The sequence below is a fragment of the Malania oleifera genome, chromosome 12, assembly GCF_029873635.1.
Source record: "Malania oleifera isolate guangnan ecotype guangnan chromosome 12, ASM2987363v1, whole genome shotgun sequence".
Classification (NCBI taxonomy): Eukaryota; Viridiplantae; Streptophyta; class Magnoliopsida; order Santalales; family Ximeniaceae; genus Malania; species Malania oleifera.
Window position 1 is genome coordinate 82,087,779 of NC_080428.1, and position 72,089 is coordinate 82,159,867.

At 37.2% G+C, this 72,089-nt stretch overlaps 4 protein-coding genes across 9 annotated transcripts; 3 read left to right on the top strand and 1 right to left on the bottom strand.

Moving 5' to 3' along the window:
• Positions 1-4,615: 4,615 nt before the first annotated feature.
• Positions 4,616-16,491, top strand: LOC131144707 (ATP-dependent DNA helicase Q-like 5). 5 transcript variants are annotated; one of them, XM_058093530.1, is made up of 21 exons: positions 4,616-5,849; positions 5,941-5,994; positions 6,716-6,828; positions 6,976-7,188; positions 7,297-7,375; positions 7,653-7,706; positions 7,800-7,874; positions 8,001-8,054; positions 8,601-8,645; positions 8,774-8,868; positions 8,951-9,080; positions 9,880-9,978; positions 10,359-10,414; positions 10,507-10,609; positions 13,515-13,643; positions 14,124-14,293; positions 14,553-14,577; positions 14,677-14,792; positions 15,501-15,616; positions 15,741-15,841; positions 16,135-16,491. In XM_058093530.1, exons 1-19 carry the CDS (start codon positions 4,701-4,703, stop codon positions 15,586-15,588), a joined length of 2,847 nt encoding a protein of 948 aa, XP_057949513.1. In that variant the 5' UTR covers positions 4,616-4,700; the 3' UTR covers positions 15,589-15,616; positions 15,741-15,841; positions 16,135-16,491. The 5 variants fall into 5 exon arrangements, with proteins under 5 accessions (XP_057949513.1, XP_057949515.1, XP_057949516.1 ...); XM_058093532.1 differs by lacking the exons at positions 14,553-14,577; positions 14,677-14,792; positions 15,501-15,616; positions 15,741-15,841; positions 16,135-16,491 and adding an exon at positions 13,906-14,035 and having other exon boundaries at positions 14,124-14,250; XM_058093533.1 differs by lacking the exons at positions 14,553-14,577; positions 14,677-14,792; positions 15,501-15,616; positions 15,741-15,841; positions 16,135-16,491 and having other exon boundaries at positions 13,855-14,247.
• Positions 16,492-17,510: 1,019 nt separating this feature from the next.
• Positions 17,511-20,370, top strand: LOC131144709 (uncharacterized). Of its 2 annotated transcripts, none has more exons than XM_058093538.1 (5): positions 17,511-18,013; positions 18,568-18,724; positions 19,619-19,669; positions 19,801-19,893; positions 20,013-20,370. In XM_058093538.1, exons 1-5 carry the CDS (start codon positions 17,847-17,849, stop codon positions 20,088-20,090), a joined length of 546 nt encoding a protein of 181 aa, XP_057949521.1. In that variant the 5' UTR covers positions 17,511-17,846; the 3' UTR covers positions 20,091-20,370. The 2 variants fall into 2 exon arrangements, with proteins under 2 accessions (XP_057949521.1, XP_057949520.1); XM_058093537.1 differs by having other exon boundaries at positions 19,801-19,888.
• Positions 20,371-21,689: 1,319 nt separating this feature from the next.
• LOC131144708 (uncharacterized) lies at positions 21,690-35,674 on the bottom strand. Its single transcript, XM_058093536.1, has 11 exons — positions 35,314-35,674; positions 32,075-32,157; positions 31,848-31,983; positions 31,057-31,550; positions 30,907-30,954; positions 30,481-30,655; positions 23,729-23,841; positions 23,543-23,639; positions 23,192-23,411; positions 22,824-22,977; positions 21,690-22,440 (listed from the first exon to the last, which is right to left on the bottom strand). The coding sequence occupies exons 1-11, from the start codon at positions 35,618-35,620 to the stop codon at positions 22,030-22,032; spliced, it is 2,238 nt and encodes a 745-aa protein (XP_057949519.1). The 5' UTR covers positions 35,621-35,674; the 3' UTR covers positions 21,690-22,029.
• Positions 35,675-36,938: 1,264 nt separating this feature from the next.
• On the top strand, positions 36,939-39,583 carry LOC131144710 (uncharacterized protein At3g61260). The gene is made up of 4 exons (XM_058093539.1): positions 36,939-37,343; positions 37,512-38,663; positions 38,763-38,844; positions 39,199-39,583. The coding sequence occupies exons 2-4, from the start codon at positions 37,849-37,851 to the stop codon at positions 39,406-39,408; spliced, it is 1,107 nt and encodes a 368-aa protein (XP_057949522.1). The 5' UTR covers positions 36,939-37,343; positions 37,512-37,848; the 3' UTR covers positions 39,409-39,583.
• Positions 39,584-72,089: the final 32,506 nt, after the last annotated feature.

The window sequence follows — 72,089 nt, forward strand, 5'->3', positions numbered from 1 at the left end:
CTAATTTAATAATTCATATTCCAATTCTATCACAAAACCATTTGGGTAAAAATCTCCATCCTAACATTAACTCCACACACATACCCACTCATCCTAACATTCCAACCTAAATTTTCGGAGTTCTAGTCCCCCAACCTAGAAACGAAACCATCGATGGATTTACCATGGTTTTCTGAAACTTGCGACTGATTCAGAAAATCACAGAAGTCCGTCAATAAATTTCTGCCTCCAAGATTCCAAACCAAAACCCATCTTAACCTATCCACTCCTATCCTTATCTTATCTTAACCTATACTCTGATAATTATCAATCCTCAAAGTCTGCAGAACCTAGCAAACCTAGGCTCTAATACCACTTGTAATGACCTTGATCCACCACGTGGGCCCGGAGTGCTACTTTAGTGACGTCAGTGTACTTGATACCTTATTCATCAAATATAAAACACACGTACGCAGCGGAAATAAAATATAAAATCCTCAAATTACATTACTAGAGTTCTAATTATCTTTATACATGAATATATCCAATTCCACATAACTACATCCCATAAAACTAAACAAAAATAAAATCTCTATCTACACACTACCTACATAAAATTTATATCACTGGCCCGACTCCTCTAGCCTACTATACCTAATCTCTAGGATTCTTTGAAAAGACAGTTTGTAAAGTAGGGGTGAGGCACAGCTCAGTAAGGGAAAGACTAAGTTAATGTCAATGTGTGACCAACATGCATTTGGTGTACAAAAAATAACCAGCTCACTAAGCAGATAAACTCATTTATGAAAACATTCTTATTTTACACTCACACACACAATTAGCCGAGGATAGGGAAGATTACCCGCCCATTAAAGCAGTTTCCCTCTGCTCTAGTACCATTACTGCTATCAGGGTACTCACCTTTCTCAGTAAGCCCTCAAAATTATCTTATTAATTAACGGTATTCATATAAATTAACAGATATGCATACAAGACACTCATTGTAACAAACATGCCATTTACATCCCCATGGCACGGGTTGTGCGGCCCGAAGGTTGGACTAAGCCTGGGTGATCAGCCCAAACAAAGTAAAAAACAACATCATCTGCAAACACATCTGCAGGCATCCACAACAAAGCTGCAGTTCTGATGCCCTTACTTCAACCTTATACAGGCAGTCAGCTAGACCCCTTACATTTCTATCCAGACAATGTGGGTGCACATGGTCTAACTAGCAACGGTACCGTGCTCACAATACACTGGTCCCCAAGGTTCGTAAAGCATATCATGCAATTTAGATAATAGAAATCATCATTTAAAACATTAATTCACATATATTCCTTGTTATTCCAAAACCTGGCCCCCCGCCACAAAATATAATCTGGTATATAGCCATTAATTCAAACTCGGCCCTTGACCGTCAAATAATAATCCTGACCCTTGGCCAATCAAACAATACCTGACCACTAGCCGTTAATTCAAACACTTGCATTTCATAAACAATTCTAGTATTTTCACAAGCATTTACAGTATTTCTCAACAATTTCAGTATTTCTCAAACAATTCAATATTTTAAAATCTCAAATCCAGATATACAATAATCCATACAAATTAAGTCATCTGCCACACAATTTTCTACATTTTAACATATCCATTTAATAAACAAACATTTCACTTTTCATTTTATTCAAAAATACCATATCACATATCTTATGTTTGTAAAATCCATTTCGAACGGTTGGTTTTCAAAGTTGCCTTTAAATTCCCAAATGAATAAATAAATAAATATATTTGTATAAACATAACAATTAAATTGATTCAAATTTGATAAAATTATTGACTTAACTTAATCCCCTTACCTGCTTCCTGAAAAAGCCCGCTAACACCCCGGCCTATGCCCCAAGTGTTCAAAAATCCCTGAACCCTGAAATTCAAATTTCATCATATTATTCATCATAATTCCTAGAGTAACTTTCCCTAAAATTTTCCTAAGTTTTGAATACCCTAAATAGCATAATAAAAGTCTCAGTTATCAAACTTACCCCTGATTTAGGATTGGTACCCCGGAGCTCCAATTCGAAAACCCACTCCGGCTAGATTGTAGAGAATCTCCCCACGAGTCTCCTGACAATTTTCATTCGTGAATGGGCTTATAGTTTAAGAGAAATTGAGGTAAGTTTGAGATTTTGTCTTACCCCAGGAGATATGCCTACGCCGCTCCCACGACAGATCCGCTCCAGTAGAAATGTCGGTGGTACTTTGACCTCTAGTGTGCTTGCATAGCTGCAATGGAAGCATCAGCGTCACTTTTGATAATTTCTACGATTTCATTTGCTACTAAGCTGGACTTTAGTTGTGGGTGGTCTTGCGAGAAAGTCTCATTTATGCATATATGTCGCCCTCTATATTATGTAATTTCAAACATCCTATGCTTTCGGCGTTAAGTTGCACGCAACCGCCAAACACTGCTCTCGTTTGCACTGCACCTAACCATCCACATTGTTGGGGTGGATTGCACCACCTTAAAATTGTGGTGTGTTTGCGCATGGTGGACGCGCACAGAGTGCATGAGGTCATCTTTCGTGTCGAAAATCATACCTTTCCCAAATTCCGAGACACCATCCCATCATTTGTCCTCAAGTGAACTTTCAACTTCAGTTATGATATGACCGGCTTCGACATTGACCATGTATGCTAACGGCGACACATCGCATACACTCCTATGATCGACAGGTGTGCTCCGAGGATGCATGACAACTTCTTCACGGTGAACCTCATATGCAGTTTGTGCACCGACTTCATCTACCCCTCGATCTGTCTCTTCAAAATCTTCTTCTTCCTCTAATTCACAGTCACAGTCCATATCTGGTTGCATTGGCTGGACCGTATATGTCCCCCTCTCATTCATGACAATAGATGGAACTGTTTGGAAGTTTGGCATGGGGATAACTCTAGTCGAACTTCGTCCATGCCTGTACTCTGTTGATGCTTGTTGTTTGTGATGATAATTGCTTCCCACATTGAATCCTTGCAAAGTAGATTGCTCACCTCAGATCTCGGTTGACAAGAATTTTGGTTGAAATGATGTATCGGGGACGTCATTCAAATCTAATACCGTAGTCACCTGTGAAATATTATCAACTAGTTTGCTCGTCTCACCGGTATAATATTCAGTATATGGTTGAGAATGGATGAATGCTTCACTCTGCAAACTTGGGGCTCCACCCATACTGCTACTACGAGGAATGCGTTTATCAGAAATTTCAACTACATATACGTCCGGACAAGAACTCTACGGGTCCAACGCAATTAGGATGTCTGCATCAATTTTTATTGGGACGTCAATGTATACAAAATTTCCACCACCCCCTCGTTGCGGATATCTCGATGTCAGTTCTAACATGTACTCATTTGGATCAACATCTAAGCCTTCATATATTTTGCGTTTCAAACTTTCTAACTTCATCCTCCTTCGAATTCGAATGACTTTCGTTGGCCCAGTGTTATACTCAATACCGGTTGATCCATGAATAATCTCACTGTCAATGTATAATAAGACTGTTACTTTGTTAGCCAACGAATTGGACGTCATTATGACTTCTAAAATAAAAATTTATCTGCAAGAGGTGGTGAAGAAGGTTGGACGATCAAGGAATAAATGAAAGAAGAGAAAACTTGAGCGATGGTTGGGAGCTGGTGAATGGATATATAGGGGTAACCAAACTGACTTGTGGAAAGTTAATTTTGATTTTTTGTTATTTTAATATCAAACCGACTTTCCAAAAGTCAGTTTGGATGTTTAAATTAATTTTTTTTAATACCAAACTGACTTTCCAATAGTCAGTTATTTAAAAAAAAATTTAAAATTTTTTCCAAATCGACTTTTGATAAGTCGGTTTACTTAGTTTTTTTTTTTTTAAAATTTATTTTACATGCAACGTGGTCATGTCGCATGCATGCAAACCGCCCCCTCCCCTGTCTTTTCTCTCTTTTTCTCTCTCTCTCTCTCTCTCTCTCTCTCCCGTCCCATCCGTGTGTCAGACCCCTCTCCCTTCTTTGTTTTCCCCGCCTGTTAGTCCCCCTACAAATCCCCTCCCCTCCCTCTCTTCTCTCTCCCCTCTTAAATAAGCTGACAACTTTATTTATTTTTTTTTTATTTTTGACAATGACGATACCCGATAGCTCTTTTTTTTTTTTTTTAGCCCAAATCGACTTTTGAAAAGTCGGTTTGGTACATTTACGTAATTTCTTCCCATTTCCTTTATATATGTGTTTTTTTTATTTTTTTATATAATATTTACATAAAAAACTCCTAATTTGTACATATCAAAAAAAAAAAACAAAAAGGCAGCCTAGTACTTCAACGTATGCGAAGTCCAAAAAAGGGACGGATTACAATGGATCTATAGTACGCAATCATAAGTTATATTTTTACAAGAGGCTGTTTCTACGCCTTTAATATTATTTTCATCCAACCTTATACCTTTCACCCATTAGAATATTAATTATTTTGTCTTAGTTTAGTTTTTAAGACTTTAAAATTATTCACTTAAAATAACATATTTGAATATGCGAAAATTCCCAAAAAAAAAAAGTAAAAATAAATAGTACTTTCACAAAAAGATTTGGCGGGGGAAGGCACAATAGGTGTTTTCGCCCAAAAAGATCAGAGCATCTGCAAGTGTGCCTCATCGCTGCTCAAGCTCAAGCAAGCATCATCCATGGACTCCGATTCAGATTCCGATGCTTCTCACATCTCCGCCACCCCTCCCAGAGATCCTCCTCCTCCGCCGCCGCCTACTCTTCTCTCCTCCGCCAAATTCAGAATCAAGACCACCGCCATCTCCGCCTCCTCCCGCTCAACCTCCATTTCAAAACCCGAACCCCCTTCCAAGCCGAAACCCTCAAAACCTACCTCCAGATCCTCTCATCAAAACAATCCTCCTCCTAATCCATCTCCTTTACCCGCTTTACCCTTTCAAATTCGCCGTTCCTCCGACCAGTATCGCGCCGGTTCCGTCGACCACTCGACGATCGAAACCCTGCCCGCCGGTTACTTCTCCAAGTTCGCATCTTTCTCAAAGCTCCGAAGACCGTGCCCTCTTCCGGATTCTATCGAAAGTGATACCACTGTTCCTGCTGTACCCATCCCTGACTGCGAGATCAAGGCTAGAGAGAACAGTAATATTGTCTCTGCCGATCTGGATCCGGAAGGACTCAGGGGCGAATCTGTTTGTACTGGAAATTCGGGGAAAGTTGCAAGGAAGCATCCTAATTTGATTGGAGGCAATGTTCCATTGATGCCCGCTAAACGGCCAAAGTGTGTTAGAGAAGGGAACTTTGTAAAGCTAAACATGAACGGTTCTAAACGCAAGTTTGCGAACAAGGGCAGAAGAAAGAATTCTAGTTTTTCGGGAGGCCGGAGAATTTACAGAAGAAATAAGAGGAAAACGAATGCTGAAGTTGATGACCAGACTCAAAATGGTATCTGTGAAGAAGATGGTCTGGTTTTGCAGACGCCTGAGTGGGATGCGCGCAGAAAATTAGCATTTGATGTTGAATTGATTGAAGATTCTGTTTTGGCTGTTCGAAACGAAGCGTCGGAAGAGAACTTGGTGAAGTTGCTGAAGCTCACGCACGGGTACAATACGTTCCGGGAAGGGCAATTGGAGGCGATCAAGATGGTGATTTCTGGGAATTCGACCATGCTGGTTTTGCCGACGGGTGCGGGTAAATCGTTGTGCTATCAGTTGCCTGCGATGGTTTTGGAAGGAATAACGCTTGTTGTGAGTCCGCTGGTGGCATTGATGATTGATCAGCTGAAACACCTCCCGTCGATGATTCCTGGGGGTCTTCTGTCTAGCAGTCAGGTGGCGCTCTCTCTCTCTCTCTCTCACACACACACACATACACACACACATATTGTGGATGTGGCCTAATTGTTCGTTCTTATTGTTGTAGACTGCTGAAGAAGTTGCAGAAACACTGAGGCTGCTTCGAGAAGGAACCATAAAGGTGATGGTGTAATGTTATCCGTGGTTGTGCTGTAATTTAGCTCTGTCAACGTTTCTTTCTCTAATATGGTATTCCTTGGTGGATTCAAGTTGAGTTGAATTGACACCTTGAGATACTCAAACTCCAACTATATTTAAAGATTTTGATCTCAATACTCAACTCAAGCTTGGTTGATCTTATGATTATCAAACTTGAACTCCAACTGACTCTGAGTTTTTAAAAAATTGTGCTTGACTTGATTGGGGTCAATTGATCATAAAATACATATTGTTAAATATATGTATAAGAAATATAAAATTTATAATGTTCAATGTATTTATGAAAATGTAATATACCACTCGTACAAAATAAAAATAAAATAACAAAAGTTTGAGCAAGCTCAATTATATTCATGTGTAATATTGCAAAAATCTAACTTCACTCAAAAATCTGATTGAGTAGCTCAAGCTCAATTTGAGCTAAGATAGAGTTGAGCCAAGTGGAGGCACAAAGCAAATTGAGATTGAGTATATTATAGAAAAACAGATTTTTTATTTTTATTCAGCTCTTCAAAATTTAGGTGACATTTCATTGTTTGGTGCTTTTGTTTTATTTTTATCTGTTGCATTTTATGGATTTTGTGTGCATAACTTTTTGATACATATAAGGGGCACAACCTAGTTCCAAAGACCTGTCATTTGGATTAATTCCAGAAGCTGAGGTTCGGTGGTCTATATTTCAGGTGCTCTTTGTATCGCCAGAGAGATTTTTAAATGCTGAGTTTTTGTTGTTATTTTCAAGTTCTATACATGTATCACTTGTAGTGGTTGATGAAGCTCACTGCCTTTCAGAATGGTAAGTTGTTGCAGTCCTTTTAAAATTTTCCCTCCCCTGCATTGTGGTAATTCCCCCATTATTCACTGCCCTCAAGGAAATCTCATTCTTGATGGCATTGAAATTTCATGCAGTAATCTTAATTTATATTTTTGAACAATTTAATAGGTCACATAATTTCCGGCCTTCGTATATGAGGCTCAGGGCATCTATGCTCCGGGCTAGGCTTAATGCTGAATGTGTTCTTGCTATGACTGCAACTGCAACAAGCAGAACTTTGCAGGCTGTCATGTCTGCTCTTGAGATCCCCCCAACCAATCTTATCCTGAGAACTCAACCAAGGGACAATCAGCAGTTGTCAGTATCGATGAGTGCAAACAGGCAGGAATAACTGTTCCATTTTATCTCCTGTTCATCCTCTTTCTTACCTCATTATTTAGCGCCTATTTGAATCTTCTTAATTGTTTATTAATATTTTGAATTTTGCAGAATGAAGGATCTGCTAATGTTGATCAAGTCTTCTCCCTTCACTGACCTTAGGAGCATTATCATTTACTGCAAATTCCAGGTATTCATGCATGATTATTTACTTAAGGCTTTAAATGATTCTTTGACATATATCATGCATCTATTATGCCTTTCAGCAAGCTCACATCTTAGTTCTGTGATGTGTCTGTTACTTTCAATCTCCCAGTATAATTTGCAATGAAATATATTGGTGGTGAAGCAGATAATTTTTCTCCTTTTTAACACTGGATATTTAATTTTGGGTATCAGTGAATCATTGGGCACTTATTCACATTGTTTATTTGTATGGATATTAACTTTTACATATTAATTTGCAGTCTGAAACTGAAGTAATAAGCAAGTACTTGTGCGATAATAACATATCTGCAAAGGTTAGTATGCCAATTTTTTCTGCTGCGTATGAAGGGTAATTTTTTGCTATCAAATATTAACATGGAACACGGTAACTGTGATTTTCCTTTTAGTGTTATCACAGTGGTATCCCTGCAAAGGATCGGAGTCGTAGACAGGAATTGTTTTGCTCCAACAAGATAAGAGTGGTAAAGAAATAATTGTTGTTTAGTATGGTCCATATATGCATGTTTTATAATTCATTATGAATGTTGTAGCTGACGCAACTTTTAATTCCCCGAATTATTTACTTGATTTGTTTCCTTTCATGGAAGGTTGTTGCAACTGTGGCATTTGGCATGGGGCTCGATAAGAGGGATGTCGAAGCTGTAAGGAGAAAGTTCATTGTCATGATTGTAGCATGATTTCTTTTCAGTATCCTTTTTGTTTTATGCATGTTGCTGATGTCCGAAATTCTTGTTCAAAAGATTAACCATTAGAATGGTGTACCATCAGTATATCAAAACGTATGGTGCAACAACGTGGCAGTCCAAAGTTCAATGGGTTCTAGGCTTCAAGTCAGCACATAAATTTAGTACCAGAATAAGAAACAAGTTTTCCGGGGGAAAAAAAAAAGACGAAAAATTATTCAATTGTTAGAACCTGGAAGAGAAAAGTTAAGCAAGCTAATGTTTTGTGCTAGAAATCTTCATAATGCTGCCATGTACTTTGTGTATGCATATATACTAGCAACTGGTTGGTTCCTCGTGGACTAGTGTATTTTTTGGTGCCATAAATTCCTCCAGCAGCTGTCACTATGTGCATGCATTACATGCTTCCCCATATATCACTTTTCTCTTCACATGCATATGCATACATTAGTTGCACCATCTTGTGGGAACTAATACTGAACCTGCTGAGTGTTTATGTTTCAGGTTATCCATTACAGCTTGCCGGAAAGCTTGGAAGAGTATGTTCAGGTCTGTTTTTTTTTTTTCCTCTCTTTTTCTTAATCTACTTTTTCTTCTTTCCTCAAAACACTAGCTGTGTGATGGTATGGTCCGGGTGTCAAATTTAAATTAATGGGATGAGTTCTGCATTGTTTTAGGAAATTGGACGAGCTGGGCGGGATGGGAGGTTATCTTATTGTCATCTCCTTTTCGATGACATCACATATTTCAAGCTTCGTAGTCTTGTGCACAGGTGGTCAGATATCATTTTATTTCCTTACTATATTATTAAAAGATTTAAAGATCTAAATTCTTTTATAATGGTGTGTCTTCAGTAATGGTGTAGATGAATATGCTGTAAATAAATTCCTATGTCAAGTTTTTAGCAACGACACGGATTCATGTGGGAAAATTTGTTCCTTGGTTAAAGAATCAGCATCTCGCAAATTTGATATTAAAGAAGAGGTACTTTTCTTATATTATTGCCATTATTGTGGATTTGACACATATTAAAATCATTGTCTTTGCTGAACAGTTCTGAGTCAAAACAGTTTTAGACAGTCTTTTTGGTACTAATTCACAATGTTCCTCTTTAAATTGGTACCAAACATAGCAGATGTACAGAAGAAGTCTTAGCATAAACAAATTATTGATAATCGTGGCAGACATACAGAAGGTCTGGTAATGCAAAGCCTGTTTGAGTAAACCAAAATGATTTGTTCACTGTACAATCAAATCATTGCCTTAGGTTGAAGCTCATAAAAAAATGCCAACTTTGGATTAAAGAATGGCAAGACTCTACACGTCCCACAATTCTTAACCACTGTGCCCTATTATTTTGTACTAATCAGTTGGGGAGTCATGTAGTCTTATTAGTGTAGGCTTCATGAAGGGGTGGACATGCTTATTCTAAAGGACCAATGCCCCATAATATGCCTAGTTTGGATTTTGTTGGGAGCTTGTCCCTTTTCATTATAGTAGTCTTCTTCTTCTGTGTCCAAAGCGAGCCTTCTGTTGAGCACTTTACCACCAAGAATAATATCAACATTGGGTGTCATTACTTGCCTTGACTTAGCAATATCAATAACAGATCTGATGCACAGTTCCAATGCTGTTGCTGCAGCGGCAGCAATATCAATAGCAATTCATCTATTTATCTCCATTGTCCTTTTATCCATACTGAGATTACAGCTTAGAAAGCTTGATTTTGTTTTCTCAAACATATTCAAGGTCTATCTGTTAAGCATTATTGGTTTTCTTTTAGGTGATGCTTACACTTTTGACATGCTTGGAGTTGGGTGAAGTGCAATACTTGCGTCTACTTCCGCAGCTAAATGTAACTTGCACTTTGAATTTCCACAAGGTGGGTCGAAAATATATTTGTGGATTTCAATTGTTTATCAGACCAATATATAATCTCTTTGCATTTGTTGATGACTATTTGAAGTAATTCTGGGAGCTTATTTAAGATTTTTTTGGGTGCTTTGGAAGTGCTATTGAAAGGTGTGGTTATATGCTTGAGGGTGCAGATGGTATAAAGACTCATTTAATTGTTCTGATTCATATTACTATGAGGGAGTTCGCCAACAAAATGATTTAGCATAGTTACAGGATATGGCAATTCAGCTCTCTCTCTATTTTGTATTTAGAGGAAAAAACTCAATTCATTAAACATTATAGGAACTTGTTTGTATTTTTTCATGTGTATTTATGTAAATATTTTTGTGATATGCATAATTGCAGACTCCACCAACGTTGCTTGCTGGCAAGGATACTATTGTTGCGGCAATTCTGAAGGAGTGAGTAATTTACTACATGAAGAAATCCCATAATTTCACTCTCAGGTCATTAGACTCTTGTTATATGAGGCTGTACCTGATGGAATTTTCAGGTCTGAAACAAAGCAAGGGCAATATGTGTTTGACATGCCCTCTGTGGCAAATGGCATTGGGTTTACAGCTTCAGACATATTAAATCAATTGCAGAACCTAAAGGTTTGTATACTTTGAATTTAGGTCATGTTTATAAAGGAGGACTCCTCAAATCAAGCACAAGATCATACAATCTGATTATTAGGCTGAAAATCTGGTTGTACCAGCTAGGCAAATCAAGAGTTAAAGCTTTGTAACAGTTAGGCTTATTTTTAACTTTCATTCCTAGAATAGATTTTTTATACTTGCATATATTTACATACAAACATTTGTAATGTGTGTGAAATATTCTTCATGAGAGTAATAAGAAATTTGTTGTCAATATTTTCATGTAATTCCTCGAATGTGAGTGGGCGTTCTCGTGCGCGAATAGGGGCTACAATTTCACAGAAGTCAGTTCCCAATCCATTTAGGATGTAGAGCATGAGATCATCTTCAGAGATAGGATGATCAATGAGGGAAATTTCATCTGCAAGAGATTTAATGGTGTGCAAGTATTCTTGAACCGTCTGATTTCCCTTCTATATCAAGTTGAGTTCCTATTTAAGCTGCATTGCATGAGTGCGGGATTTGCTCACATACATGGTGTGTAATTTTTGCCATGCTTCTTGGGAGGTTTTGGCAATGGAAATGAATGGTGTTATGGTGGTGGTCGTTGAAGCCAAAATGACATTGAGAATAAGCTTATCTTGTCTTATCCAGTGGGTTCTTTGAAGGATTGAAGTGGAGGTATCAGTGGAGTCGGGACAGGGTTTATCACCAGTAACATACTCAAGTAGATTATACCCCATGAGGAGGGCTTCAAATTGGGCACGCCATTGAGGTAAGGTTGAAGGTGTGAGTTTTTTGTTTATTTGAGTAGTGATATTGAGAGCAATAAGAGACATCTCTATTGGAATTGTGATCGGGTTCTCGTGGGAGGAAGGCTCTCCTGATGCCATGATGAAGTTTGAAAATATTGACATTAAATTTCTTATTATTCTCATGAAGAATATTTCACACACATTACAAATGTTTGTATGAAAATATATACAAGTATACAAAATCTATTCTAGGAATGAAAGTTAAAAATAAGCCTAACTGTTACAAAGCTTTAACTTGTGATTTGCCTAACTGTTACAAAGCTTTAACTCTTGATTTGCCTAGCCGTTACAGAAAGTTTCTGGCTGTTACAACCAGATTTTCAGCCTAATAATCAGATTATATGATCTTGTTTTTTATTTGAGGAATCCTCCTTTATAATGTTCTTGATGATTATTACATTTTATTGATTTTTTTGGCAACAGCATTGAGTTTATTTATAAATCAGCATTCTTATTCTCTCTTATCTTTATTGCACAAAAAATGAATCATTATTATAGAAAGCAAGTGCAGTTTGTTCTGTTTTTGTTGGTGGTTTTTCAAGTTTATTTATGTTTTGGGAATTTTTTAAGAGTATATTAGTGCTTGCTAAAATTAATGATGATGACAAAGTGCTTAGAGGCAAGAATAGGAGTTGAGATCAGCTATGTGAAAAATAATAATAATAATGAGAATAACATTTTTCAAGCTATAGGAAGAGTTATTTTTTATAAGCATCCTCCTTTGGGTGCAGATGCTGATATTTCGAGCGTTATCTGGATTTCCATACTCATCCTTTTGTGGGACTCACAGTGAATCATCATGAATGATGATTGCAAAAAGACTCAAACTTATGTTAAGGAAGCAGAGAAAGCTTTTGCATGCAGTCACATTATATGTACTTTATGTTGGGCTTTGTGGAGCCTAATTGTGTTTGATCCGGATGATAAGCCGACCCGAAATAATGTTGCGTGGTTCTTTAATGGGAGTTTTTTTACTAGGCTTAGTCCGTGGAGTGGAGGCTTGGGCTGATGTTGTAGCGCTCATCGACATACCCCCGGGAAAAATTTTTGGGGCCTGTTTTGTAGCTCATTGTGAATTCTGTGCGCAGGATATATATAGAAATCGTTGTTTTCGGTGATTAAGGTTTTTTTGATGCAATTTTTGAGAGAGGAAAATATGTATTGCCGCACTCTGTATTTTTCCTTGATGTATACCTGCAACTTTGTGGATGTAGGCAAAATTGCCGAATCACGTAAATACTGTCTTGTGCATGTGATTATTTTTTTTTCGGAGTGTGTTTTTCTCTATTTTGTTTCTCACAAGTTTTTTGGGAATTTCGTGATAATTCCCCTTCAACAATTTACATAAGCCTGTTAGTGCAACTCAGGTGGAAAAGAGTTTAAGCTGCAGCCGCACTCAACTGGAACAGGATTTTAGTGATAGCAACATGGGTTGCTAAGGATTTTAATTTAATTCAAATTAATGTTGATTGCATATAAGCCCATTTGAATATTTCCATAGTATAATAATTGTGGGGATAAAGATATGACAAAGTTTCTGTGTGCTTCTAGAAGATCATATATCATGGCTCGAAACAACTTGCTTGGCAACTTCCAAACCCCCTCCCCTGACCCCACCCTGCTCCACCCCAGTGGCCTAACTCAACCCCAATGCCAAATCCTCCCCTTGGAGGAATGGAACCCTGGTTCCTCCTTTGGGGAGCCAGGGGATGAACCACTGTAGCCAAAGGGGGGACAATAATGTATAACAGCGGTGTTTTGTCTGTTCATTCAGCCTTTGCTATGGCACAAAAGTGTTGTTTCGGTAAGGTAATTGTGTACATTCTACAATTTTGTGCTTATACTTTGCAACACTAAAATAATGGAAAATGATCACATTATAACAATGGATAGGTTATGTCTCTTATTAGTTTTACATTTTGATATGCCCAAACATAGTGAAATAAATTTGTGTTGATGAGGAGTTCATGTCAAGTGGCATTCAGAACTCTATTATGTTTCATGATTTAATACTACCTTTTTATTGGGGAAGAATTTATACTTTTTACCTTATTTGAACTCATTGATTATTCAATTATTTATTTGTTCTGATTGGATCATTATAGTTGAAGGGAGAAATTACATATGAGTTGAAGGATCCGGCCTACTGTTATACAATTGTCAAGGTTCCAGGGGACTTCTGTTCTCTTGCTGCCCATCTCACAAAATGGTTTTCAGAGGTCGAAAGTTGTCAGGTGATCGATTATGGTATTAATTATTAGATCTTTTTTTTTTTCATCAGGTGCAAAATTTCCTTCTATAGGACTTGATGAACATTAGATTGTATATTCTAGAAGCAGGAAAAGAAAATGATAGTTGAAAGGTGTGAAATTTTTGTGGTGACCATTGGACTTGAAATCTTGTCTGTTTGATGTGTTATTCACACACTTTTTATATTTAAAGCAGCCTTGTCAGTTTGGTAGGCCATCCTGATCATCCTTAGAAATCATGGTGCAGAACAACTGTGTGATTGTGGGGCAGCCCATCCAGGAAAGTCAGACACCAAACACTGATATATAAGTAAATATAGTCATATGCATGCAAATGCAGTCAAACTTTTCTGTTCTTCATCGACACCAATGAGGTGGTCAGTTGGCCTGTATTGTGGGATTTTATAGTTCTGTTTAATGTACTGTTACCCTTGCAAATGACATGCATTTTGCCTTCAAATTTAGGTGCGTAAATTAGATGCAATGTTCAGTGCTGCATCATTTTCTGCCAAAGTATGTGAGAAGAAGCATGGTTGCCATGGTGCCCAGCATACAGCATGCTTGCAAAGAAATATTCTGGATTACTTCGGTGGTGATAATGGTTTAGATGTCGCTCACAGGATGACTCAAAGCAGGTCAATGCAGATCTTTTAATGCCTTCATATCACTCAAGCATGGTTTCTGAAAAAGAAGTTCAGGGTTCCATTACTAGTTTTTGGTTTCCAGTCAAAATTTGTCACATTCCTGTGTTGGCAATAATCCCAAGATGCATGAGGGCCTGATGACCCGTCAGGTTCATATAGATGTTTGCCTGTACAGTAGAGGATATATTTGAATCTTGTCCCTATTTGTTAGTTGTAACTGTTCAACATACTGATAGAGGTAATTTTGCAGCCCCTTTTTGCGAGCGGATATAAAGGTAAGGACTTCTGCAGGTGATACAAATTTGGTACTGAAGGCAAATCATGCTCGGCAGTGTTAACGCCTATGTTTTTTTTTTTTCTCTGTGACATAATAGGTATTTCTGCAGAGTAATTCTCAGGCTAAATTCACACCAAGAGCTGTCGCAAGGATAATGCATGGCATTGCCAGCCCAGCCTATCCTTCTGCAACATGGTCTAGAACTCATTTCTGGTATCAACAAATTTCTTTTCTTGCTCTTACTTTCTAATTGGCACAAAACAGATTGGTAAAGTCAGTTAAACACCTGATATCAATCCATGGATATTTTTGTTTACTCCACTGTGTCTCACTCATTAATTATTATGTGCAAATGATTTGGTGCAATGGTCATATGTGGGTCTCTGGGCCCATATTTTATATACTCTAGACATCAAAGGACTCTTGACCTTACTTGAATTGTTTCCCTGCATTCCAACAATGCTTTTGGAACATGGAATTAAAATTATTACTGCATGCTTTGTAGCATTTGAATGCTTTGATCATCATTTAAGCTGAACTTGTATAAAAAGATAAGAACAAATGGAAATAATATCATTGCCTGGGATTCAACTTATTACCTAACTCTTGAACTTATCACTCCAAGTGCCATGAGAAACAACAGGGATGGCGAAAATAGTGTGAAGTCTGAGAAAGAAAATGGAGTCATTTAACTTCCATGCGGTGTTCGGAAGCCCCTCTAATTGCCTCAATTTATCCTGTAGTTCTAATAATGACCAACGTGCAGTTATTAGACATCCTGGTGATTTTCCATATTTTAATGCATTAGGGCTATTTGCGTCCATGAGCCCTAGTTATTCATTCATGGTGTACTGTAATGGTTCTTAAGATTTTTCAGCAAGAGTGAGGAATTGAGCTGCCCATTCTAATTCTGGTTTGCAGGGGAAGATACACACACATAGACTTTCAAATGGTAATGGAAGCGGCAAAGGCAGAGCTCATGAATTTTGTCGGGAAGGATGTGCTGTAGCCATTAAATTTGTGGCGTAATGCCTTCTGTAAGAACTAATTTAGTTGGCCATCTAAAGATAAAAAAGAGGGTGGAAACACAGTATGTTGTTCTTCATGCTGGTTTTGTTTGATAAATGATATATTTGCTTCTTCTTCTTTTCTTCCTAGCAGGTTCTGTAGGGTATGTATGCAAAATGTAAAAGCATTACATGGAGAAGCTGCTTCAAGCGGCTGTCTCCTTTTTATTGATTTACTAAAAAGAATCATCACAGGTACTCTATTCCCTTTCCCTTTATTTTCCCCAACCTCATGTTGAATCCATCTTAGTTCACCATCAGTCAGGTTCAGCAATATTGTGGTTGGGAGCAAAATTTTGGGCTGTGAATCTAAAATTGTGTGAATTTTGGTAGTAGTCCATTGAATTTTGTAGCATACATTATCCAAATTGTCACTCTTCCAAATTCACATCCCAAAATTCGTGTTCCCAATGCCATTCAAATCTTCTGTGTGCCGAATTTTATGCGTAGTGAGAAGCATGACTTAATAAGGATATTGAATTCTGCAGCGTAACGTATCTACCATGAGGAACATTTGTCTTGATGCACAAGCGCATACCAGGTATTACAAAATTATGCCTGTCATCTCCATGAAAACTTCGTTTTAGCTGTTCTTTCGTCAGCAAAGAGCATGGTCTGTTGCCATTGGAAGTTGCTTCATCAGCTGCTTCCCTGCTTTCTTTAGTCTCTGCATCCAGTCATGCTACAGGCCTGTTCTATTTAAAGAGGATCAAGCAGAGAGAGAGAGAGAGCTTGATTGTATGATTATTCAGTTCAGTTAAAAAAAAAATAAAGGTTGTATTTGGATGAGGGATTGTGTGAAAGAAAATGGAAGTAAAAAAAAAAAAAAGAATCAATTTCTATTAGAATTTCCCTCTATTTGAAAGTTTAAATTAAAAATTAAGAAAAACAATAGATTTAATGACAGTGAGTTTTTTCATTGATCTACCATATGTTTAATTTTCTCATTTTCCTGGATAACCATCAAGAAATCTTTTCACTGAGTTAACATATGTTTTATTTTTCTCATTTTCCTTGAAAGCCATCAAGAGAAAATTAGTTCCCTTCATAATTTTTTCCTTGATATATTCAAAATTCTCCATTTATACAAATTTCTTAGAATCACTTGAAGAGATATAAAAGTGAGGCTAATGGTGAGTCATGCTTCACTAAACAAACAGGGTGGTGTATTTTGGATTTCATGTTGTAATAATAAATAAATAAATGCAGCAACATGACCAGTTGATTCATCAATGCAAAAGCCCTCAGAAGTAGAATTTCCTTTTTAACTAGAAACACTCCCAAATTTTATACGTTAATCTTACCCTTTTTTTTTCCCATTTTTTCACAATGACAAAACAATTACGATAAAATTGGTCAAAAATGACTCCCATAAGCAAAGCAATTCATCCACTTTAGTTATGACTTTTTAATGCAACACTATTATAGTAAAAGTAACTTGTCATTGCAAATTTTTTGTTTTTCTTTTTCTAAATTATAGCCATAAAACTATCTTGGTTGATACTAGTCTTGAATATGCATTATTCCTCACCCATCCAAAAAATTTTATTCTTAAAATGTTTAAAATATTTGTATTATTCATATTTTTTTGTCAAATTAAAAGGGAGATAAGCGCCTTTAGTCCTTTTATAAAATATAGAGAAGATTTATGTCTTTCCATAAATTTTAAGAATGATTTTTTCAAATCTTATATATTCATATTATTTTTTGTCAAAATTGAAGCTATTTATATGTTTTAAGTGAGTAGTGTGAATGTGCTGAGTCCAAGTAATGAAAAACATTGAATGACATTTTATTTTTTTAATATTGGTAAATTCCAAATCTTAATCATAGTTAGCATGTCCTTTAAGACGTGAATTGGAACGTGGGAGTTGGGATTCGGCATATTCACTCTTGTTTCAGAGAGCGCGCGCGCGAGGGAGGGAGAGCGAGAGAGAGAGAGAGAGAGAGAGAGAGAGAGGGAGGGGCAAAGACCGTTAGATAAGAGCATGAAGCAACTGCGCAAACGCACCAACGAAAGTACACGTTTGTGACATTTTTATTTGCCCCCTCTCTCTTTCTTCTTCGTCTTCTTCGAATTATTACTGTTTGCACCCATCGTTGATTGACCATTCTCCATCTTTGAACCTCTCTCTCGAATCGATCGACAGTTCAAGAGAAAAGGAACACACACACACACACACACACACACACAGAGGCGATGGATGATGTCGTGGCTACATCAGGATCGTTGATCGGGAACTCTGCGACTACTACTACTTCCTCCTCCTCGTCTTCTTCATCTTCCTCTGCTTTCAACAATTACCCGCTCCTCTCTGCTCTTCTCGCTTTCGCCATCGCCCAATTCATCAAGTTCTTCACCGCCTGGTATCTCTCTCTCTCTCTCGTCTTGATATTTGGATCTGGTAGGTTCATTTTCTTGTTTTAAATGTAGAAGGCCGGCTTCAATCGCCGGCCCTGATCCGTTGCTGTTCTTCGTTCTTGTGTTTCAAATTCTCACATGCGTGCTTTTTACACATCGTGAAGCCGAACACTGATGGATTACTCTATGCACCGATTAGGTTATTTTTGGTTCTACATAGATGAATTAATTTTGGAAAATTCCAGTTCTACGAAACAAAATTTCCTAAAAGAAAGACCTTTTTCTCACTCTGGAATTGTTCGCAGGCGTTTGGGCTTATTGTTTTTATATCCAATTTCTCGACCAAACAATGGAGTTGGAATTCTAAGGACTAAGGCCCCAATCCATTGTAGCTATTCGAAATCTTATGTTTTGTGTTCGAAAATGTTCAAAATTTGTCCAAATTCACAATCTCAAGATATTGATGCTGGTGTTTCTAATTGTTAATGGTGGATTCATCCTTGTAAAACTTGCAACTTGTTTACCCTAAGAGTCGTCTTTAACTGTGGTAGATTTGCAGGTATAAGGAAAGAAGATGGGATCTAAAGCAACTTATTGGATCTGGTGGGATGCCATCGTCCCATTCTGCCACAGTCACTGCTCTGGCTGTAGCAGTAGGGTTCCAAGATGGCTTTGGAGGATCTGTATTTGCGACGGCACTGGTCTTAGCATGTGTTGTATGATCTCTCCCCTGATCTTGTTATAAGTGTGATGCGCGCACACACACACACATATTAATAAACATACATGTACATAGACATATGTACACATATAAGGTTTATATAGTTCTCCTATTTAAAAACGTTAAATAAGAATTGCACAGTCGGAATCTTTAAAGTTGATCAGCTATTATCATGTTAGGTTATGTCTCACTATCCATTTCTATACTCCATCCAATCGGCCAAGCTAATGCCTACTAGCTGTTGCGTTTAGATCATGTTATTTGTTGTTGCTCCAAGATGTTCACCTAATTTGGCAACTTTATATTAATCTCACACAGGGCATTAGCAGATTGGGAACTCATTGAATTTGGTAATAGTCAAGTTTAACCCTGGATGAGACACATCATATTTTTAAGTTTTTGGAATCTGATTAATTTTATCCTATTGAATTCGTTTGGACCACCCATATCCTATCTTCATGCCTTACTAAGAGGGAGAGCGGGAGGGATAGACCCTTGGCAGTTGACATGGCTCCATAGTCCATCTGTCCATGTATGAATTTGGGGTGGGTTTATATATGTACCTGTGCATGTATATGTCTTGTGTGCTTGTAAATTTTCTAGGGATAATTGTGTCGCATCTTGTCTTGGATGACCAAGAGCATAACCATGTTTGATTCTTTTGTAATATGAATATATCGGATTCTAATCCTTGCCATTGGATTGATTTGAGGCACATCCAAATCAGTGGTTAAGCTCTGTACCTGCTTATTCTTTTCATAAGTTTCTTATTTGTGTGATGCTCATGATTAATTTTTCATTTCAAATAGAGAATAAAATGTCCAAGAGAATGACTCTTTCATAAAGCCTCGTGGCATGGTTGAGATTCACATGTAAATTTTTTTGGCAGGTGATGTATGATGCATTTGGTGTGAGACTACATGCTGGGCGCCAAGCAGAGGTTTTTTTTTCCCCTGTTGGTCTAGAAGCTATTGCTCGACTGTTTAGCACCCTGTAGAGTTATCTTAAAATATGTCGCTGTATGTACATCTCATATAGGCTTGCTTCCATATACTTGAACTGATCATTCAGGTTTTGAATCAAATTGTGTACGAGCTTCCTGCTGAACATCCCCTGGCTGACAGCAGACCACTACGCGAGCTTCTTGGCCATACCCCTCGTCAGGCTTGTTCAAATTCATGCCTCTCTTTGTTCTCACAATTTGTGATGCCTGGAAATTGGTTTAGTTTTTAAGTATACGCATAATAGTACACTGGTCACTCCCATGGCTCATTGTATTACAGGTTCTCGCTGGCGGGTTGCTGGGGCTTTCTACAGCAACTGTGGCCCACTTGATCACCGTAGCTATAAGTCAAGGCTGATACATTATGTGCTGTCAGCTGTTGCTGTTTCTGATCTCACTCGGATCCTTCTGCATGATAGAAATGTAGCTCCCATATTCTTACAGGAGTATAGTCTTTCTCATGTCTAAATACCAAACATTTGCTGCCAATGTTTCATTTCTTGCATTTAAGTAGCTAGTTGCTATCAGAAAAAGAAAAAAAGGTAGCTTCTTAGTTGTTGAACGATAGTGCATTAATTAGAGATGTAATTTTAATTGATTCTAGCTTTTTGATGAATGAAATTTTTTATTTCTTATAATTTACTGTGCAATGGTTCAAAAATTTGCTTGTGCTATTTGATCAAAATACATTTATTAATGCCCTATGTCTCATGTTAAAAATGCTGACTTAGCATTAAGATTAGGAAGTGATGATTCAAGGGATTAAGCACAATTTGGTTATGGTTTTAAGTTGCAATTCAGTTTTTGTACTTTTTTTTTTATGGGTAAAATCCATTTACACTCTTTTATCTGATAATGACATTGCACTCTGTATTCTTTAAAAATACCCAGATACCTTCCTACTTTATAAAGTTACTAGCAAAGTTCTTATGAGTTTATTCTAATTAAAGTGTGTTGTCTTTTATGTCACATTTGAGAATAAATATATACCTTTTCACTTGAGACTTTACATTTTGTTATTTATATTGTGCACAAGCATTAGGTAGGCTAGATGGGTCTTTGGGTTGAACAACATTTTGATGATGCTAAAATATACTCTACCAAGTGGCTCATATTTAAAATTATTTTTAGAATATTAAAAACATTCAATGTGCATTTTAATGCCTCTTTGCGTGAATTAGATTAATTTATGCACGCATATACATGCCTGTCTTGGTCCAAATGTCACTCTACTCGAATAATTTTATCATTAGCAGTATATTTACTTCAATAATTTTTTTTGAAACTTCTAAAATATAAATGGATAGGAATGGATAAAACATATAATGTACCGATCCAAACTCGACTTGAACTTGATCTGTAGCCTAATATATGTGTTTATGTTCATGCACGCAAACACATACATACAATCTTACATATGCATATACATGCACATGCATTTATTATTACCACTTGCATACAAATCATATGATTACAAAATATAGTATGTCAAATGTGAACAAATAAATAAAGAAAAATGGGAAGGCAAACTTTTTAATAGTCTAAACTTAGCAGCCGCTAGCTAACAATGATGAATTTGCATTTAATTTTATAAAGTGGGTATTTTTAAAAATACATTACACTAGAGATGTTAATGGATTTTACCCTGTTTAAAACAAATAAATAACAAGATGCTCCTAGATGGTTACAATTTAGAGCATCATAAAATTTACATACATGAAACATAATGGATGCTACATTTAACCAAAATAAACATCTTAAGTTGCATGAATGTCACATTGAATTGCACTCCTTCCAAAACTCTCATTACATTGGGTGAAAAATCTAATTTTTATTTCAGAACACACAAGCTACTCTGGGTAAAATCACCTGAAAAGGGCAAAATATGTGTCCACATCACTCATGATGTGTAATGTATGATTTGTGAATGCCAATGATGAGTAGTTTTAAATTGCAATTATAAAATAAATAAGGTAATCTTATTGAAAACCCCAAAATAAATAAGGTAATCTCATAGAGACCAAAAGCATATTTAACCCTAAAAAAATGCTCGACTACCAGAGACCAAGATGCTTGGAGAGAGAGGGAGAGACTTCATGAATGAATATTTATGTATATTTTCACTTATTCTTCATATGAAACTGTGGAGTGTGGACAAGCAGCTACCAAGTCTATTTTGGCACCAGCTAAAACTCGGGATGAATAAATCTCCAATGCCTCAAAAGTATAATGCCCGAACTGTCAGTTTGTACCGTGGAAGCATTACTAACACTTGTCCGGCCAAGTCCCAATACTTGCTAGGTTTCCTTCACTCCCAAAATAGCAGAGAAAACCCTTTTCAACTCAAAAATAGGATCCCCAGTAACTCCTGCCTTTGCGCACCAGGCAATGTGCTCATCGGGTCTAACTAAAATAGCTCCTTTGTCTGTCATCTGACACAAATTCCACCATGACAATGAAGATGATATGCCCCCAACTTCAACAACATCTATGAAATTCTCCCAAGGCTCCAATGCTGGCCTACTTCCTACTTCACTTGAAGTAGGAGTATCATGAGGCCACATAATGCACACCCTGGCAGAAACTTTAAATTCCTCAGCCACCTTGAATGCGGCACGAGCTATACAATAGGACTCCTTTGCTGGTGCTATGATGAGAAGGAACTCTACTCTATCAGCACACACAAGATCAAGTGTAGAAAATGTCTCCTACAAAAGACAATCAGATACAGTTATTGGGTGGAAAAAAAGTGAATTGAGTCATAACCATATAAAGTGAAGCTTTGTTCGATGAACAAATGGGAAAATGCTACACGACCATCAAAAGATCAAAGCTTCCTAGTAGACCCAAATTGACACTAAACCAGAAATCAGTAACAGGTTATTTATTGCTAATGAGCTCCAGCTTTATGAGACACAAATTAATATACACATGCAAGGCATGCATGTACAAAGATGGGAACACCTGCTGGTAAACTAGTCCTTACGAAAAAAAACCCCACAAGCATCCGCCCCCTTTCTTCCAGCACATATACCCAGAAAATGGAAGCCAAGACGAATGCAAAATAAATAAATAAAATGAGATCTGGTACCTCACTTGGCAACTTCGATAAGACCCTCAGGTTCATATGTGGTAGCCTTGACCCTGGATGTGCAGAGGGAATATAGTCCCTTCGACGGCCAGTAGGTACTTCTGGGGCATTGGGAACGCCATCACTGTCAGGAACAAGTGCTCCTTCAAGGTATCTGACATATTTTTCTTGGAATTAGATAAGCAAACAAAATTCTCAAATGACTAAGTGATTAGCTTGGAAAATTTTGTTGTCAAATGGCCCTAAATAAAACTAAAACCATCCCTAAAGCTCCAAAATTAGCTGTCATTATAAAAATCTGAAAACTTGCATTTGAATCATTTGAGAAAAATAACTGGACTGAAATCTAAATATCATAATGATGATACCTAAAGCCAAGATCCTCGGCAGGAAACTGCAGCTGAAGGCTCTGTCCTTTTTCTAAAATATGTCTTACTTTAGCAAGCCTCAAAGATCCAAGCAGGTTACTTTCATTCAGAAAAGACTCTGAAAGTTGTGCGCGACCTAAGGAGAAAATGCCCTCTAAAATTGCACTCTGTAGTCCAAGTGGTAAAATTGAACCAACCCCATTACTGACGACTCCATGCACTGCCAGAACAAACCAAAAAAAAAAAAAAATCACAACAAACAGGGAGCCTGTACCACTTCGTACCTTGAAGTTATAGAATCAAAAATTTGCCAAGAAACAAGATTCAAAGCAATGAACCTGGTTGGCCTACCTGAGTTTGCAATAGTAGGATTGAGACCGAGTGCAGTGGGAACTGCCATGGCGGCTCTAAAATTTTGAACGCTAAGTGCCGTATTGAAAAGTGCAATCTAACAATGGCCAATTGTGGATGTCAAAGGCATAAATTCTTAATAAAGGAGTAATGGTAGGATTAGGAAACGAAGGACCAAAGCAGTACCGGTCTACGTTCTGTTTCATATGTGTAAAGAATTGTTGATGGTGCAACACCCTTCACTACTGCACCTAATTTCCAGGCAAGATTATGAGCATCCTGAATGCCAGTATTCATTCCTGCATATATCATAACGAACTTATTAGACAAGTCTTTTAACTTATATCAACCAAATTAATTAAAAGCATACTTCTTTACTGATCATTTTAAATAGATCTCAAGAATAAGGTGATATATTACAACAACAACAAAACCAAACCTTAAGTCCCACTAGGTGGGGTCGGCTACATAAATCATTTTTCGCCAATTTATACGATCATGGACCATTTCTTTTGACAGATTCAGGAATATTAAATCCTTACTCACTATCTCCTCCCAAGTTATTTTAGATCTACCCCTACCCCTTCTACTGCCCCCCATAGTAACTAACTCATTCTTCCTCATTGGTGTAGTATGTGACTTACGTTACAAGTGTCCATACCATCCGAGTCGTCCCTCCCTTATCTTATCATCTATAGGAGCTACACGTAACTTACTGCAAATATATTCATTCCTTAATTTATCTTTCAATGTTATACCATTCATCAATCTAAGCATTCTCATCTCAACAACTTTTACTTTTTGAATATTATGTTTCTTCGTCGCCCAACATTCCGATCCATAAAGTATAGTCGGTCTTATAGCTATCCTATAAAACTACCCTTTAAATTTTATGGGTATTCTACGATCACAGAGCACACTTGAAGCACTTCTCCATTTTACCCAACCTGCTTTAACTCTATGCATTACATAATCTTCAATTTCTCCTTCAGCTCGCATAATAGATCCAAGGTATCGAAATCTACAAGTGTTATTTATTTCTTCATCATCAAGTTTAACTTTATCTTCAATATTACTCCTATCATTACTAAAATTACATTTCATATATTCTGTTTTATTTCTACTTATCCTAAAGCCTCTAGATTCCAAAACTTCTCTCCATAATTCTAACTCAGCCTCTATTCCATCCCTAGTTTCATCAATTAATATAATATTCATCTACAAACAACATACACCATGGAACCTCTTTTTGAATACTCTTAGTCAATTGGTCCATCACTAAAGCAAAAAGATAAGGACTCAAGCCAAGCCAAGGCACAAGCCCAAAATGCTCAAGCCAAGTTACTGTCATAAGCTGGAAAAGCTCATAAGCCACAAAAATTTTCCCGCAATCAATATGGGACACAAATATTTTCCCACAACCAATATGGGATTGAGAACCTTGGTATTTGCATGCAGAATATAACATTGCAATTTATTCGTCTGCCATTTGAGTAAATATTTGGATAGGTTTTCAGGTTTGCAAATATTTTCCCACAACCAATATGGGATTGAGAACCTTGGTATCACATGCAGAATATAACATTGCAACTCATTAGTCTGCCATTTGGGTAAATATTTGGATGGGTTTTAGGTTCCCTCCCTCCTTTAAAATATTGCAATTTATTAGTCGCCCATTTGGGTAAATATTTGTCTAGGTTTCGGGCTTGCAAATGTTTTCCCGCAAACAATATGGGATTGAGAACTTTGGTATCACATGCAGAATATAACATTGCAATTTATTAGTCTGCCATTTGGGTAAATATTTGGATGGGTTTTCAGGTTCCCTCCCTCCCTCCCTCCCTTCCTTAACATTGTAATTTATTAGTTTGCCACTTAGGTAAATATTTGGATAGGTTTTGGGTCCCACCCTCCCTGGTAGTCTGCCATTTGGGTAAATATTTGGATAGGTTTCAGGTCTGCAAATATGTTGGTCTTACAAGACTTAAAATCTTATTTTGATGATAACAAATCAAGGAAATTTAATATGCTTTTAAAGTGGTGATGTTTCAGGAATCAAGTATTAGAAAGTTCAAGATCAAGTAATCACAAGAGTACATTGTAAACCTACAAACAAGTGATTCAAACAAAGCTCAAATCAAAGTTTGACAAATACTATGAAAGCTCAAAGAGTGTTGAAGCTCAAGACAAGATGAACTCCAAGCAAGCACATACATGAAGACTTCAATAATTGAACGTTTTAGAGTCTTAAGGAAGTCTTATGTAAGTACTTCAATTTAAAGTTCAATATGAATGCATTGAACTCTTTAGGAATAATAAAAACCTAGAGACCTATTTTTAAGCTCTGGAAAAATATTTTTCAAAGTTATAAATTAAAAGGCCCAAAGAGCAAAAAGAGTTTTGAAATAAAAATCTTAAAAAACAAAATTTTCAAATGCTCAGGCGCCTGACCTAAAACAGACAGGCGACTGACCTTTTTATATTTTTTTAAGATGGCAGACAGAAGGGTGCCAAGCGCCTCAACTTACCTTGGCAGGCGCTTGACCTTGACAACTAAGGCAACTGACCTTCTTTTGCCAGGCGACTAACTGTACACTGACTTTTTAAATAAAACTGGATTTGAACTAGACATGCACCTGACCCTTTTAAAACAAGCGACTGCCATTCGAAACTTTTTAAAAGTTTAGTGCAGGAAAGTTTTAAATTTGGTTTCTTGAGCTCCAAACTTCCGCAAACTTGGGAAACACTCCAAGTAAACTTGGGGAACAAGGAATACACTTTTTAAGCTCTATATATAGCCTCTAAGGCAAAGATTTTAAATCGCCAAGAAATTATTCAACAATTAAATACTCTCAAGTGCTCTCAATTCTCAAAGGCTATCTTGCTCACATCTTGCTGATATTCTCTACTGAGTTTTTGCTGAAATTCTCACACCGAAATTGAGCATAAAATCTGAATCTTACAATCATAGAAAAATCATACCAGTGATAAGTTTACTTTGAGCTTCAATTTCAGTGCATATAGATATTTACTTTGAAGTATACTCTGTGCTTAAAATTGTACTAATCTACTCTTTTGAGAGTGTCATTGTAGACCAAATTGTTTCTTATTTCTCTTATAGTTTTTTACGGTTCAAGGTTGGTTGAATCGTTGTACCGAGCGTGGGGTATCACTTGGAAAGGGGGCTCCACCCTAAAGGATGGATTGTAACGGTATGTTCCGCCCATAAAGGAATGCTATAGTGGAATCCTTAGGCGGTCTTGTCTAAGGCGAGGACGTAGGCTGGGTATAAGCCGAACCTTATAAAAAACTCGGTCTCACTCTCTTTAATTTTCCGCACATATATAACTGCGTGGTTGTTAATTTCGAATTTATAAATTGTGTCGATTGGATATTAAATAAACCAAAAATTAATTTGATTTTGGGATTGCGGAAACCAAACGGGGGTACGTTGGTTGATCAATAATTTTTTGCGGAAACCATAAGGGAGTACATTGATTGATTAACATCCAAGACTCATTAATTGAAAATTTATTTAAAATCTGAGTTTTGGAAGAGTGTTGGAATTTTTAATTGTGCTTTATTAAAACGGGGCTTTTACCAAACTCTACTTTGAGTCACACAATCGCTGAATATTGGAAGCTTTGTTGAATTTATTCTTTAGTGTGAATCTTGTTTTGGTTATCTTGTTGAGAGGATTGAATTATTCAAATGCTGAAAGCATTACATTGTGAATCTTTGGTTTGTGTTGATTGAATCAATTTATTGGTTGGGTGTTAATTGACATAACTGCAAGATCAAGTTGATTTACTCATTCTTAAAATTTTAAAAGTGAATATTGATTTCTAGCTGATATTGTAATTCAAATCATCCTTGTTTGAAAACTTACAATAAGTTGTGAATCCATAAAACAAGTTAAAAGAAACTTTTAAAACCCAATTCACCCTCCTCTTAGGACTATACCTTAGTTTTCAATTTGTATCAGAGCGGGGTTATAGCAAATCTTAATTAGAAGCTATACAAAGATCTTTATGGCACACCTAGGCGTAGCTCCCTTTGCTGAGGGTCAATCCTCATATAGACCTCCTCTCTTTTGGGGAGTCAACTATACTTTTTGGAAACAACGAATGAGGATATACCTGCAAACCATGGATTGGAAAGCTTGGAAAGTTGTCACACATGGCGACCTTGTCCCTACCAAAAACATAGATAACAAAGAAAAACCTAAAGAGGAAAAAGAGATGACTGACAATGACCATAAGATGTTGCAAGTAAACTCAAGTACTATGAATATTTTATATTGTGCTCTTGATGTAAATGAATTCAATAGGGTCATGGCATGTAAATCAGCTAAAGAAATATGGGATAAACTAGAGGTAACCTATGAAAGAACGGTTGATGTTAAAGATAATAGAATCGACATTCTCACAAGCGAGTATGAGGCCTTTAGGATGAACCCAGATGAAACCATCACTAGTATGTACACAAGGTTCGCCCATATAATAAACTCCCTCAATGCCTTAGGAAAGAATTACTCAACTTATGAAATGATCCAAAAAATTCTTAGAGGACTTCCACCGATTTGGGAACCTAAGGCTACTGCAATAACTGAATGAAGAAATTTGAAAAACACCTCTGTAGATGAATTAATAGGTCCTCTACTCACTTATGAGATGACAATAAACAAAAGAAGTGGAAAATCTTAAAACAAGGAATCCATTGCATTTAAAGCCTCAAGTGAAAGCTCTAGCGATGAAGATGAAGAGGTAATGGATGATAACGATATAGCCCTCATAACCAAGAGACTTGCAAAAATCCTTAGAAAGAAGAATAAAAGAAAATTCTGGGACTCAAAATCAAGTGAAGAAGAAACTAATAAGAAAGAAACCAAGAAAGAACGTCCTACATGCTATAATTGCTAGAAAGTTGGACACATAAAATCGGATTGTCCACAGCTTAAGAGGAATTCTAAGAAGAAAAAGAAAAAGGCAATAAAAGCCACTACATGGGATAATATTAGTACAAGTAGTTCAGAAAGTGAATCAAGTGACCAAGAAATTGCTTATACTTGCTTTATAGCATGGGACGATAATGAAGAACAAAACTCCTCATCCAAATCATTTAATGATTATAGTGATGATTCATCTAATGAATCCAATGATGAGAGTATGTCATCTTATGAAGAACTACAAAGTGAATTATTTAAAGCTCATAAGATTTTAGTTAAAGTAACTAAACGATATACTTCATTGAAAAATAGGAATGAAATTGTGATAAAAGAATTAGAATCTAAAAATCTTACTGAAAGAGAAAATGATCTAAAAATCAAGAGATTAGAAAGTAAGAATGAAAAGATGATGAAAGAATTAGAAGATTTAAGATCTCAAGCTTCGATTGAAAAAGGAAAAGACCTAGTCATTGATGAACTTGAAAGCAAAATAAATCAGATGACAAAAGAACTAGTAAGGTTGCAAGCTAACTGCAAAGGAATTAAAAATTCAGAAATACTTTGCCTTGAAAAGAAAATTGAGGATCAAAATAAAATAATTTACAACTTCACTAGAGGAAAAAAATATCTTGATAAAATGATTGGTGCACAAAGAATATCCTTGAATAAAGAAGGCATAGGATTTAATGGAGTTGAGAATACAAGAAAAAAGAACCTCTACATGGGGAACTTTGCAAAAGCCTCCAAAGATTATGTTAGCCCCTCTTCAAATGCTTACACTCATACCACATGTTTTCTATGTAAGGAGAAATGACACATTAAGTTTGAATGTCCATTAAAAAGAAAGGGTGCAAAAATCAGACAAGTTTGGAGAATAAAAGAATCAACTCTTGGTAAACAATCCGGATCCAAGAAAGTATAGGTACCAAGATAAAAAACCTAGTTCACAAACTAAATTCTCTCCATAAGGGAGTACGTTGATTGATTAACACCCAAGACTCATTAATTGAAAGTTTATTTAAAATCTAAGTTTTGGAAGAGTGTTGGAATTTTCAATTGTGCTTCATTAAAATAGGGCTTTTATCAAACTCTACTTTGAATTACTCAATCGCTGAATATTGAAAGCTTTGCTGAATTGATTCTTTAGTGTGAATCTTGTTTTGGTTATCTTGTTGAGAGGATTGAATTATTCAAAAGCTGAAAGCATTACATTGTGAATCTTTCGTTTGTGTTGATTGAATCAATTTATTAGTTGGGTGTTAATTGACATTACTGCAAGATCAAGTTGATTTACTCATTCTTAAAGTTTTAAAAATGAATATTGATTTCTAGCTGATATTGTAATTTAAATCATCCTTATTTGAATACTTAACTTACAATAAGTTGTGAATCCATAAAAAGAGTAAAAAGAAACTTTTAAAACCCAATTCACCCCCCTCTTGGGACTACACCTTAGTTTTCAAAATATTATCCCACAACCAATATGGGATTGAAAACCTTGGTATCACATCTAGAAGATTACATTGCAATTTATTAGTCAGCCATTTGGGTAAATATTTGGATGGGTTTCAGGTTCCAATACTGATACAAGATGCCTCATCTCTTTCTCTCATCTCCACTAGTGTGTCAATAGTGAGGCCAGAAGGCCTCCTTTGCATAAAGATCATTCTGATTCATCACTCTGAATATCCAATCTACAATTCTAGATACATTTATTTGGGACATATGTCAATATTTTTGCTTCTGTTTCTAGATAGCCAAGAAACTTCTGAAATCACTTGATTTAAGAAATTATCTGTACAATTTAGTGATAACAACTCTAAATTACCCAATGTATGAGCCATGCTGATGCTGGCAGGAATGAGAGTCATTTTTCTCTCATCTCTCCATTTAATCACAGAATATTGCTTTACTAGAACATGCAGTGCATAAAACAAAGTTCAAACATGAAAACAAGAGGAACATGCAATGTCTGTAAGAAGAAAAGTACCAAAACCACCAGCTGGGGGAAAACGGTGAGCAGCATCACCAGCAAGTATTATTCGGGTGCCGTGGGATGCAAACTTATCAGCAACTTCAGCATGCATCACCCATGGCTTTATGTCAATAACCTCTACATCTGAAAGCTCTTGACCAACCAGTTTGAAGATCAATTTCTCACACATCTACAACAAGTTGAATCCTTGAAAGAAACTATTAAAAAAAAACATAATACTTCTTAGCACGCCAAAAATTTAGCCCTGTCTGCAAGAATGGACATATTTATTCTGCACAAAGGAAAAGTAATTGCTTCTTTTCATTCTTCCAGCCTCAATCTAGTACTCATCCCTTTAAGTAAAGCACAAAAAGAAATTGCGAAGGACCAGGAGCAAACTTTCTCCATGTAGAATATTCATTCCTAGGAAATAAAATTTACCTCAAAATCGAAATCTTCTAGTTTTTGCTGAGGTGGATAAAATGGCATCTGCAAGGGCACAAGTACTAATCAAATTTCAAGAACATGGCGCTTTAAGGCAGTGTCAAATCAATAAAGATAAATTCTGATGTATTCGAAAGCTTAAAATACCTGCAATACAAATTCTCCTTGCTTGAGATCGTGAGCAACAAGAACCCCTATAACTTCTGGATTGAAAATAAAGAATAGCATACCAGGTCTCTCATTAAGCAGGTACTGTCCCAGGTCCCGGCTCAAAAAATGAACACTGACAAGCTTCTGCAAGTCCTTCTGGCCTCTCATGCCTACTCCTGCAAGCTTTCTTACTGTGCTTCCGGCACCATCTGTACCAACAAGGATATGACACTGGATTTTTCTCTCTATATGTTTCCCTTCCCTAAGACAAGATGCAGTCACAGTAACATAATGGTTACTAGTATCGATGGATACACACTCATGCCCCATTAAAATATTCCCTTCCCTTAGGGAGGCATGATTAAACTCTTCTAACCCTTCACCAGTACAAATGTGGAAGTGGAGACTTTCAAGCTGCCTATGAAGTAACCCGATCAATTTGTATTGTGAAAAGTGGGCAACAGACACTGGGCTGACAATTTGCTCAAAATCTGAAGATAAGAAACATTGACAATGAAATGTTAATGCCTATTCTCAATGCAAATCATAAACAAAAAGAGAATCATGTTAATATCTTCGGAAATCCTACTCACCAGATTGTAGAGAAAAATCACTGGACACCCAAAACTTACTCATACTATTTTATAAAACTGCCCCATGAAAAATAAAAGAACACCCAACGGATTAATCTCTACAGCCTAATGAGTAAGGCAGAATATTTTACATGGAGCGGACTCCAGGATTGCTGCATTCTCAGTGGCAATATTGACCTTAGGGCTGAATCACACCTTGAGGTTGCATATGGTCTACTGACCCAAGAATAGAACCAGAAAGTGATGTGCAGTATATAAATTTCCTCCACAAATCCACAGGTGGTTGAGACCTCTGAATCTCCTCTGCCAAACCATCCAATTTGCGAAAAACCTAACAAGAACTCTATATCAAAACAGAACTACATGTTTCAAGCAAACCTTTAAAATCATCTAAAGTGCATCTTTGATTTGAGGAAACCAACCTCCATAGATCGATTGTTGACAAAGTGTGCCTGTGGGTGTCTAGAAAACTTCTTACTTTTCTCCAAAACAGCACATTTGATCCCTAAAAAAAAGGCCATGAAGCACAAGTGAATTAAAGTGCTGATTCCAACTTCATTGGAGCAACAGAAATTATATACATGCTGATATATATATATACACACGTAAACAGAAATTATAGACATATATAAAATTTGGTCTATCTAGAGAGCGCAAAGTTTACATACATATATATAGATGTGAATAAAATTTTATCTATCTAGAGAAAACGTAGTTGCAACTAGGGGTGCAATCAATTCTTATCAGCTCGGTTTCGAACAAAATGATAACCGAACTGAAAAAATCGGTTTTCAAAATCTAAAACCAAAACCAAACCGTACACTGACAGTTTAGTGTAACCATAAACCGAATTTTTACGGTTCAGCTTGGTTTCCACTCTGTTTTTGATACAAAATTTATATTTTTTAAAAATAAATAAGATTTGCAAGCCCATCGAATGTATATAGGGGTGGCTCACTCACACAACTTGAATGTAGAGCCTTACTCAATGCAATGATAGAAAGGACAGATGGATTTTTATATGGGAAGGGAGGGAGCTTCTATTCTTCCTCCAACCAATGTGGAGCAAAGGTTCCCCCAGGCCAAGTCCGCAACCCAACAGCCGGATCTTCCACTCCACTACACTCGTCCCACATCATCAAAATAAGGATTTTGAGAGTCATGTATCATATATAAAATCCTTTCCCACTCCTTCCTTATCCTTGAGCAAGTTCAACAACAATGCAGATTTAACTAGTCAAAAAAATTAATTAATAAAACAAAGTATTAAATGGTTTCAATTATATAATTACATAAATAATATTTTTACAATACACATATATATAGTATTAAAAATAATCATTTTAAAATTACAATCGGTTTTCAATTTTTTCAGTTCAATTTTTAAGTGAAACCGAAGACCGAAACAAAAATACCGAACCGAAGTTTCAAACGGTTCGATTTCGGTCCGGTTCTCAGTTTTTCGGTAAATTTTGTACACCCCTAGTTGCAACATTCTCACTGTATCTTGAGTCATTAAAGAAATATACATGGAACCCCTTCAGGAACTATTTTTTGGCATCACAGTGCAATTAGTTACTTGTTTAAAAGCTAGGAAGACTGAAATTTAACCGACATCAATGAGATGTTGCCATTGCTAGCCCCCAAATAAATACCATAATGTCTAAACATATGTCTTTTGATTCTAATTGACAGGGTGTTAGGGTCTTAGGAGTTTTGTGACCCTAATACCTGGTTTTGGTATATGATTCTGACTTGGAGGGAAGGTTGATTAATCTAGATGCAACTATGAAGATGTCATGGGGATGGTTTTGGTATGTCACTGTGATGTTGTGGTTGATTCAGATAGTATTGATGGTGGTGTTCTTGAACCTAAGATGTATGATCATTAGATCCTTGGTGGTTACCCATATCTAACCAAGAATACTTCGGAGACCTGACTTTTGAGGGGGAATGCTAGGTGAGCGCCCTACCTCTCCTTTTATCTTATTGGGTACGAAGCAAGCACCTAGAGGAGCACTCAATGGCGGGCTCTTGACATCCTTGACAAGTGTCCTAGGCTTCCATTTGGGATTGGGAACCCCATGGATGATCCATTTGAGAATGAGATCGCACGATACTCTTAGCCCAGAGGTTTGGGTGTTCCGCCCTTCTTGGTGTTGGCAATACAATTGGGCGAGGTCATCCTAGGTTTGGGTGTTCCGCCCTTCTTGGTGTTGGCTATACAATTGGGCAAGGTCATCCTAGACCCCAATTGTTTTGTGGTGATGAGAGTTACCCCAATATTAGGGGAATGTCAATTTATCTCCCTTACGTTCGAGTCTGAGTTCCTTAGTAATGACCTTAGTTGGATCAAAGGCTATCGAGCCGTGAGACTTGACCACTTGGTTACACACTTGGGTGTTTCCTCAGATGAGGATGAGTACAAGTGGGCTACACTTGGTGTAGTCCTGCCGTTGCACGAGTGTGACTCTATAGATCTAGGCAAGGGTGATTTCTTCTGACCTTTGGGATCTCCCCGTCCGTGAGACAGGGCAAATACATCACCAATTTTTTATTCGACTTATTGCATTCACATGCAACTCTAATTTTATTAGGGGTATAAAAGTTAATCATAGGTTCACGGCACTGACTAACAATGTGAGTCACTCAACAAATACCACTTAAATCTTAAGATAGCTAGTTAAATGTCTAAGTTCAATAATATTTATAATACATAAGAACAATCAAGAGCAACATTTTTTCATGAAATACTAACTAGTGTCAAATCTCAAATTAGCAACAAAAAATCTATGGGTTGAGCTGCAGTTAAATCATGAAGAAAAGCAAACTCAACATGGGCAAGATAAATTAAGGAAATGTAACAAATTCATACAACCACGAAAAAACAGCCACAAAAATCCCAAATATCATTGGTTTCTCCAACAATACAAATGCTTATCAATTTTAGCTACCTGCTGATCCAAGAACTGTAGATACCATAACAAGCATCTTGATCAGCATGACTAACCAAGTAAACTAATGCTCGTGTGTCCATCTGAAAATCCGAAGTATTAGCATATATGGCATATACGGCAACAATGTTCTTGTTCCAATTCAACAAAACTTGATCCCAACTACTAGCGAGTAAATGGTCATTTGATCAAAATGTTTTTAGGTTGGTCATTGTGAAACATTTTTTTAAGGTAAATTCTTAATCGTTGACTTCTCATGCAACATAGTGCAGTAACTGGACTAAAATTGCTACACATGACTACATTAGAAAAATATTACAATGAAAAAATGAAAATCAGTAACCAACTATGCTCGACCCCAGTAACAGCTAAAAACAGTAATGCAGATACTCCCTTAACGTGCCCTTAGTTGCTGAGAAAATGAACAAGAAAACTTAAAAAACGAATTAAGAAAGAACAAGCTTTGCACAAACAGTAACCAACTATGCATTCGACTCCAGTAAAAGCTAAAAACCGTAATGCTGGCACTCTCTTAACGTGCCCTTTGTTGCTGAGAAATGAAAAAGAAAATTAAACAAACGAATTGAGAAAGAACAAGCTTTGCACAAATAATATATATATATATATATATATCATATTCTACTAGCTGTCTCCAATTTCTGGGCATTAAAGTGTTACCGGAAGAAAATATAGACAAATAAGAATACCCAATTTGGCGAGTAGTATGGAGAGAACAAGACCGACGGGTCCAGCGCCGACGATCAGAACCGGAAGAACCCCATCGTCGCCGTTGAAGAAATTCTTCTTGGAGTCTGATAACCCTCTCCTCTGAATATACTCCAATGGGTGACCTTCGATCCTCCATCCTCTGCTGGGGAGGCCGTTAAACCCTCTCATAAACCCTAAAACCCCCATAGCTGAAACAAAAGCAGCAAATTCAATTGACGGGTGCTTAAGCGGGGACAGGAAGACTCCTGGAAGTGGAGCCCTCAGGTTTTCATCGATGCCTTCCATTTCTGGGTTCCAATCAGACCTCGACCCGGGCTCGGTGGCCCGCCCGGCCCGACTGACCTGGCTCGATAATGGGTCGAGTCTGGATATATCATTATCTCAAAATTAACTAAGAGAAGAGAAGACATTTTTCAACCTTTATTTTTTCTCTTATTATTTTTAAAAAAATCATTCTTCTATAATTTTAAAACTAAAATAAAATTATTAAGTAATGAATAATTAATTAAATTATATCTCTTAAAAAACTATTCATTATTTCTCTAAAGGCCTAAATTTAGTGTCGTAAATAAACAGAAAAATAATATTAGGAAAATTTACGATTATATCATATTATTTCTCAAAAAGATATTTTCAATCTATACTTTTTTTTCTTATTATTTTTAAAAATAGCATTTTGTGTGTTGCATAAATTTTATGTCATTATATCAAACAAAGACATGAACAATATCTATTGTTAAAAGTCATTACACTTGTGGATTAGATGGGTCTCGAAGAGAATCCAAATTTTGTCTATGACAGAAAAGGAAAAGAAAAAATAGTAACACAATCGTACACGACAATTCCACATATCTTTTTTTTTTTTTGTCATGTGTTAATTGGTGGGAGCATAGTCCTCATACCATAAATTCTTATTTCACAAGATAAGGCTATCCCTATCATGATAGTACCACAAGTCAAGTATTTTACGAGAATCTCTCTATTTGTGCTCAATTGGATAAAGATTAAAGAAACTTATAAGATTTTGGTATAGAAACATTTGAGTACTTCATACATTGTTTCCTACCTTGATGACATGGTTAGTGCATTTGGTATAAATAAATTATGTACCTTAAATTTTCAAAACCGTTACACAAAATCCTCAAATAATAGCACACTTAACAGTCGGAATCTTATTAATAGTCATTTTATCTAATGCAAGCATTGTAATTCAGCATTTACAAAACTTGCTGATTCACAATTTGTCCAAAATCCAAATGCCATAATTTCAGCACCCAGTACAATAATTTCAACACCAGCCAATGGAGTAGGGTGGATCCCCTGTTGTCATGAGATCACTGGGCAATAATAGATAAAGCCGAGCCCAGATGGTACAATCACAGGGAAGGGTCATTTAATATAGGGCCAGTAGTACCATTGTATTGCATAAGAACAGTTGGTGCCCATAATAGCCACGTGAAAAAGTTCAGAAACCCCATCAGCCCTCTGAGGGCCGACAGTGCCCCAGCTCATCTGACATCTTTAGGTCACCTTGACCCCCTCCAACGGACACTTACATGGACCTATTAACCGTTAAAAGGACAACCGTATTTTAAAAAAACCCAGCCTCTTTCCCTCTCTCTCTCTCTCTCTCTCTCTCTCTCTCTCATGGGGAACAGAGCAGAGGAGAGCAGAGCAGAGGGGAGCACGTACAGTAGCAATTTTTTTTTTATTTAATCTTTCCTGAAACTCTTCCCTAGATTCCATTGTGAGCGAAGATGGGTTGCCCCCCACCTGCAGGTTCAGTAATAAAGTCCACATCTTCCAATGCAAAGTTTATTTTATGCAAATTTTTCCCCATTCTTACCATCTGGTGCCTTGTTTGGACAATGGGTTAGCAAATTTTTTAATATTCACTGGATCTGATCAGCTTCAGCTTCATATACATCTCTGCAACTCTCAAACATCCATGGTGTCCGAGTTTTATTCCCTGCACATTTCTTTCCTTGATCTGCAAAACTGCTCTGAGGTTTGTGTTGCTTGCTGCTGTGTGGGGTTTAGTTAGCCATTTGAATTTTTGTGTGATGTAGCAGATATGGTAGTCCTGTTTTAGCTGCTTGTCAGTTCAATCTTGCAGTTGAAAAAGTTTTTTAACTTTTATGTGATTGCTTTATAATCTCTTTTCTTTCCCTTGAAGAGCTGCTTAAATCTGGGTATTAGCTCAAACATCCAGTTGAGATGTTGCGGGAAATGGTGTGTGAAGCATGAATCTAAGGCAGTTCATATCTTTGTTTGCACTCTCAAGATCTAATCGAAGTGAATAGAAGCCTAGATTTTAGAACATGACATGGTTCATATCTGTTTAGTTACGATCTACACTTCGCAATTTTGAGGGGAATTAGATTTATGTTTCTTAATTTGGTGGGTTAAAGCTTGAAGAGTTCATTGTTTGGGTTCATCTATACAGTTATATGGCAGAGAGGAATGGAGCTATCTTGAGAAAACACTAGATTAGCTGTGGGGAGGAGAGGATAATGAGATCCATAGAGGATAAGGGTTGTTGTAACTACGGACCAACACATGAGATCTCAACTGGAAATGCAGCTAGTTTCGAGTTTCATAAGGGAAATGGAACAAAGCGCAATTCACATCATCGAACGGCCTTGGGCAAACCAACCCCATCCAAATGGGATGATGCACAGAAATGGCTAGTTGGGCTGTCAAGAGGGGGAGATAAGTACAATTCCAAACCGAGGAATTCAAATGCCGATGACAGGAGACTAATTGCCCCGGTTCCTCAAAAGGAAAAGGACTATTCAAGCGGTGAAGACGAAGCAGAAGAAGAGGTAAACCAGTGTTCCGGGTCTGCACACGCAATTCAAAATGTAGAGACAAAGAAGGTAGACTGTGGGGAATCGTTTTGGCGAATCAGCAAGACTCCAGACGATTCAACAACAGCCACAAGGTCTATATCTGTGAGGGATATGGGAACTGAGATGACTCCCATTGCAAGCCAAGAGCCTTCAAGAACAGCCACTCCTATTAGAGCCACCACTCCTGCAGCAAGAAGCCCCATGTCTTCAGGGTCTTCGACTCCGGGCAGGTGCGAACACGGTGGGCAGGCTGTTGAGAGCTACCAAAAGGGTCTGTCACCAACCGAGGGCAGAGACGAGGCTGCCCCTTTTGGCAGGGGGAATGGGTCAGCCAGACATTGCAAAGGAAATGGAGAAGAATCCAACATTTGCAGGACTACTGAGAGCAAAAATTTGGAGCAACCCGGAAAGCTGAATTCCTTAGAAAGTAGAGCAATGGCCTGGGACGAGGCCGAACGTGCCAAATACATGGCAAGGTGAATGTGTACTCTTCAACTCTTATCTTTCTTGTCATAAATTTTCTGCTCCCAAGTAAAGTGTTTGCAGTCTTTGACAAGCTTATATCATGTATGCAGGTACAAGCGCGAAGAGGTGAAAATACAAGCATGGGAGAATCATGAAAAGAGGAAAGCTGAAATGGAAATGAGGAGAATGGAGGTAATCCAAATCCTCTCAATTTTTAGTTTATAATCAATTTATGAAAGAATTATTTGATTTAATACACTGCTGCCTCTTATGCCAAACAAATATTAATCTTCTGTATTCATAAATGCATAATCTTCTTCAATTTTTTTTGTTGAAAAGTGAGTAATTTGTTCTTTACTTTTGTGGCACCACTCTCCCCACATGGGTGTAGCCTAAGTTGTTATCATATAGTTCCACTGTCACATAATCATTAAAATTCAAGAAACCACAGACCAATTGTGGGAGATTGGATAAAAGGTCAAACTGTGGAGAATTCATCGCATAATTGCTTAGGTTTCTGACAACTTGTGTGCTTTATACCATTAGGTGAAGGCTGAGAGATTGAAATCTCGGGCTCAAGAGAGGTTAACGAACAAACTTGCAGCAACTAGGAGAATAGCCGAAGAGAGACGGACAAACGCAGAGGCAAAACTGAATGAGAAATCTGTGAGGACTTCTGAAAGGGCAGACTATATTAGGAGGACTGGTCATTTGCCCTCTTCCTTCTCTTTCAAGCTGCCTTCCCTCTGCTGGTAGTAACTTTCAGTGTATTTTTATATTGCAACATTTTCTGGTAATTCTGCTGTTTTATTTTTCTTACTGTGAATTTGTGGATTCATTGTGAAATTTATGATTATGTTGACTGCTGGGAAATGCATTTGTGGGGTTTTAACTCCTTGAATAAATTAGGGGGCACCCCATTTAGATTGAACTTTTTTTTATGAGACTTGTTCTTGGAAAGCATAACAGATGAGCTGTAATTAACCAAGTTTGCCTCCAACAGGTTATGATGAAACGTTTTTCAATCCGCAGGGAACATTCAAGGCTTCAAATGCCCAATTGGCTGAGTTCGCAATGATAAAAACGTATTTTCAAAATAAGTTGGAAGGGTAGACATAGGAAATATTCTTGATTTTTCTATGAACCTTGCTGAGAGAACATTATGAAGCTGTTGAAGCTGCTTAAGTGGAAATTGCCAAGTTTTTTTTTTTTTCTTTTTCTTCCTTGGGCGTTCATAATTTCTAGAATAACAGCAAGATTGTGAGCGAAAGTTCATAATAACTGTTGAAATTTTCAATAGTTAAAAGGGTCTCTATTGTTGGGAAATCACTTGTGAGATTTGTACCAGAAAGAAAATGAAGCAACGGTTTATATATATGGATGAGATTTGGATCAAGTTGGTTCTTATATGTATATCAAGACCATGCAACAACTCCTCTGGTGTTGACACTAACCGTGATATTATCTTACTCATGCAAATCATAAATGAGTGAGCAAGCAATTAGAAGTCTAAAGCAACTACCAAAAAGTTAAACGACTGATTTTGGGAGTATGAATTTCATATCTTTGATTGGATATATTTTAATATAATTTTGTATTACATTGTACTCAATTCCAATACAAACCCAAATCCTAGGTTTCTCTAAACATAAAGTAAGGTTATGTTTTGGAGCACATGTTTCATCTTATATTTGGGATTATATGAATTTGGGTAAATTTTAATACAAGAACTGGTAGAGTGTTGTCTAAATCTTGTAAATCTATAACCAATACCTAAAATTCATACTCCCAAACATAGGGTAAGGTTACTTATGGCTAATGGAACGAAAATTGTATGATAAAATAATAACTTATTGAGAAATAATTAATGTGTTGGTGTTGGGGGGTAAATCTACCAGCAACAATCGCACAAGCAAAATATACAACCACAATATAAGACCAGATTTACGTGGTTCGGTCCACTGTGACCTACGTCCACAGGAGAATGCACAATCCACTATAACCGGGAGAATTACAACAAGGAGGAGGCTACTGCCCTCAAATCGACGCTCTCTCTCTTTCTCTCTCTCTCTACAACACACACTCTGCCTCACACTACTCTACACACCGCCACACCGCATTCTGCAACTCCTTCTCTCTACACACACCACAGCACGCAACTCACAATCTTGCCACTCAACGCACAGATTACGCACACATACATCACACACACACACACACACACACACATATATATATACATGGATGGGGGGTAAAAGTCAAATAGAGGTGGCTACAATTCAACATGGTAGGCAGAATTTGGTGGCCGTCAATTTCCAACGTCAACGATTGCGGCTGGGTGGTGTGGCTGCAGACTCCAATACGAGCCACACCCTAACAATCTCCACCTTGGCGAGTATCGACTCCCAAGTCCACGGCTCCACCTTGATACGAACTTGATCAAGGAAAATCTTCATAGCTTGGTTCAAACGTCTGAACCATTCAAAGAGCACCGCCTTCTTCATCAGCCGACCGAACTCGTCTATTCGCTTCTAACGACATGCAGCTATCATTATCCGAGATCAAACCACCAACCACTATGGTTCCCATCAACTGATATAGCCCAGGAGACTTCTTCCCAATAAATATCATTGAGTCACGTCGGGTCACCTCCATAGCTCCACCAGCAACAGAGATTTGACAACCCTTAGAATCCAATCGACTAAGGCAGATCAAATTTGTCACGACCTGCTCATTTCCCACATAAATTTTTTTTTTATAATAATATAATCATAAAATCAATACCACACATCTCACATTCTAGCTCAGCAGGTCACAATCCACCTGGACTGGTGGGTACAAGGGATACATCAGAACATACAGTAGAAGCCTACGCAGCAGAAAATGTACAAGCATTTACATAGCATCATATCATACATCACAATATACCAGAGTTACTACAATCACTGTACTTCCATATATACATCCCAAAAATGAAATCTAGGGACAAATCCCACAAAACCTAACTATCCCTACCAAAAACTTACCCTTCAAAAAGGGCAGATGAACAACACTAATTCTGCGGGGTTTTTCCCGCTCTCCTATCCGGGGCTCCTGAAAAGTTAATAAGATTTAGGGGTGAGACACCTCTCAGTAAGGAAAATAAACTAATATTAGTGTGTGGCAACATGAGTATTCCGTATTCTACATATACCATACATATCATATCCAGTACTGTTTATCAAATCTGGGAAAACATATGAATATCAAAACATGGCAGAACATACTGCATTTCATAAGCATATCTCATCTCATATCATAATAATAATAATAACATAAAAACAATCCTGATAGGCTAGCTGGCTGTTGTCATGTATTACCCCCACATGACTGAGTTGTGTGGCCCGAAGGCGGGACCTGACAATGGTTGGCCGACCACTGCCAAGTTAATAGTCTAGTCTGTAGGTCCGATGGGTCTACCCAGACTGGTCCGTACACCAGGGGCGATAACAGCAGACTTCTTGAAAATAACCACATAAACCATCCAATCTCACACCACTCCGTACAGCGGCATTAACACAGATATCATGATCACAAAGACCATGGACACATAGCAACGGTACCATGCAAGTGTTAGCCTAAACCAAGCCAACCAGGCTCTGATATCATATACATATACTAAAACTGTGATACATGGATATCTCATATCATTGATTTTTATATCAATCATATTATTTTGCATATATACGTATATCATGAAAATCATCGGCCCGTACGCCAGTATTACACATTTTATCATAGCTCGGCCCGTACGCCGGCAAATCACATAGCACAGCCCGTACGCTGGCAAATCTCATCCACATAGCACGGCTCATACACCGGCAAACATCTCCACATAGCACGGCTCATACGCCGAAAAATCATATATATATATATATATATAAATATCTCGGCCCGTACGCCGATTTTTCCATCATAAAAATTCATATCATCCACATTCCCAGAAAACAATATTTCACAACATTTATACTCATGCCACACAAACGGATTTTCACATATTCAATCATACGATCATTTTCACAGTCTTTTGCAAATATAACACACACACACACACACATATATATATATATATATATATATATTTATTTATTTTCTATAAATCAAATGCTAAAAATATATATATACAGATATTTTCTAAAAACAAAACTAGCTTAGTTTATCCCCTTACCTGATTCCTGAAAAACCCCTAAGAAAATCTTCCTAACACCCGCAGGGTTCCCAACTCAACACCCTGAAAATGGAAATTTCCAGTATTAAAGTTCAGTATTTCTAAGCATACAATATTTTCCTCAACTTTCAAAAACCCAACTATTGAGTAGAAAGTATTTACCCAAAAGCATTCAAGTTTAACATTTGAGGGGTTCCCTGACCAAAACCCTGAAACTGAAAATCTCCAGTATTAAACTTCAGTATTTTCATACGCACAACATTTTTTATAACTAGCGCAAGACCAAATATGGCTTAAAAAGCCTTACCTCAACTCTGGAATAATTTCCAACTAGCTTTCTCCCACGATCCACTCCAGCAGATTTGGAGAGAACTCTGCCACGAGCATCGTGGTGACTTCGGATTGTCGATTCGACGTATATCTGGCCCAAAAATGATGAGAGAGAGAGAGAGAGAGAGAGAGAAAAGAGTTAGCTTCTTAAAGAAGCTTTAAAAATCCGGATTTTCGTATATATAAAATAGGGGATTTCGTCGACAAGCCCGTTCTTCGTCGACAAGTCCTTCACAAATTTCGTCGACGAGACCCTGTATTCGTCAACGAAATTCAGACTGCCTCAGAACCCCTCTCGGTATTTTCTCGTCAACAAAGCCCTGTGTTCGTCGACGAAGCTTGGCAGCTTCCCTTCTTTCCCAACTTCCATTTCCCTTTTCTTTTATTGTTTAAAGACCATTTTTATTCGGGTTGTTACATCCCCCCCTCCTTATAAAAATTTCGTCCTCGAAATTTATTGTTCCCGTAACTCGCCATCCCTTAACCAGGAAAAGTGGTCTACTCATTTTATTACCTACCCTCACTTATGGTGGAGGAATACCGTGGTTACAATCTGAGTCTTAGGAGATTACATATACAAAAGAAAAATTCTCCTAGAACCAAAAATACCACACTAATTAACCATTTCATGTACCTGCAAAAGAAAACCACTTAACTACTTATATTTTCCCTTATCATACTTCTTGGAATAGATGCGGATACTTCTGCCTCATCTGTTCCTCGGACTCCCAAGAAGCCTCTCCTACTGCATGATTCCTCCACAAAACTTTTACCTAAGGAATCTTCTTGTTACATAGCTCCTGCACTTTCCTATCCAGAATCTGTACTGGTACCTCCTCATACCTCAATGAATCACTAAGCTCCAACTCATCGTAACTGATGATATGAGAAGGGTCGGGAACGTATTTCCTCAACATAGCAACATGGAATACGTCGTGGATCCTGGATAACACCGGTGGCAAAGCTAGTCTATAGGCTACCGGCCCCATTTTATCTAGAATCTCAAATGGACCGATAAACCTAGGACTAAGTTTACCCTTCTTTCCAAATCGCATAACCCCTTTCATTGGAGCTATCTTCAAAAACACATGGTCCCCCACGTCAAACTCTAATTTCCTGCGGCGATGGTCGGCATAACTCTTCTGTCGGCTTTGAGCTGCACTGATCTTGTCCTTGATAAGCTGAACCTTATCACACGCTTGATGCACAAGCTCAGGCCCCACAACTCACCGCTCACCCACTTCATCCCAAAACAAAGGAGATCGACATCTCCTACTGTATAGTACCTCAAATGGTGCTATGCCTATGCTGGATTGGTAACTATTATTGTACGCAAATTCTACTAATAACATGAACTGAGTCCAACTACCCCCAAAATCTAGTACACACACGCGGAGCATGTCCTCTAATATCTGTATCATCCTCTCAGTCTGCCTATCTGACTGCTGATGGAATGTCGTACTAAACGATAATTGAGACCCCAGAGCCTCCTGCAAGCTCCTCCAAAATCGTGACGTAAATTGTGGGTCTCGATCTGATACAATAGATACTGGCACTCCATGAGAACGAACTATCTCCTGAATGTAGATCTCCGCTAAATGGCTAAGGGAGTAGTTGATCTTGATAGGTATAAAGTGGGCGGTCTTCGTCAAACGGTCCACAATCACCCAAATGGCATTTTGACCATGTAATGTCGTTGGCAGTCCTGACACAAAGTCCATAGATATATGATCCCACTTCCACTCTGAGATAAATAATGGCTGCAACTGCTTTGCGGACCTCTAGTGCTCAGCCTTTACCTGTTGGCATGTCAGACACTGGGCTACATACTCGGCAATCTCCCTCTTCATACCACTCTACCAGTATGACTCTCGCAGATCTCTGTACATCTTTGTACTACCAGGATGGACTATATACAAAGATCTGTGAGTTTCCTCTAGAATGGTCTCCTGATCTCAATATCGGCAGGAACGCATAATCTGGAACGGAACCGCAAAGCTCCGTCATCTACAATACTGAACTCCTCCCCCTGCCCACTCTGTACTCTGTCTATCACCTCTACTAATTCTGGATCCTCCTTCTGAGCGGCTTTAATTCTTTCTTGCAGGGTAGGCTGTGCCACTAGGCTGGCAATACATACTAGAAGATCACTCTCTACTAACTCTATGCCGAGTCTCTCCAGATCTATCATGATCGGATGCTGGATCCCCATAGCCGCCAACACTGGCTCCTTGGATTTTTTGCTCAACGCATTAGCTACCACATTTGCTTTCCCTATGTGATAACTAATGGTACAATCAAAATCCTTAATCAGCTCCAACTACATTCTCTACCTCATATTCAGTTCCTTTTGCGTGAAGAAATACTTTAAGCTCTTGTGGTCGGAGAAGATCTCACACTGCTTGCCATACAGGTAATGCCTCCAAATTTTCAGTACGTGTACCACTGCAGCCAATTCAAGATCATGTGTAGGGTAGTTCTTCTCATATTCTTTCAACTGCCTGGACGCATACGCCACTACCCTGCCATGCTGCATCAACACACAGTCAAGTCCCTTCAAGGACGCATCACTGTAAATAGTGTAACCTTCACCCCCAGATGGGATGATCAATACAGGCGCTGTGACTAATCTCTGCTTTAGCTCCTGAAAACACTGCTCACAGCTGTCGTTCCACTCAAATATGATATTCTTCCTCGTCAGTCGTGTTAAAGGTCCTAACAAAGCTGAGAATCCCTCTACAAATCGGCGATAATACCCAGCTAGCCCCAAGAAACTCCTTATCTCCTGGACATTCCTCGGTCTAGCCCAATTCACTACAGCCTCAATCTTGCTAGGATCTACAGAAATTCCGTCTCCAGATAAACATGCCCCAAGAACACGACCTTCTCAAGCCAAAATTCACATTTACTAAACTTGGCGTACAACTTCTTTTCCCAAAGTGTCTGCAAAACCTGCCTCAGGTGCGTCTCATGCTCCTCATAGCTCCTCGAATAGACCAGTACATCATCAATAAATACAACAACAAACTGGTCTAGGTATCGGTGAAAGACTCTGTTCATTAAGTCCATAAATACTGTAGGAGCATTCATCAGACCAAACGGCATAACAAGAAACTCGTAATGCCCATACCTGGTCCTAAAAACAGTCTTCGAGATGTCTTCTGCTTTCACCTTCACCTAATGGTAGCCGAATCTGAGGTCAATCTTCGAATACACCCATGTACCCTAGAGCTGATCAAACAAATCGTCAATATAGGGTAGAGGATACTTGTTCTTGATTGTTACTTTATTAATCTCTCTATAGTCTATACACATCCTCATAGTCCTGTCTTTCTTCTTCACAAATAAAACTGGAGCTCCCCACAGAGATACACTGGGTCGTATGAAACCCTTATCAAGCAGATCTTGCAACTGATTCTTCAATTCTGCCAATTCTACTGGCGCCATCTAGTAGGGTACTTTAGAAATCGGCGTTGTACCGAAAGGTAGATCAATAAAGAAATCTACCTCACCGTCAGGTGGCAAGCATGGTAACTCATATGTGAAAACATCTACATACTCCTTTACTACAGGTGTGCTGGCGAGCTTTAATTCATTTTCTGACATCTCTTTTACAACAACCACAAACCCTTGACAACCACTCAGCAGTAATCTCCTGGCTTGAATAGCTGAAACTAGCTGAGGCGAGGATTGCACTCGCGACCCTACGAACTTAAACTCTGCTTTCCCCGTGGGTCTGAATATCACTTCTCATGCACGACAATCTATGCTGGCAAAATTAGCTACTAGCCAATCCATACCAAATATAACATCGAACTCGTGCATATCTAGCACTATCAGATCGGCAGGCAAAATCTTTCCTTGAATATTAACTAAACAATCCCGGAGCACCCTACTACATCTCACTACCGACCTAGTCGGTGTAGATACCAACAATTCAACATCTAATGACTGTTTTTCAGCCCCACATAATTTAACACACCCCGCAGACATGAACGAGCGTGTAGCTCCTGAATCAAATAATGCTATAACTTTAAAAGAAAGCATAATCACCATACCTGTCACCAAGTCACCTGAAACACCCTGGCTTGAGCCATATTCCTCTGCTTGCCCCCACGTGGTGCTTAATAACCTCCCCGATATAGTCTAGGAGCTGGAACTGTATCCGTTGGGGTAGGGCAGTCTCGTACCATATGCCCCGGTTAACCGCAGCGATAGCACAGCAAAACTCCTTCTGGTGGGATAGGACAGTCTCGCACCATGTGCCCCGATCTACCACAGCGATAGCACACCATACCACCAGCTCGACACTCCCCCTAGTGCCTCCTACCGCAAGTCTGACAAATTGGAGGACCCTGCCCTATTTGCATCTCACGTCCTCCCGTCTCCTGTCTCCGTCCTCTGCCATGATTACCTCTCCTCCACTGGCCTAGTCCATGACCCTGCTGGTAGCCCGTAGATGCAGGTCTTTTCCTCTGTCCCTGCTCCTCTGCATCAAGATGCTCACCAATCTCTACCAAGGCCGCCCTGTCGACTAACTCAGCAAAGTCCTGGATCTGAAGCACCACCACCTGCTTGAATATGCTCCGTCTAAAGTCTCTCTCAAACTGTCTGGCTTTCTTCGCTTCATCATGAACAATGTATAGGGCGAAACAAGAGAGCTCGATAAAATGTGCTGCGTACTGCTGGAACGATAGCTATCCCTGCTTCAGACTTAGGAACTCTTCTACCTTAGCCTCCCTAACAGTAGCTGAAAAATATCTATCGAAAAACAGCTCCTTAAATCGGTCTCATGTAATGGCTATCAAAGTCACCCTCTGCTGCTCCAGCAGTCTCACCGTAGTCCACCACCTTTTAGCCTCTCCTGTCAGTCTATAGGTGGCAAAGAGGACCCTCTATTCCTCAGTACATAGTATAGCCAAAATCTTCTCAATCTCCTGCATCCAGTTCTTAGCGGCTACAGGATCAACTCCACCTAAGAATTCTGGAGGATTCATCTTCGTGAACTTCTCTATGGTGCACCCATGGCCTGCAGATGGACCACTCTGCTCCCTCAAACTCCTAGCAATCTCAGCCATAACCTGCTGAGTCATGCTACGTAATACTGGGTTAGAGACGGTCCCAGCTGCACCTGATGGTCCTGCTCCATCACTGCCACTCGCATGGGCATTATTTCCTTATGGATCCATCTTGGAAAATAGTAGTTGCAATTCAGTAATCCTATCCTCATAATTTACCCACCTATCCTCACCACTTATCTCAACATTTTTAACTCATTTCTAATCCTCAGTCCTACATTCTAGGAACACAACCCGATAATAGCTTACTATGGTTTTCCTGAAATCGTCACCCCAGGAAAAACACATAAATTACCACGGAAGTCCTGCTTCTAGACTGTAGAATAAAACCTCAAATCATTTCCTAAACTCGGTATTGTCTCTACTGCACTCTAAAGTCTATAGAACCTAGCAACCTAGGCTCTGATACCAAACTGTCACGACCTGCTCATTTTCCACATAAATTTTTTTTTTTATAATAATATCATCATAAAATCAATACCCCACATCTCACATTCTAACTCAGCAGGTCACAATCCACCTGGACCCGTGGGTACCAAGGATACATCAGAACATACAGCAGAAGCCTACGCAGCAGAAAATGTACAATCATTTACATACCATCATATCATACATCACAATATAACAGAGTTACTACAATCACTGTACTTCCATATATACATCCCAAAAATGAAATCTAGGGACAAATCCCACAAAACCTAACTATCCCTACCAAAAACGTACCCTTCGCAGAGGGCAGATAAACAACACTAATTCTGCGGGGCTTTTCCCGCTCTCTTATCCGGGGCTCCTGAAAAGTTAATAAGATTTAAGGGTGAGACACCTCTCAGTAAGGGAAATAAATTAATACTAGTGTGTGACAACATGAGTATATCGTATTTTACATATACCATACTTGTAACGACCCAGAAAATATCCATATTCAAATATTAAAGAGAGAGGAAAATAGATACAGAAACAGAAGGAGGCCATAGAGTCCGCGTTTGTCGACGACGTTGCATTTTGGAGAATAAAAGAAATTCAAGAAATTACAAGGACTCGTCGACGAATACAGGGATTCGTCGACGAGTGGTTAAGAAATTTCGTCGACGAACACAAGGCTTCGTCGACGTGAAATTACCGAGAGGGGTTCGGAGGCAGCCTGAATTTCATCGACGAATACAGGTTCTCGTCGATGATATCTGTGAAGGACTCGTCGACGAACACAGGGTCTCGTCAACGAAATCCCCTGTTATAAATAGTTGAAATCCGGGATTTTTATCATTTTCCTCCGAGCTCTCTCTCTCTCTCTCTCTCTCTCTCTCTCTCTCTCTACGACTCTCTCTCCCTTCTCTCTTCATTTTCGGCCCCACCGGTCTCCGGATCAACGATCCAAAGCTACCACGACGCTCTTGGCGGAGTTCTCCACAAATCTGCCAGAGCAGATCGTCGAGAAAACGAAGTTGGATTTCATCCCAAATTCTGGGAAAGGTCTTTTATTGAGTTTTTGACTTCTTGACAGTTATAGAAAATGATGTAGACTAGAAAATACTGATGTTTTGTTCTGGGAGATTGCATTTTCAGGATGTCGGGTTAGGAATCCTGCGGGTATACAGCCAGATTTTTATAGGGCCTTTTCAAAGTTGAGGTAAAGGAAATATGCTATGCTAGGAATTTTTATAAAGTATTCAGAGATTTTATAGACATAGATTCATACCAAATTATTATTTAGTTTATACAGAATATAAATTAAATGCTTGTGTGGCCTGAGTAGATTTTCATGAGATAAAGAATTTATATAGTTTTGTGATGTATCATACTATACTGAGTACATAGTTAATAATAGTATATGTAGTTTATAAAGCTTTTTCAGTATGTGGACTTACACAGAATATACAGATATAGATTTATGTTTACAGAAAAATATACATACATATACATGTATACAGTGTTATTCAGAACAATATTTATATCACAGCTTATGCAGAACAGTAAATACAGAGTTTAACATGCCATGTTTTTCCTATTACCATAATATACAGAACACAGACAGAGTATATATACAGTATACACAGATAGATATACAGAGGTAGCATCAAGATGCTACAGATATAGTGTTTACAGTACAGAAAGACAGAGTTATGGTAATTGTGGAAACACGATGAAAATAGTAAAAGAGTATATATATGTATATATGTATATAGTATCAAATCCCTGAGGAAAGTTACACAGACAGGTACAGATTACAGAACACGGTACCGTTGCTAGATACAGATAGAGTGCAACCACATAGTTCAGATAGTATGTGGGTACCGTCAGCCGTGCTCGGAGAGTATGCAGCTCCCCAGTACATTGGGTTGAGGGGGCCGGTTTGACAAGGTAGTAGCCAGTCCCGAGCTTAGGAGAGGATACAGTTTGGCCGGGCTGAGGTAGTGCAGAGTATGATGACCTATCTGGAGGGCCGACTAGATAGAGTCCTGCCTACGGGCCGCACAACCCTGACATGAGAGGTCAAATCATGACGCACAGAGTTCTAGGGATAAAAGCACAGTTATATATATATATATATATATATATATATATATATATGTTTACAATTTTACAGTATAGTATGATATTACCAGTATGAAAAGTAGAAACAAATGATACAATATGTTTTAAATAAAGAAAGAAAGATATGCTTGAAAGATATGATTTATAGATGATTTATTGCATTAGAGTTCAGTCTTTATTTTAAAAGTATCCTTAACTTAGTTGCCACACACTAGTAATAGCATATTTCCACTTACTAACCGTCGACTCATGCCATTATCTTAAAATTTTTCAGGTGAGCCAGATAGGCGAGCAGATCAGGCTCGCGGATAGAGAGAGTGATTGATCACCTTGGTTATAGGGTGAGTTTTTGGCAGAGATGTGTATGTTTTTGGGATAGATAATATTTGAATGGCATTTTTTGCGTATGGTCTGTATATTCTAGAATCTGGTATTGTACAGTTTATGTATAAATGGTTTCATGATATATGTTTCTACTGCGTAGGAATGTTTGTTGTATATATAAAAAAAAATTAAAAATTATAAGAAATTTGAGGTCGTTACAATACATATCATATCCAGTACAGTTTATCAAATCTAGGAAAACATATGAATATCAAAACATGGCAGAACATACTGCATTTCATAAGCATATCTCATCTCATATCACATAAAAACAATCCTGATAGGCTAGCTGGCTGTTGTCATGTATTACCCCCACATGACTGGATTGTGTGGCCCAAAGGTAGGACCTGACAATGGTTGGCCGACCACTGCCAAGTTAATAGTCTAGTCTGTAGGTCCGATAGGTCTACCCAGACTAGTTCATACACCAGGGGCGATAACAGCACACTTCTTGAAAATAACCACATCAACCATCCAATCTCACACCACTCTGTACAGTGGCGTTAACACAGATATCATGATCACGAAGACCATGGATACATAGCAATGGTACCGTGCAAGTGTTAGCCTAAACCAAGCCAACCAGGTTCTGATATCATATACATATACTAAAACTGTGATACATGGATATCTCATATCATTTATTTTCATATCAATCATATTATTTTGCATATATACGTATATCATGAAAATCATCGACCCGTACGCCAGTATTACACATTTTATCATAGCTCGGCCCATACACCGGCAAATCACATAACACAGCCCGTACGTTGGCAAATCACATAGTTTGGCCCGTACACCGGCAAATCACATAGCACAGCCCATACGCTGGCAAATCTCATCCACATAGCACAGCTCATACGCCGACAAACATATCCACATAACATGGCTCATACATTAGCAAATCATATATATATAAAAATATCTCGGCCCGTAGCCGGTTTTTCTATCATAAAAATTCATATCATCCACATTCTCAGAAAACAGTATTTCACAACATTTTTACTAATGCCACACAAACGGATTTTCACATATTCCATCATACATTCATTTTCACAGTCTTTTGCAAATATAACACATATATATAAATATATTTATTTTCTATAAATCAGATGCTAAATATATATATATATATATATATATATATATATATATATACAAGTATTTTCTTAAAACAAAACTAACTTAATTTATCCCCTTACCTGATTCTTGAAAAGCCCATAAGAAAATCTTCCCAGCACCCGCAGGGTTCCCAACTCAATACCCTAAAAATGGAAATTCCCAGTATTAAAGTTCAGTATTTCTAAGCATACAATACTTTCCTCAACTATCAAAAACCCAAATATTGAGTAGAAAGTTTTTACCCAAAAGCATTCAAGTTTAACACCTAAGGGGTTCCCTGACCAATACTCTGAAACTGAAAACCCCCAGTATTAAACTGCAGTATTTTCATGCGCACAACATTTCTTATAACTAGCGCAAGACCAAATATGGCTTAAAAGACCTTACCTCAATTCTAGGATGATTTCCAACTAGCTTTCTCCCACGATCCGCTCCAGCAGATTTGAAGAGAACTCCGCCAGGAGCGTCGTGGTCACTTCGGATCGTCGACCCGATGTATATTTGGCCCAAAAATGATGAGAGAGAGAGAGAGAGAGAGAGAGAGAGAGAGAGCCGAAGGGGAGGGAGAGAGAAAAGAGTTAGCTTCTTAAAGAAGCTTTAAAAATCCGGATTTTCGTATATATAAAATAGGGGATTTTGTCGACGAGCCCATTCTTCGTTGACGAGTCCTTCACAAATTTCGTCGATGAGACCCTGTATTCGTCGACGAAATTCAGGCTGCCTCAAAACCCCTCTTGGTTCTGGTCGACAAAGCCCTATGTTCGTCGATGAATTCTCTTAAGCCTTCCTCAACGAAACCCTGTGTTCGTTGACGAAGCTTGGCAGCTTCCCTTCTTTCCCAACGTCCATTTCCCTTTTCTTTTATTGTTTAAAGACCATTTTTATTCGGGTCGTTACAAAATTTCTTCACATCCTTGGAACGAAGTTTACATCATCCAAAATACGGACCGCTCCAACAGGCGTCTTCAGCTTCACAGATCCAATCCCTCTGACATCGCATGAAGACCCATCATTGAGTGATACTGTACTACGAACTGCTTTGAAAGAGTGGAAAAAATCTTTCTTAAAACAAACATGAACTGAACTCCCAAAATCCAAAACTTATCCATCGTCGTTTGGACTGCAACGAACATTCATGTTCCTTCTCATCAATTTTCGGCACTCTCTCTTCATATGGTCATACTTCTTGCAGTATTGACACTACACATTTCTTTAATTGATTTTTCGATGTAAGTTGTTCGCCATTACAAGGACCTCATCATTACCATGCCATGTGGCATGCTCCGATACATTGACACCATCCCGTGTCTTCTTTGCTTCTTCGTATCATTTTCAATCTTCACAGGCCCTCTTGAAGTGCCCCTTTTTATCACACCAATAACATACGATCTCACTCGTATTTCGTCCTCTTGATTTTGAATGCCATTGTTTACCTTCGAGCTTTTGATTTTTACTTCTTCCTTACTATTAGCCACCAAAGCTTGCTCATGAGAAGTCACAATCGGCTTTCTTAACATCTCAGAATCTTGAAGTGAATGTCATCACATCATCCAACTTCAAGGTATCCTTCCTCACGAGTAATGCAGTTACCAGACCATCAAATGAAACTGGTAGAAATGACAAAAGTAGAAGCACCTTATCCTCTTCATCAATTTTCACGTCGAGGCTCAACAATTGGGTCAAAATCTTGTTGTAATCATTTATGTGATTAAAAAGACTACTTCCCTCATTCTTTTGGAGTTGATAAAGTTTCTTCTTCAGAAACAACTTATTAGTAAGGACTTTGACATATATCTTTGCTCCAATTTCGTCCAGAGCTCCATCGGTGAGGTTTTGTCTAACACCAAATATTTGACTTCATTTGCTAGACATGATCGAATTGTGCTGACCGTCTTCATCTCTAATTTGGTCCAATTGTCATCTTTGATATCATCTAGCTTCTTCCTGATCAACGACTTTATCAAGCCTTGTTGAATCAAAATATCCTTCATCGTGCTTTGCCACAAGCTGAAGTTGTTTCACCCATCAAACTTATCCACCTCAAATTTTAAAGTGCCAACAACTGCCATTTTGCTCCGAATCTCACAAAACGGACACCGTCAATGGCTCCGAAACAGCCGAAAACCTTAGAAATGATTCAAGTCATTCGAAAAATCAACTCGAAATGGCTTTGAAAAGCTCGGTTAAACTTCAAGTCAAACCGATCAAACACCAGTCAACTCTCTATCAAAGTTAATGGAATATTCTTGATGCCGTTAACGGACACTGACGTAGTTACTTGACACCATTTGCTAATGTGGTATTGACCCACCTCCTGCGTGGCCCACCTACTAACGTGGCACCGGGGCCCACCTCATGTAGGGACCACTTGCCGACGTGACATGTGGGGCCCTCTGTGGGTCCCAGCTACAGACGTGGCACGGTCCTGAATGCTAAGGTGGCGTGGGTCCCTCGCTGACATGGCTGCCGACTGTGCAGGCGACTCAGTGCTAACGTAGCTTAATGACGTGGCGCTATGTGTTCATGGACCTGCTAATGTGGCAGCTGATGTTAGCGTCTTCAACCTTCGGATGCTCACTATACGTGTGTTGGTGCGTGGGAGCATATGATCCCACCTTCCAATCCCTTGCTGGCGCGTGAGCGCACCTACCAATCACCAACCAGCGCGTGGTGGTGCGTGTTGGATGCGGTCTTTCCGTCGGTGGCACGTGTGAGCACGTGCAGCCTCTTCTGAGCTCCGTTTGAGTTCCAGTTACCACCGTTGGCTTCGTCTCAACAATACGAACGGTTTGGTGGTCTCGAAACCGAGTTTGAGCTACTAGGCAAAGGCTCCAATCTTGGAATTTTGCTCCGATCTGACAATGTTGCTCCAACCTGACTCTGATACCATTTGTTGGGGGGGTGGATCTATGAGCAAAAATCGCACAAGCAAAATATACAACCATAATACAAGACTAGATTTATGTGGTTCCGTCCACTGTGACCTACGTCCACGGGAGAACACACAATCCACTATAACCGGGAGAATAACAAGGAGGAGGAGGTTATTGCCCTCAACTCGACTCTCTCTCTCTTTTTCTCTACAACACACACTCTGCCTCACCCTACTCTGCACAACACCACACCGCACTCTGCAACTCCCTCTCTCTGCACACACCACAGCACGCAACTCACAATCTTGCCACTCAACGCACAGATTACGCACACATACATCACACACACACACACACACACACACACACACACACACACACACATATATATATACATGGATTGGGGGTAAAAGTCAAATAGAGGTGGCTACAATTCAACATGGTAGGCAGAGTTTGGTGGCCATCGGTTTCTAGCATCAACGATTGCGGCTGGGTGGTGTGGCTACCGACTCCAATGTGAGCCACACCCTAGCAGTTAGTACATCCAATGTGGAGTAGGATAAAATGGAAATTCTAACCATAAAATATAAAATAGTTAATCCATCTCAATTCAGTGTATGTTAGCAATTAATAAAAGTATTTGCCAAATTATTTGTTTTACAGTATGACAATACATTTTATTTTATAAACTAATGCAACCTTACGCTATGACAACTCCTTTTATTTCAAAAGCCAAATATAAGTTTCTATCATTATAACTACTAGTCTTTCACAAAATTTGTGACTTATGTGCATTTATTCATTTATTTATTAGTAATTAGTCAAGATAGAGTTCAAAGAAAAAAAAATTCACATAGAAAGGGCATGAAAGGGCTTAAACCTATGTATGCACATTTGTTAATCACTGTTATAATTATATTGTTGTTGTTGTTGTTGTTGCTGCTGCTAATCAGTTGGAAGTTCACATTCGGCCTAGGGTTACATAACCAGAGTAGCTCATCTCCTATTCCATTCCTATTTTTCAACCCTCTCTAATTTGAACCTTTAAGTACATGAAAATGCATACTAACTCATACTAAGTTGGAAATGAATTTAAGAATTTAAGTTATGTTTACTTCATAAAATGTCTATACTTAGGAATGAAATAATTATAATATAAAAATTGATACGCAAAAGAGTGCATTATTATCATAAAGCAAATAATAACGGAGAAATTTTTACGAATTAATAACAAGAAGTAGCAATGGCTATTCCCAAATTTTTATATAACAACTTATTTTTAAATCATTATATTTCTATACAATTTTTATTATATTCTCATGCTATCTTTGGGGAAGTCATAGCTCTCAAAACTTGAATTCTAAGGTATTATCTCAAATGACGTAGTCTCTAAGACTCAAACTTTGGTCATGTAATCAGGAAAGTTTTGAATTTATTAGTTGAGTCACCCTTGGAGGACAATGATTGTATTTGATATTATTTTATGAAATAAGTATTTCACAAATCACACTTAACTTTGTGGCTAGGGGAGCCTAAGCTAACTCTTTTTATTGCTTGATAATAGCTTAGTGTCCTTTCTTGTGTACATTCAGTAACATGTACACACTAGAAGTTAATACAATGGATAATGTTACACGAACGAATGAAAAAGTAGATACACTTTGTGTACTAGTCTCATAAAGAGAGTGTAATTCAACCAATCGGATGATTCAAACTATTTTTTAAACTATATATATTTAGTTATTTAATTTGCATGAAATTTGTATATGAAAAAACTTGGAATAATCTAATTATCTAGGCTTTTTTTTTGAATTACTAGTATTATTTATTTTTCATAAATTTTGAAAATCTTAAAATAATAATTTAATTATGTTTTCATGTTTATGTACTCGAATCAATCAAGTCAATTAGATTGGTCAACCCAAAAATGTGTGTCCAATTCGCTTACAAGTTCAGTTTTGAAAACATATTCTACTTAATTGAACAATTTTTTTTAACTTAATTTATTAAATTAATGTCATTTTTCTTAAGTTATCTTATCATAATCGAAAAAAAAAAGATAAAACTAATATTTTCTTAAGGATAAAATTTATTTTCTCACATATATTTAACAATTTAAATTTGATAAATTTAAATTTTAGGAAGGTTTCTGATAAATTTTTAAGACTTTAGGGATGAAGTGTCATATATATATTTGAAAAACTCAATGAGTATTATTGAAATTTATCCTTCAACAAATGACTAATAATCTAATGATTTGCAAGACTCAATGGTGCTTGGAAAATATTTTATAATAATTTTTCTTACGACAAATATAACTTTTTTCGTTAGGTCCCACCATATGCATGGATAGAATTGTACCAACTCAACAGTCCTACCATTTGAGACTATTGTAGTTATTATTGTTGGTAAAATAGAATGTCCGGATAAATTATGGTTAAGATTGTTTTTTAATAACAAATTCAAGACGATAACATGATTAGCATATAATTTGGAACAATAACTATTTTTTTTTATAATTCATTGTTTTATTAAAAAAAAAAATTGGTTCACACTTAATAAACTTACTTAATAAAAATTTTATAAAATGCGGTTTAGTATTTAACATGAGCACCCTTAAACACATAATAAATCAACAATTAGGTTACTTATTTATTTGCATAAATAAATGAAATTCATTCCAAAGTAGAATTGTGATATTCAAATAGAATTAGTAAATTAAACAAAAAATGTCTAAAAAAGATTTTAATTGTGTATGAAACTACAACTATAATATCTTAGAATTTTTAATTGAAGAATTAAGGAATGATTAAATTAACCATAAGCAATTTTATGAACGTTTACTTGATCATTTTCGTATTATAATATACTTCACAAGACGTTTTTGTTAGGTGTAACGTATATCGCGCAATAATTATTCAAATTTTTATTTAAAAAAATAAAAATTAGATCAGTCATTATACGTTCCATCAAATATAAATACGTATGAGAAAAAAAAAAAAAAACTTGTTATCCCTTTTGCATTTTAAGTTGACGTAAAATCATGGTTTACAATAGTTTATATGTTTAGAAGTTTTAATATCCATTCAGTTAATAACCATTTTGGGAAAATTAGACAATGACATAATAAAAGAATTCATATAGTTGAATGTCATATGTTGTACACTCCCAGCCTATAAATACATTTGTAAATAGGATACCAAGATTGTTTGTGATCATAATATTTTAAGTTTATGCTATATAATTATTTAAAGAAGTTGACAATTTAAATAACCAAATAACCTTAAAAATATATATGGGTTCATGTCATAGTACAACTTTACAATTGAAATTAAATCTTAATATTTAGGTGAAGAAAGATATATGAGTAGAACTATTGTCAAAGATGGTCACAAGTGAGAATTTTATTCAACGAGTTAACCTAAAGGAATATATAAATTTTAGAGGGAATAAGAGGACTCCAAAATACATACACTAAAGTTGAAAATAAGAATATTGTCTTTCTAGTTGTGAATTGGAGACGATATGCTCACAAGAGATTTAATCATAAACATGTCTTCTTGATTAAGGGCCAATAGTAATAGTTATCATTGTTGGAGTTGAGCTTAATGGAGTAAAGGTCTCAAAGTAGATTTGGTAATGCCGATTGTTCAAAATCTCTAGGAGTTATAATAAAGGTCATATTCATTGATCTTTTCAAAAGTTTTCTTAACTTGTATGCTTTGATTTTCGCTAAGCGTTGGTAAGGCAGTGAAAATCCGTTGGTCAGCCCGCTGTTGCCAGGAGTGCGTTTAGGGTGGTCCCGGTGCCGTTCCCGATTAGGAAAATTTAAAACATTCAAATTTTTGAAAACTTAGAAAAGAAGATGGATAAACTAGTTCAAAGTATCATGAACAAAGGAAAATTCTTGAAAGAAGATAAGAATGAACGAATAGAGACAAGCAAAAGAACTGATAAAAAAGAATTACAAATATCACTTGGCAAAATTGAAAGACGTTTATCTAATTGGAATGGTAAAAGCCTACCAAGTCAAGATTCAAATAAAATTTGGAAAATGACTAAACATGAAAGCCAAATTATCAAACATAAAGGATCACTTGAGAAAGAAGAAGAATATTTTGTTAAAATAATTAACAAATCTATTTCATTAACAACTTGTGAAGCAAGACAACAAAAAAGACTTTTTAGTCTTGAAGATTTAGAATCCCTTAGGTCAAAATATGATAGACTTCATATTGGAATGGTCCAAGTGGGACTATTTCCATTAACCAGAGCAGGGCTTAACAAACCAGTTTGTGTTGTCCTTCGTGATGCTAGGCATCATGAATTCAATGATTCCCTCTTAGGGATGTTAGAATCAAATATTGCTGAAGGTCCAATTTATTTTGAATGTTATCCAAATATTAGGGCAAATCTTAATGATGAATCATTATACAAATTATTAACATTAGACATTCAAACTAAAGATTATAATATGGATTCAAGAAGTTCAAATCTTGAACTTATTTATCAAATTTATTACAAAGCAACAACTTCAACAATATTACCAAATTCACTTCAAACAAGTGAAAAAGGAGAAACTCTTATGTTACAAGCAAATTATAATAGAAAGTCCTTTGCCTCTCATCCCAAGAAACTTCTATGGAATGAGATTCAGGCTGGGGGAGAATGGTAGTTTACAAATTTAAACGAAACTGATTACCAAATTACTCCTGAAGTACAAAAAACAGTTGCCACAAAAATTATTCAAGACAATGAAGGTAATGTAAAAATTAACTTTCAACCCTTACTCACAAGAAGTCAGAGTCTAGGACAAACTTCTAGACAACCAATTGATTTAGGAAGAAAAAGTATTTCAAGTCTTTATACTTACGAAGAACCAAGTCAAACAAACTTTAAACTCAAAGGTGTTGACTTTGGACCAGAAATACCTCAAGGTTATTATCAAGAAATTCCTGAGTCAAATTCTCTTACAGAATCACAAATCTTAACAGAAGAGCAAAGAGAAAATCTTTACGAAGAAAGAAAAAATGTTATGGTTATTAATAAAGAAGAATTTATTCCGAATATGGGAAAAATTGAGAAAGATTATAATCATGAACTTAATGCAAAAAATAGAAAATTATTCCTTAAAAAATATATTAAAGAAGAAAGAAAACAAATTAGGGAAGAATGGTTTAAAAAGATGAATCAAATAAAAGAAGAAATCCCTTTCTTCAAATTTGTCAAAGAAAGACAGACAATTAATGTTATTCAAAATCCAATTAAAAATTGGAAAACTACTGATAATTACTTTGTCAAATCTGTTCATCCACCAGAAAACTCAATCAAATTTAATTATAAAGGAAACGAAATCTTTGCCTCACCTTACAAAGAATCAAAAGGTAAAGGAGAAATTGATCAAATAATTAGTCAAAATAATTATACAAATCAGATGCTTAAATCAATAGCTTCTCAAACAACAAGAATTGAACAACAGTTAGAGAACCTAACTGAGATAAAAACTTGTAGTACTTACGAAAAAGGAGAATCAAGTAAATCAAAAGAAAAATTAGAGGAACCAGTTGAATTTAACATACTTGATCATAATCTTAAGAATTTTAACTTTGACAAACAAAACGAATTGCTTATTAAAAGAATTGACGAATTAGTTAGCCAAACTTCAAACCTAAAAATTAATACAATAACCAAAGAAGAAGCCATTAATGCTTTAGAGTCAAATTTTACGGAAGAAACCTTTGACTTAAATAAAATCAAAGATTGGAGAAGTCAAAGTCAAAGAACCTATTACAAAAAGCCTACTCCACCGAGTCTTTTATCAGAAGAATCAAATGACTTACTTCCTCAAAGAAACTTTCAAGGAAATGAAATTCATGAATGGAGAATTGATGGTCTTACTGAACATCAACTTCATTCCTTTTTATATAAAATGGCTATGGCAGCAACTGCCTACAAACTACATTCAAATAAAGCTTCAGAGGAACAGATTGTTTCTCTTCTTACTCATGGATTCACTGGAACACTTAAAGAATGGTGGGATCACTATCTTACTCCTTTTGAAAAAAGACAAATTTACGAATCAAAGAAAATTAAAGAAGAAAACGGAATCGCTACACAAGAAAGTGATGCCGTTGCAGCTTTAATTTGGTCAATCTTTAGACAATTCATAGGCAAACAAAGTAGTCAACATGAGAAAAATAGCGTTATTCTTCTCAACCTTACTTGTCCAAAATTATCAGACTTTCAATGGTACAAAGACACATTTATTGCTAAAGTCATGGGGAGACCAGATGGAAGATCTGGTTTTTGGAAAGAAAAATTCATAAGCGGATTACCAAAGCTTTTTGCTCAAAGAGTTAGGGATCGTGTTAAAGAAACATTAGGTACAAATTATGAATCAATCACTTATGGCCAAATTGTTTGCACTATTAATCATGAAGGTCTTAAGTTATGTAATGAACTTAAGATACAATCTCAGATGAAATCTGAATTCAAAAGAAACAAAGGTGAATTAGGAGACTTTTGTGCTCAGTATGGGTATGAAAAGATTCAAGCACCTTCAAGAAAATATTTAAAAAAGAATTATAAAAAATATAAACCTTCCAAAAAATATTATAAAAATTACGACAAAAAATACTATAAAAAGAGAAAGAAAATAACTGAAGAAACTGCAAAAGTGCAAAAGAAGGATAAACCTCAAAATTTTAAGAATCAAAAAACATGCTTTAAATGTGGAAAAAAGGGACATTATGCAAGAGACTGCAGAGTTAAGCAAGAAATAAAAGAACTTAACATAGGAAAGAAATTAAAAAGAAAAATGCTGAATCTAATTATCAATAGTGATTTAGAAGATTCAGAAACCACTTATTCAAGCTCATCTGAAAAAGAATTTATTAATGAAATAAATTCAAGTTCAGAATTATCATCTAGCACTTCTTCAGAAGAATCTTGTCAAGAAGATTTAGGATTTTGTTCATGTAACAAATGTTCAAAATCTGTTAATGTTATTTCAAAAACAAATGAAATTATTTTAGAAATGATTGAACATATTCAAGAACCAGAAATTAAGAATAAATACTTACAAAAATTAAAAAGAAATTTAGAAAAAGATAAACTTCCCAAAATAAGTGAAGGATATAATCTTAAAGAAATAATTAACAAATTTAAAACTAAAGAATTACCAAAAGAAAATTTAACCATACAAGATTTACAAAGAGAGGTAAATCAAACTAAAGAAGAAATTAAAATGATAAAGGAACAAGGTGAAAAATTTAAACAAGACATGTTTATTTTAAATTCAAAACTTGAAAAAATTAACAATAAGGGAAAAGAAAAGATCTCTTCAGAAGATGAAGATGATTTTCAAATTAACCAAGGATTTCTTAATTATTTATCAAAGGTTAACATTCACAAATAGTATTCTGATGTTAAAATTGTAATTAACAAGGACTTTATTCTTAAAGGATGTGCCCTTCTCGATACAGGTGCAGACCTTAACTGCATTCAAGAAGGCCTTATTCCTACTTGTTATTTTGAAAAAACAAAAGTACAGTTATTCAGCGCAACAAACTCTACACTCAAAATACAATACAAAATTTCTAATGCTCATATTTGTAAAGATAACATTTGTCTTAAAACCACATTTGTACTTGTCAAAAACATGCAACAAGAAATTATTCTTGGAACACCCTTTTTTACAATGATCTATCCTTTTACGGTTAATGAAAAAGGAATTTTTACTTCCATCTGTAATCAAGAAATTACGTTCGAATTTATTGATAAAATGCATGAAAAAGAAATCAATACTCTCAAAGACTTAGGAACAAGTAAAATTAATCTTATTCAAAATAAACAAAAACATATTAAATCATTATCCAGAGAAATTTATCATAAAAAGATTGAAGAACAAATCCAAACTTCAGAAGTCAAAAGGCAAATAAGTTTATTACAAGAAAAACTTGAAAAAGAAGTTTGTTCAGATTTACCAAATGCCTTTTGGAATAGAAAAAATCATTCCGTCAAATTACCTTATACAAAAGATTTTAATGACGATAAAATACCTACAAAAGCTAGACCAATTCAAATGAATAAAGAATTACTTGAGTATTGTAAGAAAGAAATACAAGAATTACTTAACAAAAAACTAATTAGAAGAAGTAAATCTCCTTGGAGTTGCGCAGCCTTCTATGTTCAGAATCAAGTTGAAATAGAAAGGGGTGCTCCAAGACTTGTCATCAATTACAAGCCCTTAAACAAAGCCTTACAATGGATTAGGTATCCTATACCTAATAAAAGAGATTTACTCAACAGGCTTAATACTGCTGTTATTTATTCAAAATTTGACATGAAATCAGGATTTTGGCAAATACAAATTACTGAAGAAGACAAGTATAAGACTGCATTCACAGTACCATTCGGACACTACGAATGGAATGTAATGCCTTTCGGTCTTAAAAATGCTCCTTCAGAGTTCCAAAATATTATGAATGAAATTTTTAACAAATATACAAATTTTACTATTGTATACATTGACGACGTCCTTGTATACTCAGAGTCAATTAGTCAACACTTTAAACATCTTAACATATTTTATAATATTGTTAAGAAAAATGGTTTAGTTATCTCTAAACCAAAGATTAAATTATTCCAAACCAATATTAGGTTTCTTGGACACCAAATTTACCAAAATAAAATTACTCCTATTCAAAGATCATTGGAATTTGCTGAAAAATTTCCAAATGAAATTACTAATAAGAACCAATTACAAAGATTTTTAGGATGTCTCAATTACGTCTCAGACTTTATTCCAAATCTTAGAATTCTAATTAAACCTTTATTTAAAAGACTTAAGAAAAATCCCCCAAATTGGAATGAAGAATGTACTCAAATTGTTATTAAAGTCAAAACCCTTGTCAAAAATTTACCATGTCTTAGTCTTCCAGACCCAGAAGCATTTATGATCGTAGAGACAAATGCCTCTAACGAAGGATTTGGAGGTATACTTAAGCAAAGAATCAATTCAAAAGAAACTTTGGTGAGATTTCATTCAGGAGCCTGGTCAGGTCCTTAAGTCAATTACTCCACAATTAAAAAAGAAATGCTCTCAATTTTTTTATGTATTCAAAAGTTTCAAGATGATCTTATCAATAAAGAATTTTTACTTCGAATCGATTGTGCCAGTGCAAAAAATATTATTGAAAAGGATGTTAAAAATCTTGTTTCAAAACAAATTTTTGCAAGATAGCAAGCCATTCTCTCAGTTTTTGACTTCAAAATTGATTTTATTAAAGGAAATGCAAATTCAATTCCAGATTTTTTAACAAGAGAATTTTTACAGGGTAATTATGGCAAGAAGGCAAGTTGCTAGTGACTTTTATTCAAAAGCCTCTTCTTCAAAAGCCTCAGACATTGCTTTAACAAATAGATTCTCCCCACTGGAGAGTCTCCCAAAACCTTCAAACCCAAGTTTCAAAGATGTTATTGAGGGAAAAGCTACTTCCCGAGCATCCACTTCATCAAAAGGACCTCCAAAAGGATATTTTACCAAAAATATTTATGAAGATTTATTTCCGGTTGAACCTGAGTGGGAAGCCGTTCAACCTTTTGAAGTTATCAAAAAATGTTTCTTCAGAGGATGTCATTTTGACACTCCTGATATTATCAAAGACAGAAGATTTTACGAATTAATCCTTATTGAAACTAACTCTGTTATCATTGATCATACTTATGATCTTCAAGAACCTCAAAAAATAAATTTTTCGAAAATCAAAATTTTGAAGGTCATTACTCCAGGAGTTTGGGGACAATATCCTCAAGCGTCAAAAGAATTTAAAGGAGTCTTTATCCCTCAAACTTATGACTATCGAGATTATCAAAATGCCTGGTATTATGTTTTTTATATCAGAAATTTTACTCACTCTTGGTTTGTGCATTTTGACCAAAAAATTATCAAAACCTTCCCAAAATGGTTTTTAACCTGGTTCTCTTATTTTGGTGCCGAAGCTGGTATTTTCCCAAAAGAAATTAAAAATGATTTTGATTTATTCAGAAAAAATTTTAAGCTTCCTCTTGACTATTCAAAAGGTCGCTGTGAAGAAGCTGCCAGCCTCATGTTCTTCTGCTCATTATTCATGATCACTTGGATCATTTGCTGGGACTATGTGATTGTCTCTCCAGAAGATAGTTCATTCGGGCATTCGAGAACTTTACGAAGAATTTTTAAAATTCGTTGGTGGGACAAATTTATTATGCCAGAAGGTAAGGTTCGCGCCTGGCTTTCAAAATCCTCAAGCCCAGAACCAGTTACTCAAAGCCAGAAAAAGAAGATTATCATTGATGAAGAAGACGATACTATGTCAATAGTATCACTTTCTTCAAGGAAGTCAAAGTCTTCGGCAAAAGCAAAGTTACTCAAGATTATTGCCCAGCTTGCATCTGACGAGTCCGGATCCGAACCCGACTCACCTCAGGCTCCGAACTTCAATTTACTTGGATCCGACATTGAATCTTGGTACAAGTTCATGAACGATCCAGATGAAGACTGTTCCAAATAATTATCAAGATATTTTTGAAGGACAGACCATCCTAAGATGCTTATCAAATCAGTTATCGTCTTGGCCTGCGTGGCAGAACAGTCTGCCATTTTACTATTTGTAAATTATGTGTGAGGAGTGTTTTTACAACTGTCCACTTTTCGGCCAGGGTTCTAATTATTTTTAAAGGTGGTGGGCCTCCCACACAAATGCAGCCGTCCATGTGCTGTCACCTTTATTTTTAATTTTCGTCGTCTTGTGTCGGCTCGACAGTCTGTAAGGTTTCCGCGTGACTTTTGAGTGGTCGATGGGGCCCAATGAGCACCCGCACTCATTTCCCCGGATTCCAAATTATGTGAAGTCTGAGCCTGTCTTTCTATAAATAAGGGGTTCAGCCTAGGTTGTTCCTCGCACCAAGTTGAGGGTTTAATTTCTCTTAGAGAAAGCCTGAGTCTTCGAGCTCCACTCAACTTCTCTCTTCTCCCATCCCTCTCCTCTCTGTAAGTCCTTCTTAAACAAAAAATTAATAAAATTTGTGACATTTATTCAATCATTTTACTTTTATTCAAATAAGTATGCTCTGCACCTGCGGCCTTGACCGATCTTGTGCATCAGAAAAACTGCTGCTTTAAATTTACTCATATTCTCAAGATTGCTCCAAGGTTTTTGGATCGGATATTCGTGTCTGATTCCAAAGTAATAGCAGGTTCGCAAGAACTCGTTAGTCATCCTTGAAATCTGAGAAGAACTGCTTTCAATTTTATCATACTATTTATGATGCTTATGTCCTTTTGCTTGTCAATCGTTTAAACTTTCCTTATTTTAAGAGTAATCTGGGCGTAGTGGTATCAGAGCCAGATTTATTCATTGATCTTTTCAAAAGTTTTCTTAACTTGTATGCTTTGATTTTTGCTAAGCGTTGGTAAGGCAGTGAAAATCCGTTGGTCAGCCCGCTGTTGCCAGGAGTGCGTTTAGGGTGGTCCCGGTGCCGTTCCCGATTAGGAAAATTTAAAACATTCAAATTTTTGAAAACTTAGAAAAGAAGATGGATAAACTAGTTCAAAGTATCATGAACAAAGGAAAATTCTTGAAAGAAGATAAGAATGAACGAATAGAGACAAGCAAAAGAACTGATAAAAAAGAATTACAAATATCACTTGGCAAAATTGAAAGACGTTTATCTAATTGGAATGGTAAAAGCCTACCAAGTCAAGATTCAAATAAAATTTGGAAAATGACTAAACATGAAAGCCAAATTATCAAACATAAAGGATCACTTGAGAAAGAAGAAGAATATTTTGTTAAAATAATTAACAAATCTATTTCATTAACAACTTGTGAAGCAAGACAACAAAAAAAACTTTTTAGTCTTGAAGATTTAGAATCCCTTAGGTCAAAATATGATAGACTTCATATTGGAATGGTCCAAGTGGGACTATTTCCATTAACCAGAGCAGGGCTTAACAAACCAGTTTGTGTTGTCCTTCGTGATGCTAGGCATCATGAATTCAATGATTCCCTCTTAGGGATGTTAGAATCAAATATTGCTGAAGGTCCAATTTATTTTGAATGTTATCCAAATATTAGGGCAAATCTTAATGATGAATCATTATACAAATTATTAACATTAGACATTCAAACTAAAGGTTATAATATGGATTCAAGAAGTTCAAATCTTGAACTTATTTATCAAATTTATTACAAAGCAACAACTTCAACAATATTACCAAATTCACTTCAAACAAGTGAAAAAGGAGAAACTCTTATGTTACAAGCAAATTATAATAGAAAGTCTTTTGCCTCTCATCCCAAGAAACTTCTATGGAATGAGATTCAGGCTGGGGGAGAATGAGATTCATGACAGGGTTGTGCGGCCCGTAGGCTGGATTTACCCTGACTAGCCAACCAGGAATAAATCACTATACTCCGTCGGTCGATCTGCCCACCTCAACCCATATCTGGATGGGGAGCCTAACCTCTTCAAGGGCCTAAGTGATCGACCTTATCACGTATTATCTAAATAGGTGGTTGCACTCATAAAGTAACATAATATCTGTAGCAACGGTACCGTGTTCTATAGCTGCAAGTCCAACAGGGTCTGATATCATATAATATATTTTTATACATATCTATCTGTTTTATCATGATTTTGAAGTAATCGTAATAACCATGATGCTGCATAAACTGTACTGTAAATCTGAGAACTGTATAATCATAACACTGTAACTGCATAATCATAATACTGATATTCGTATAATCATGGTACTGAGTTTTATAAAATCATGGTACTGAAATATCGTAAAATCAAAACACTAAAATATCGTAAAACATATCTTCGTATAATATTCTTATTCACAAGCCACATGATACTTTAATTCATAGTTTTCGTAATTAAATAAATTGTATAACATTTTAAAAATACCTAGCATAGCATATTTCCCTTACTTGACGACCAGAAAGCCCCCTACGATTTACTAGCTTAACACCCGCAGGGCCTCCTACACAACACCCTGAAAACAATATATGCTAGAACATAATATCAGTATTTCTCCGCCTACATCATTTTTTATAACTATCATAAGGCCAAAAAGGGATTAAAAGGTCTTACCCTGAATTTGGGATGAAATCCAACTCGATCCCACCAACGATCCGTCCTAGCAAACTTGAAGAGAACTCCGCCAGGAACGTCGTGGTGGCTTCAAATCATCAATCCGGCGTCTGGTGGGGCCAAAAACGAAAAGAGAAGGGAGAGGGTTCGTAGGTGAGAGAGAGGAGAGAGAGAGTGGCCCGAGAAATGAGTAAAAATCTGGTTTTTAGCTATTTATAGGGCGGGATTCGTCGACGAGACACGTCACCTCGTCGACGAGTCCTTCATTAAATTCATCAACGAGACCCTGTGTTCATCGACAAAATTCCGAGTAGCCATTACCGTCTCTCGGTATTTTCTCGTTAACGAAAGCCTGAAGACCTTTGTCGACGAAATCCTAAAGACCTTCGTCGATAAAACCCTGTATTTGTCGACGAAGCTTGGGCAATTTCCTGAAATTATGATTATCCCCCAAAATGCAATGTCGTCGACGAAGTCTACGGCCTCTTTCTGTTTCTGTTTCTATTTCCTCTCCCTCTTTATTATTATAATGCTATTATTCTTCAGGTCACTACATTCTTCCCTCCTTATAAAATTTCGTCCTCAAAATTTACTATCTGTATCTCTATCAATACTCTCCATCATCCCGTAAAGGAAAGGGTATAATTATTTTATTACATGCCCTCACTTATGGCGGAGGAATACCGTGGTTACATGGATAGTTCTGGGAGATTACAACCATAAAAGAAAATTTCCCCTAAAACCAAAAGACTACCTAACCTATACTCTATATTACAATTACATTGTACTCAACAAAATAAAATTACCATCTAAGCATATATATCAATACTATGATCCACTAAACAAGTGGGGATATTTCTGTCTAATCTCGCTTTCAAGCTCCCACGAAACTTCTTTTATAGCGTGATTTCTCCATAAAACTTTCACTAGTGTTATCCTTTTGCTGCGTAATTCTTATTCCTTCCTATCTAGGATTTGTACTGAAGTTTCGTCATATACTAAAGCCTCATTGACTTCTAATTCTGCATGGCTGATGATATGGGAAGGATCCAAATTCCAGTTCCCGGCGGCGAGTATCCGCATAGCTTTTCTGTCGACTCTGCGCTGCACTGATCCTATCTCGAATAAGTCGAACTTTATCACATGCCTGCTGAATTATCTCTGGATCCAAAACTCGCATTTCACCTACCTCATCCCAGAAAAGAGGAGATCGACATCTCCTACCATACATGCCGATGCTAGCCTGATAACTGTTATTATAAGCAAATTCAACTAACGGCAAAAACTAAATCCAACTACCTCCACAGTCTAGCACACAGGCACGAAGCATATCTTCCAATACCTAGATGGTTCTCTCAGTATGACCATCAGTCTAAGGGTGGAAAGCTGTGCTAAATGCTAGCTGGGTCCCTAGTGCCTCCTATAAACTCCTCCAGAACCGTGATGTAAAACGTGGATCACGGTCCTAGACTATGGATGCTGGCACTCCATGAGATCGAACAATCTTCTGTATGTAAGTCTCTGCTAACCTGTTCATAGAGTAGCTGACCTTTATAGGCAAAAAATGCGCTGTCTTCGTTAATCTATCAACTATCACCCATATAGCATTCTGTTCATGCAACGCCGGTGGCAGCCCAGTAACAAAATCCATGAATACATGGTCCCACTTCCACTCGGGAATGAAAAGTGGCTGCAACTGACCAGCCGGCCTCTGGCGCTCAACTTTAACCTGCTGGCACATCAAACACTGCCGCACAAACTCTGCTATCTCCCTCTTCATGCCACTCCACCAGAAAGAATCTCGCAGATCCCTATACATTTTTGTTCTATCAGGATGAATAGTGTATAGAGAGCTGTGTGCCTCCTCTAGAATTGTCCTCCTGATGCTATCATCTGCAGGCACACACAATTTGGTGCGAAATCTCAAAGCCCCATCATAAAAAATACTGAACTCCTCCCTTTGACCATCTTGAACTCTGGCTATCACCTCCACTAACTCTGCATCATCTCTCTAAATAGCTTTAATTCTCTCATAGTGTAGGCTGAACAATCAAACTAGCAATAGGCGCCTGAGGATCATCCTTCACTAATTCCACATCGAGTCTTTCCAAGTCCATCTGAATCGGATGCTGAACTACTGCTGCTAACTGTGTTGTGTTTCCTGACTTACGACTCAGCGCATCAGCTACTACATTTGCTTTACCTAGGTGGTAACTGATGGTGCAGTCGTAATCCTTGATGAGTTCCAACTACCTCCCCTGCCGCATATTCAATTCTTTCTGTGTAAAGAAATACTTGAGGCTCTTATGATCAGAAAATATCTCACACCTCTCACCATAAAGATAATGCTTCTAGATCTTCAGTGCATATACAACCGCAGCCAACTCCAGGTCGTGAGTAGGGTAGTTCTTCTCATATTCTTTCAACTGCCTGGACGCATACGCCACTACCCTACCATGCTGCATCAGCACACAACTGAGCCCTTTCAAGGGAGCGTCACTGTAGATAACATAACCATCGCCTCCTGATGGAATCGTCAAAACTGGTGCAGTGACAAGCCGCTGCTTTAATTCTTGGAAGCTCTACTCGCACTCTTCACCACACAAATCTGGAATTTTTCCTAGTCAACCGTGCGAGAGTCCTGACAATGCTGAAAACCCCTCAACAAAACGACTTTAATAACCTACCAGCCCTAAGAAACTCCTAATTTCCTGCACATTTCTTGGCCTAGCCCAATCTAACACTACGTCAATCTTGCTAGGATCTACTGAAATACCATCCCCTGAGATCACATGGCCTAAAAACGCCACCTTTTCTAGCCAGAATTCACACTTGCTAAACTTAGCATAAAGCTTCTTCTCCCTGAGAGTCTGCAACACCTGCCTCAAATGCACTTCGCGCTCCTCAAAACTCCTCAAGTACACTAGTATATCATCAATAAAAACTACTACAAATTGATCCAGATACTGGTGAAAAACTCTGTTCATCAAGTCCATGAACACAGCCGGGGCATTTGTCAGACCAAACGGCATAACGAGAAATTCATAGTGCCCGTACCTGGTCTTGAAGGCTGTCTTCGTGACGTCCTTCGCTTTTACTCTCACTTGATAATACTCGGATCTGAGGTCAATCTTTGAATATACCCGTGTACCCTAGAGCTGATCAAACAAATCGTCTATACGGGGTAGAGGATATTTATTCTTAATAGTAACCTTGTTTTATCTCCCTGTAATCAATGCGCATCCTCATGGACCCATCTTTCTTCTTTACGAACAACACTGGAGCTCCCCATGGCGATACACTAGGTCGTATAAATCCCTTGTTCAACAAATCTTGCAACTGCTCCTTTAATTCTCCCAGTTCAGCTGGAGCCATACGATAAGGAACCTTAGAGATCGGTGCAGTCCCTGGAGGTAAATCTATAGGAAAATCTACCTCATGCACAGGAGGCAACCCTGATAACTCCTCTGGAAAAAAATCTAGAAATTCTCGTACTACTAGGGTGCTGTCAATCTTCAATTCATTTTCAGATGCTTCTTTCACAAAGGCTATAAACCTTTTACCTCCGTCCAAGAGCAATATGCTCGCCTGCACGACTGACACTAACTGCATTGGAGCATGTACCCGTGAACCAATGAATCTGAATTCCTGCTCTCCAGGAGGTCTAAAAATTACTTCCTTCTGGAAACAATCGATGCTAGCATGATTGACAGCCAACTAGTCCATACCCAGTATTATATCGAAACCACACATATCAAACACAATAAG

Bases quoted from the DNA above. Each gene is read 5' to 3' on its own strand.
- LOC131144708 (XM_058093536.1), bottom strand. From the start codon at position 35,620: ATGGAAGGCATCGATGAAAACCTGAGGGCTCCACTTCCAGGAGTCTTC. The intron at 32,158-35,313 runs GTATTCTTATTT...CCTTTTTTTTAG, and splicing joins CATACTACTCGCCAAATTGG to GGATCAAATGTGCTGTTTTG. The intron at 23,842-30,480 runs GTACTTTTCTTC...TGATATATGCAG, and splicing joins TCCCCCAGCTGGTGGTTTTG to GAATGAATACTGGCATTCAG.
- LOC131144707 (XM_058093530.1), top strand. From the start codon at position 4,701: ATGGACTCCGATTCAGATTCCGATGCTTCTCACATCTCCGCCACCCCT. The intron at 8,869-8,950 runs GTGGTCAGATAT...GTGTGTCTTCAG, and splicing joins CTTCGTAGTCTTGTGCACAG to TAATGGTGTAGATGAATATG. The intron at 14,793-15,500 runs GTATCAACAAAT...TCTGGTTTGCAG, and splicing joins TGGTCTAGAACTCATTTCTG to GGGAAGATACACACACATAG.
- LOC131144710 (XM_058093539.1), top strand. From the start codon at position 37,849: ATGAGATCCATAGAGGATAAGGGTTGTTGTAACTACGGACCAACACAT. The intron at 38,664-38,762 runs GTGAATGTGTAC...TCATGTATGCAG, and splicing joins CGTGCCAAATACATGGCAAG to GTACAAGCGCGAAGAGGTGA. The intron at 38,845-39,198 runs GTAATCCAAATC...TTATACCATTAG, and splicing joins TGGAAATGAGGAGAATGGAG to GTGAAGGCTGAGAGATTGAA.
- LOC131144709 (XM_058093537.1), top strand. From the start codon at position 17,847: ATGGATGATGTCGTGGCTACATCAGGATCGTTGATCGGGAACTCTGCG. The intron at 18,725-19,618 runs GTATGATCTCTC...TTTTTTTGGCAG, and splicing joins CACTGGTCTTAGCATGTGTT to GTGATGTATGATGCATTTGG. The intron at 19,670-19,800 runs GTTTTTTTTTCC...CTGATCATTCAG, and splicing joins ATGCTGGGCGCCAAGCAGAG to GTTTTGAATCAAATTGTGTA.